Source organism: Pleuronectes platessa, chromosome 14 (assembly GCF_947347685.1).
Source record: "Pleuronectes platessa chromosome 14, fPlePla1.1, whole genome shotgun sequence".
Classification (NCBI taxonomy): domain Eukaryota; kingdom Metazoa; phylum Chordata; class Actinopteri; order Pleuronectiformes; family Pleuronectidae; genus Pleuronectes; species Pleuronectes platessa.
Window position 1 is genome coordinate 14,918,250 of NC_070639.1, and position 72,089 is coordinate 14,990,338.

Below are 72,089 nucleotides of genomic sequence, written 5' to 3' on the forward strand. Positions count from 1 at the left end.
AAGAAGTTGTAGCCACTTTGCATAAGTTCTGCAAAGCTCAAACAATACAGATAAAAATATCTTAGTTAACCTCCTGAATGACAGCTGTCAGAGTTTTTTTACTTGACCTGTGATCCTTCCTCAGCAGTCTGCTCCATCAGTTGGCCGACATGTGCTTTTCAGGTCTGACTCTTCACCTCCCATCTGATTCATCGATCACGTTTCTCATAGACATCGTGAGACGACAAAATGGACACGTGCAAAAAGTTCACAGCAGGTTATGGTAGGAATTAGAAGTAATTTATTCAACAAGTATGTGGGTGTCCATTGGTGGCACCATCAAACATCAGTTGGATACAAAAGAGCAAATGGAGGGCATTTAAAAAAACTTTATTCAACCAACTTTTTTCATTTTATTGGATTCATTTGCATGAGCATTCTGCAGGGATCTCTCCTGGCTGCAATATCACGAGGGGAGATCTCGGCATTAAAAATATGTTGATGGGAATAAGCTGGAGGCCTCAGTCAACTCATTTTCATCGGCTGAGACAAAGAAGTTATTTTTGGAGTCTAGCACTTCAGTCTGATGAATAGAATGACTGGGGAGGAGGGGTTCATGGGGGTTATTCTTTTGCGGCCTAGTATACTTGGATCTGTCTCTACATCGCCACCTCGCCGGCTTGCTTTGTCCTTGGCATGGGTGTTTGTCTGTGTGTGTGTGTGTGTGTGTGTAGGGGGAGGATTTATTTTATTATTTATTACCTCCAGGTTTGCTTCAGGCCAGGCGCTATAACTGTCTCCTCCCCGGAATGATGGTGTGATCTGAAGCTCTGACGGCCTGCGTGTTGCTTGGCGTCTCTCAGGTTTGCCGTCTGCTCCTCTGTACTTTCCATCTAACTATCCCGACGTGACCCCCGGAGGAGAGATGTCAGCCTTGTTTCCAGGAGGCCCGGGACCAGACCATAGACCCCCCTTGAAACTGTGAGCCGTGTAATTAAGATTCTGTGAAGGAGAAGGTGACAGTGGCTTGATTAATGAAATGTGAGGAACCTGAGCTGTTGGGAGGGGGTGGGGGGTGGTGGGGGTAGTCAAATACAAAATCATGTGATGGGTACAGTGTGGTGTAAGGTTCCAAAAGACAGTCGCTGGTATTCTGCCTCAGTGGAAGTTGGAGCGTCGCGAGGGGACACGCCGCAGTGAAGGAACTTCCTTTGCTGCGGAACACGCAGCAGCAGAGGTCACCCAGTCGGCCATCTGCAATGACAGGAGAGTAGACTTTGGACTTTGGCTCCCCGCGAAACCAACCGCCTCCCTTTTTGTTCAAACCCGGAGAGCTTCCTTCCCCGGCCCTCCGACCATGCCAAAAGGCATGAGGCTGTAACTGAGCCTGGGGGGACAGATGGGGCCTATTTTTAGTCCCCACAGAGAGGTGTGAAGTTTCTTGGGATTTCTAAGAGCAGGGGCCATGGCTCCTTAAGGGGGCTGATGCAGCCTCTATGGCCTGTGTGCCATAGAGCCCCCCCCCATCCCCCCTAGCTCTTCCTCTGAAGCCCTTCTCTGGCCACACAGGGATTAGAAGGGGGCAGGCTAAACAAAGACACTCGCTGCCCCCCTTTTCTATTTTGTTTTACTGGAGACACTAACATCACTGGAGAGGAAGGGAATCGGATAGGGACGGGCTCTGTCTGTTTTTTTTCTCCAGCTGATGACTTGATCTTCCTTTAACGCTGTGGACGTCGTGAACTTGCGGAGGCAGTCACGGACAATCACACTGTCATCGCCTCAAAACAGAAATGGTGACGCCGGGCGAGGGCGTTCTTCGCTGTTGACAGCACGCACCGTGACATGGGGGCAAAGTATGGTTCTGAAGATGGTGATAACAGAAGCTCCACATTTACTGAACCACCTGAGTGAACCACTGTGACGACTACATATACTCTTGACAAATTCAATAATGCAAAGGTCGACTGAATGGAAGGACAATAAATTACATTTGAAATCATTTGAAACATTTTAACTTAGAGTCTGTTTAATAACATGGAGGTTGTTTATTATTTAGAAGCGAATGTTCCCCTGCTGAAGCTCGACAAGACAATAACAATAAGTCACGCTAACCTACACTGTCACTTCTGCTGCAAGTGCAAAATAAATAGAATAGGAAAGAATAGAATAGAAAGCGTTTACTGTCATTGTGCAAGGGGTATTAGCAGTACAACCAAATGAAAGCTGCTATTTCTGAAAAACAGTGCAAATTTATAAAAAAAAAGTCTAAAATCGAACAAAGGACACAGACCAATAGAAGAGGGCCTTTTCGTTGTGGCTCAAAATGGATATTGCACTTACATTTGAATATGCATGTCAACACATCCTAGTTAGGAGTTGGTAGAGTTTACGGTTCAATCCGGCCAAAGTGTGTTATAACAGAATAGAAAAAGTTAGGATAAGCAGCAACAAAACAGTTTTATTATAAAATATGACTGTTGGACATGAACTGCATCACATGGATCATTTCCCCCGCCCAAGCCTCTAAAATCCTCAGTCCTCAGAGTCAAACCTTCATGGTCGTGCAAAGTGCAGGTTCTCCCCCAGAAAACACAAGATCTGCTCCAACTCTCAGTTATTTCAAATTAAGGCTTCAAATGCATTTGTTTCCATCTTTTCAATCTAATAACCTGCACTTTTCACTCATGTCTTACTTTGGATTGTAACTGCTCTGTAATTCTTCTTTTCTGGTCTGTTTATGTCTCATGTAAAGTGTGAACTACTCAGCTGCTGAAAGCTGCCGTACAAATAAACCTGCCTCGCCTTTGAATAATATATTTTAACGTCAATATCCTGTTTAATTTCAATATCCTCCAACTATCAGACCAGTATGAGCCACCACTGTGGATCCTTGAATCTATTATTTCTGTCGTCTTGGGTCCAGGGCTTTGCTCGGAAACCTGGCAAAGAGGGCGGCGAGGGAGAGCTGCCCCCCCACCCCACCCCCCCGCCTATTTACGTCCTCCCTTAAGCTTGGTCACCATCTGAAATATACACTTGAAACTGCAGACAATGTGGGGTCCCTCCGCCGAGGACAGATACTGGAGCTCATTAGGCCGCAGGCTGAGCCAATCAGTGGAGGAATTTGGAAGGCAGCTCACCGCGGCCGTCCCAGTAATAAAGGGCCACGCTGTGCATTGCACAGTCGTCTCGTGTTCTCCCAGTTCATCGCCCAGCAATGTTCCACCATGGGCGATTCTGTTATTGATGTCATCAAAGAGCCGGGGCTGCGTTTTGAGGCCATATTTTTATTTAAGTCAATAGAGTACAGGAGAACATTATTATTGTTATCTAGATGCTTTTTTAACAAATCAAGTTTAATTGACTACTAAAATATGCTTTATTTTAATATAGGTAGATTGTGTGAAATATTTATATAGGTTAATTTGCTTTACATGCATCCAAGAGAAAAAAGTGTGAGTATGTGCAATTAATTTCCCCATAAATCTGCTCTACTTGTACATATTATAGAAAAACACTTCAGGTATTTGATTTGGGGTTTTTGAGACGAAAATATTGCCTTTATCGATTCTGCATTATTTTATCAAAGGACATTTTCCCAGTAAAGGCTTTTATGGCTTTCACTTTTCACTCTCTTTAAATATTAACATTCTGTGTGATATTTCACATTGAACAGGATTATAAATCCTCTGTGTGATGGCTGTTCTCACAGACATCTTCAGCGGGAATGATTGATGAGTGCACATGGAGTGGAGACATCAGGTAGAGGCATCGGCCTGGGCTGAGTTTCAACAGTTTCCAAAGGCCAAATTAAGAAGTGGTGATGGACAGATATTTAATCAATCCTAAGTTACCTAAGTTAAACCTAAATAAGTTGTATCAAGCAGAACAATGAGAGGCTAAGCATGGCAGCTTAATGATGATTATTACATATTCACTGTCACTTGGGATGCGTTCATGGCCTGTTTGTCATTTTAACCTCCAGAGTGACTGCATCCTCTCTCTGCTAGGCTCTGCTCTGGTGCAAATCTCTAGTCACTTGTATATACTGTGATTAATTTTGAGGGCCATAGGCTAACTAAGGTATCAGTGTGAGTACTTTCACTTGCAAAGAATCAATCAATCATATTTTATTCATAGAGCCCAATTTAAAAAATAACAATTTTCAAAATTGGGCCGATCATCCTCCGTCCTTAACCCCTCAGCAAGAGGGCAAACTCCAAAAACATTTAGCAACCATGGAGAAGCAAGTGAAGGATCCCTCTGTTAGAACGGACAGAAGTGCAAATTATGCCGTGTGTAACAAAGCATGTCAACAACATTTACAACATTCATGAGAAAAGACATAATGGAGTGGTGGATCCATGTTTAAAGAATTGATCCAAAATAAAATGTCTGACTGAGATAAAGGAGCAGTGATGACAGTTGTAATAATAGACGTATAATCAATATGTGAGATTTAATGTATATCTTAGGAATCTAGCTGTAATCGTGGTCCATCAGCTGCCACCACGATCTATAATAATGATCCATGATTGAAGATACACCATCATGATCAGAATCCAAGCAGGGAACTAATTATAATGAGACCCACCCTGCACTTGAATGCATCACCTCCCACATGACATAAATACACATTTGCATCCCTGAAGACTTGTGGTTGTCACGGCGCCTGTAAAGCTGTGACAGCCTCTACTTCACGCTGACAGCTAAATGATACCAGGCTTCTCACTTTTAAATAAATCTCATATACTGTACTGTACATATATATATATGTATATATATATATTTATAAAGAGTGAGAGCTGCAGTATCTCCTCCACATCACATGTGCCACTACAACACTGTTAATAACTGGAATACCTCTGAGTCTTTAGAGCAGGAAGTCACCACTGGATGTCAGCACAGCTCCACACGTCAAGAGAGGGAGCCGCTGTTAAATTTGGACATGAGGAACATGGGCTGTGGCTGCATGGGGCTGTAGTTCAGTTTAATAAATAGATAAAGATTTTAGTCAATGACAATTAGGACACAGGACACAGATTGGTCGGGCTATAACATATTTATTTTTTCCCTTAACATACACGTTATGTGCATGAGCATGAATGGGTTTAGATGGACCTACTTCAGGGACCCCTCCTCACATTTTTTATTGTGAAGATCTGCACGTAACATCATAGCTTTTTTTTTTTTTTTTTACAGTTACACAGTCGATTGTTCCAGGTTGTGACTTCTAGAGAGTGGAGGCATTTCCAGATCTGCACAGGTCCCATTACTCACACCCACTTTGTCCAGACTGCTGAACCCAGCAGAGTGGCAGTCAGGCAGCCTTCTCAACACAGCGCCGGTCTTGCAGTGATCAGCAAATACACGGACCGCCCTAATCCCCTCCACCATGGAGCCTGCCCATGGTCAGTTTGACGAAAAGAGAAAAGCCTGTAGAAGAGTTTGCTGCACAGAAAGTAAAGCAGGTTTCTGTTAGCAGGTGCAAGTCACAGTACAGTTTATTGTCAATGCTCTACAATGAAGACTTTGCACTTATTGTAAGTCGCTTTGGATAAAAGCGCCGGCTAAATGAAATGTAATGTAATGAATCAATAGTTCCTCTATCCCAGCATCAAGTAGAAGAAAATGAAAAAAAAAGAAAAGAAAAGTTGTTTAAAATAAAGACAAATATGGTATTTTTCTTCATAAAGAGGCTGTACGGTATTTGAAGTCTATATAATGATGCTTGTTCGTCATCTGATGGCCAGCAGCTTCAAACTGTTCCTCACAAAGATAGCTGTATAAGAGCATACACACACACACACACACACACACACACACACACACACACACACAAACACACAAACACACACGCATGCGACGGCTCCTGACCAAAACCGTATCCCTCTAACCATGACCTTGACCAATTCATGCCTAGCCTTAACCTTAACCTAAACCTAATCACATCTTTCCCCTTACCTTAAACAGCACCTAAGAAATGACGCTGACACAAAACCCTGTGTGAGGACAACACAAGCAAAGATATGACCCTGGGTGACAGAGAATCTCAGATACCTTTACCCTGATCTTACCCACCACAACTAAACCAAAACAATGGTAACGTCAACCAAACTAACCATAACTAACCCACAATTAGCCCATTGAAAGAGGTTCAGCACTCTCCCTCTCTCTCTCTCTCTTGCTCTCTCTCTCTCAAACACACATGTCTCTCTATAGTTCTGAGGACACTAATTGACACCTCCAAAGGACACCTCCTACTATCCTTAACTATCACTACCTAAACTTAATTCTAACCCTCACCCAAAAATCAGATCAACCCTCTGTATTTGTGAGGACCAGCCAAGATGTCCTCAAATTGAGGACATCTCAGGTATAAGTTGACAGCTTCAGCACAAAATGTTTCAAGCAGTAAAATATTCCAACGTCGTCCTCTGCGATCTCTTCCGGATTTCAACAGACGTGAATTAATCCCAGTTGCATCATTTCTCATGTGTCGGAAAAGAAACAAAAGGGCGTGTTCCAAGGGACCAATCCGAACGCTGTGCGCGTGGTGCGATGAGAAAAGCAACGAGCGGGCAGCCAATCAGAAGTCACTAGTTAAAGCGCTGAGTGTGTCTGTGTCTGAGGACACGAGGGGAGAGGGGAGCCCCAGCTACTCATCCATTCATGAGTTTCAGACCCAAGTTCCCCCGCGGTCCTCCTCTCAGCACCTTGCTCCCCCAGCCGCCACTCGGACCAGCAGCACTGTTAATATGACCAGGATTCTTCGGGCCTTCAGCGCAGTTAAACCCCTCAGACATGTGTGTGTGTTCGGCAGAAAACTGGGGAGCGCGTCGCCCTGCCTGAGGCTCCAAGCCGCTAAACTTTACAGTGTCAAGGTAAGAACAAGTGCGTGTGAGCGGAGATGGGTCGTCGGTGGTAAAATGGCTGAATTTGAAGTTTTCCCAAACTTTCTGCAAGCTCAGCGCTAACGCCGCAGTTTGACTCTTAACTCTGCACCGAACTCCGTAGAGAAATGAGTAAAGTCTTAGATATCTTGCTTATATACAAAAGTGCAAACACACAAAACCGTGTTACCGCCATGTGAATACTCAGCAAAGGTTGTTTATTGATTCGGCTCACACCCAATAGAATAAGACGTTCTTGTTTTAGCGTATTTTGAACTTTAGCTATAGTTGACCATTTACGGATAAAGCGCTCTTGCATCAGAAACAGCATCGTGGCAGGGCAGCATGAGCCAGTAGAAAAAGATGGTACTGTGCTGAGACATGGTCACTCTGGTGGATTGATACAAAGCCGAATTAAAACAAGACTATATTCAAGTAAAATACAATAAACACAGGAAGCCATCTGCATTTGGCTAATGTGTAATTTAGTTAAACCGCAGTAAATCAGCAGTTTTTGTAATGCAGTTTGGAAAGTTTGAAGTCAGGTCTGCGCAAATGATGATAAGCACACAGATGCAGAACCTGTGTGCATCATGTGTGGAAATGCACCCTGATTGCAATATGCCTTTACAGCACACCTTACCAAAAACTTTATAAGTTTAACATTTATAAAGTAAGTTTAAATCAGTGTCATGGTTGAAGTGTTGGTTATAATTTGACATGAATGTAAAAAAGTAAAATATGTTCAAATCTGCTCCAAAATTTGACCAGTATCACATCTTTCCACCAAGTTTTGTATTATTCCGTCCAGTAGCTTTTGTGTTACCCTGCTAACAGACAGACACATTAGTTTTAATTGATCATATACACATACACCAACAGCACATCTTGTGTTACTAAGTGAACATTTTATTTTCCTGTGATTTAAGACACTAATTCTGGTTTGACTATTGGTCCCTGGCAATGTGATGTTCAGCAGCTGGAGGTCATCTCGGGTCACCGCAACCTTTATATCCACATATTGCACGCACACACATACACACACACACAAACACACACACTGAACAGAAGAACAGAAGAACAGATTTGTGTGTCTCAGCATTCACAGCACAATCCACAGTGACCTGCAGCTTCAGCATGAAGTCCCAGAGGCTCAGTGCTCTCGCTGCTCACCATTTTAAGTGTTGCCTCTGCTCTCTCCAGTGCATCACTCCTGGGGGAGATTTTTGCTCTAACATCTGCCTGCACTCTTTCTGTTTGACTCCCGTTCAGGCCCAGACAGCCCACCTGGTCTTGGAGGATGGAACCCGGATGAAAGGGTTCTCCTTTGGGCACCATGTGTCAGCCCCTGGGGAACTCGTCTTCAATACGGGCCTGGTGGGGTAAGGAGGAGACGTGCTGACATGAATCAAAATACAAAAGTGCATTTGAACAAGTGTGTGTCAGAAGCTATGAAAACAGAAAATAAAATGTAAATATAAACACCCCTTGTACATTTCTTTAGTTAAGTTTTTCACAAGGCCATATTTTTATATAAAATCTTTAGGTATCCAGAGGCCCTGACTGACCCCAGCTACAGAGGTCAGATCCTGACCCTGACGTACCCAATAGTCGGGAACTATGGCGTGCCCAACACCCATGAGCTGGACGAGTTGGGCCTGAGGAAGAATGCGGAGTCAGAACGCATCCAGGTTAGAAACACTGCTGTGGTCCCAAGGTTTCAGGGCCTGCATTTCATTTCATCTATATGTATATAGATGATGCTTTGATTTAGTTTTGTCCTTGTCACTTCCCCGACTCGAGTTATTGACAAAGAATGTTTGTCTTGATTGTTTGAGTCGATCAACAGAAAGTTGGACGTAGATTTCATCAAGTCATTTACAACACCACTTTTATAATAGCAAAAAAAATTGAGGAATTGGGTTTTTGGGATTGTTGATTGGGCAAAACATCCTACAAAAATCAGCTATTTTCCATTTTTAAAGACAACAAATTGACCTGTTAAAGTTAAAATCTTCACAATATTCATGAAATTAAACTCCATTTTGATATTATTTTGTCAAAGTATTTTCATTCAGTAGTTAGAACGGTATAAAGTAGTTTTCATTGGTAGTGCCAGGGTCCTGAGTTGGATTCAGATTGCCTGCCCATGCATAATGAGGGATTTACAGGAACAATTTCTGCATGTGATTTCAGTGCAGTTTTGTCATCCTCACTGTTCACTCTCTTTTCACTGTGTCAGAGCTGCTCGTGAAACCGAACACTGCACTTCTAATTGAAAGCTTTCCACAGTTAAAACACGTGGCTTCTTTTATTTTGGAGTAGCCACAGGAAGTGCGGGGTGATGCATTCAGCTCATTCTTGTTTTTTCTTCAGAGGATAATTTTTGTATTGGAGATGGGCTTTGGTGATGCCATATGGAATTCTTCAGAGCTTACCCTATACTGTACAGGGCCGGCTGAGAACACCCCTCCAACAAAATAAATAATATAAATTTCGAATTGAAAAGAGAGACGATTTGGCATTATTTTTGTTACTTATTTGTGTGAGTGCCTCTGTGCAGTGTGTTTGGTTAAACTTAGACGGATACGCCAACTGATTGTTAAAAATCTGAATTTTATGTTAAAATATTTGGTCTTAAATAAATTTCGGTAGGTCTTAATAATGTTGACATTCTTTGAATCCTACGTAGTTAACCGAGTTTATAATGAGTGTTTTACCTTTTTTAAGAGACATTTATGGCGACACGCATAGCTTGTAATGTCTCAACGTGTTTCACAAACTGATAAAAACTACAGAAAAGACCAACATGGAACTGAGAATTAATGAGTCCACAAACACATCAGTCAGAATTCATCTCTGTACACACAAAAAGTATGGAAACTAACTGTCTCTGTCGGTAGTTTGTGCGATAACGTGGCGTTTCGAGGATTCTTCTCCACTCGGTAACCTCAACTTATCCTCCATTACAGGAATGATGATGTTCCTTCACATCTGTCATACCCGACATCGGTTTAAAATCTCATTAATCATGGTCTTAAATGTACTTTTTGAAACCCTGATAAAGTCGTCTGCTCTAGAATTATTTTTGAATTGCTACTACGTTGTTGTTGCTGCCACCACAATTGTCATGGGTTTCACTAAATCAATCAGGCCTGAACTAATAAATATTGCTACATTAATTGATGCACACAATTGGCAGATTAGCTGATGATTTATTGTTTGTCTTTTACATCTAAAGATACAAATAAACACAAGTGACAGAGTGTACTCTCTGTGTGTACTTCCTCATGCTCAGGATGTGCTGGCACATTTTAGTATTTTATGGCAGCTCTTGACACCAGCACACATAATCGGAGCAGGTGCAGTTTAGTTGCAAGAGTTTTAGTTTTGACCTTTCATTTATTTCCCGGGCTAATATTTGTGCGTCTGTGCCTCCAGGTATCCGGTCTCCTGGTTCAAGACTACAGCCACGAGTACAGCCACTGGAACTCTGTCAAGTCCCTGGGTCAGTGGCTCCAAGATGAAAAGGTTAGGATTCATATTACCTCCTCCTCAGGGGCCATGTTGGAGCAGTGAATAAGACTTCGCTTTTTGACAAGCTAACAATCCCTTACTTTCCCCCCCTGCAGGTTCCTGCACTGTTTGGGATCGACACCCGAATGTTGACCAAAGTTATCAGAGACAAGGTGCAGTAAATGCACAGTTCTGATCTGCTGCATCATTTAGTAAATGGACAGCCTTGATCGCTCACTGATGTTGATGTGCTCGTGGTTTCAGGGCACGGTTCTGGGGAAGATTGAATTTGACGGACAGCCCGTTGAGATATCGGACCCCAACCTGAAGAACTTGGTGGCAGAGGTCTCCACCAAGGTAACAGCTGCTACCATTTATTTTTGGTTATTTATGGACACATGACATATTTTAATGTCATATTTTAATGTCATGTGTCAGTTCAATGTTCATACCAGGTCTGACCAGGGCCACAATTACATCAGTTCAAACTGGACTCAAAACACATTTTCCTCTTTTCACAAATGACGTTGCTGATCACTAACCTTCTGTTGTGTTTGCCCGCCCCCTCGCCTGACAGGAAATCAAAGTTTTTGGAAAAGGGAACCCAATCAAAGTAGTGGCCGTTGATTGTGGCATCAAACACAACATCATCCGCCTGCTGGTTAAGGTGAGAAAGTAAAACCCTCTTGTTCATTGGGCGTCCTCGTTTAATTCCACACTCAGGAATGATGTGTCTGTGGCTCAGCCCCTAATGAACCTTCTCCGCACAAATACAGGAAAAGAAAATTGACACTTTGTTTTCTGCAACATGACCTAGAAAATTTCAGATAGTAACATTAGGTCTAAATGAATCATTCTGTAGAAGTTATTTGTGTCACGCAGCTGCAACTGAAACTGGGTTTCTTGTTTCTTTCTTTGTGCTCCACTTAACGGTTAGATGTTATTTATGATTTTGTATAATTGGTTGTAATAGTAGTGGAGGAAAAACAGCCAGCACACTTATTCCAATAGTCTGTTTATTGTCTGTTTATCATATAATTTATCTTCCTTTATTTGTTGTTGATTGGTCATTGTGTGGCAGTATGAAGATTCTCATTTGTCAAAGAATTGGTCAAATTAATAGTAATTATCATTAGGGAGGATTTTTGACTTCCTGGTTGATAAAATGGAAATGATGACGCTTTTGCTTGTTTATTGTGTTTGAGGAGAGTGAGGAAATGTGACATTTATTGTGTCATAAATCTAAATATGAATATTGTCATTGTCTGAGGACCTTGGAGTCTATTAACCCTGACTTGACTATAAGTACTGAATCTTTGTTAAACTAGAGGGGCAAATGTTGATTTAAAACTATTACATAATATTGAGGGACTCTGCCATGACCATCGTTAAGTGGCATCCTAAGACTACAGAGTGGGTCAGTGTTTCAGTATTTGTGTGCAGAGGGGGGCAGAGGTCCATCTTGTACCGTGGGACCAAGACTTGATGAGTCTAGACTACGACGGTCTGTTCATCTCCAACGGACCAGGGGACCCGTCTCTGGCCAAGACGCTCATCCAGAATGTCAGCAAGGTACAACATGGAGATTTTTTAGATCTGTAGGGCATCAGCAGAACTAAAACTGAAGTCCATAGTTCTGCAACTTGTGAAATTGGAACATAAAGAGTGGAAGTTCATGTTGAGATATTTATTTTTCTTTGAAGACTGCATCATAAGCCAAAATAAGTATCTGTATTCTCACTTGAGGGCACATCAGGTTATTTTAATTATCATTTACAGCGAGTAAAAATTAAAATGTATTTATGAATGTTATTTCCTGTAGTTACATCACGCTAAAAGTACTACAGAGTATTAGGACCATATGAAAAATGCCGTAATATTACAAGAATCAAGTAATAATTTATCGAGAAAAAAGTGAGAATATGGATATAAAGTCAGAATGTAATGAGGTTAAAAAGTTAAATTATGTGACTAAAGTCGTAATTTAACGAGAAAGAAAGTCATCATATTCCAAAAGTAGAGCAGAGTTCCACTCCTGGATCCAAAACCTTGATTTGGGTGATAATATATTCTTTTCTCTTTAAGTGGCCGTAATATTACATCGTATGATAACTTTTCTATCATGATCTAAACTAACATGAATAATAACTGTTTACATTTTGTCCTGAAGGTGCTGGAAAGTGATCGTCCCCAGCCGGTGTTTGGTATCTGCATGGGAAACCAAATCACTGCTCTGGCTGCAGGAGCTGTATCGTATAAACTGCCTATGGGCAACAGGTGAATTTGTAAATAACATAATTAAGAATATATATCAACTGTATGTAAACTCTTTAAGGAGCCTCGTAAACATTCTAGTGTCTGTGGACTTAAAGACTGTTGTAGTTAATTGTGATGCTCTAATTTTCAGCTATTTGGTATCATGTGGCCCATAAACAAATAATAAACAGTGTGGTTATTGTTCTCCAGAGGCCAGAACCAGCCAGTGCTGAATGTGATGACGGGCCAGGCCTTCATCACGGCGCAGAACCACGGCTACGGCATAGACAGCGAGTCCCTGCCCCCGGGCTGGAGCCCGCTGTTCGTTAACGCCAATGATGGCACCAATGAGGTTCATTTCTCCCACAACACTGACAAAATCGCATTTTAATATTTCTGTTGTATATGTCGACGAGTTCAGTCGAGCAAAAAATATGATTACAAATGATATTTCAGTAAGATTCACCTGTTTTTGAGATGTTTCTCAAAGAAATGCAGAACTGTGATAAACGGCAGGTTTTCTTTTGACTGTTAAACGCGCTTCTTTTCCAGGGCATCATGCACAACACTAAGCCTGTTTTCACGGCTCAGTTCCACCCGGAGGCTAAAGGGGGTCCCACAGACACAGAGGTAATTAAAAACTCTGATAGTGATGCATTAGGTACTTGAATACTACACTGAAGGTAAGTAAAGGCATATACTCGCAGGGCGCTGCAAGGGAGAAGTCAGAAAAGTCTGAGTCTGTCTGTCTCTCTGTCTTTACCTCCATCTCTCTATACCTAGATCTCATTAATCTCTATCTACATCTGTCCGTATCTCTTTATATGAATTTATACATGTTTTATTTAAATTTACAAAATGGACCCAGACTCAACAAAAGCAACATAACAGACAATATGCCAGTCCTGTAGCCTTCATCCAGCTGCTGAGTAATACTAAGCCTGCTGCAAAAATGTAGCCTCATCGTGTCCAAGCGACTGTGGCAACGTTCATGGCGTTTGCATTTTTCAGAGAGATGTTTGAGGTCCCCCCCCCCCCCCCCGTCGTTGGCCACAGTACCTCGCTGCTGACACTCTGAAACAGGAAACAGGGGAGGCAACCAAAGCCGCTACTGCCTGTATTTATATCTCTGTATATCACTTTTTATTCTAAATTTGTATCACTATATATCTTTATCTCTTTGTATCTAAACAATACATGCAGCTTTATCTCTTGACCTATATCTATAATGTTATATCTATATTGATATAATCATGGCTGCGTCAGGGCTCAGGTGGAGGAGCGCTCACTAACAGTGTCTCTCCGTGTCCTTGCACAAACCCGTTGATTGTTCTGTGCTCCGGTTCCTGTCACACGTGGCAGACGAGGACTGCAGTTCAAGTTCTGGTCAAAGTATGTTGTAACCTCTGTCATGTGGAGGCAGAATAATAAGACCTGTCCTCCACACCACAACATAGACCTGACAGCTCAGTGGGAGATATCTTTGCTTCCACCTGGGCTGGACTGCGGGAGACATCACCAGCAATTTGCATGGGGGGGGGCGCATGACAAATGTCTTACCGGCAGGGAGGTGCAATGTTTTTTTAATGTATCTGTCTCAGACATGGAGAATACTATTGATTTTTTTTCTGCGAATTTTTTGAATAACATGACAAGAGGATACGTTTACTTGTCTGTCAGTAAACAGTCAGTTACAGTTTATTATCGAAACTTCAGACACAGTTACCACAGCTGACATTTTTCACTGCAGCCGAACTACTTACCCTTTTGTAACTGAAGCCCCAAATACGTTTCCCTGGATTGTAGATCCAGCTCCTGTTCAACCCCAGATACATGGACTAATACAGTATTTACTCTATAAACTTTGAGTGGCTGAGGAAACACCAGCATGCACTCTGCCGGATTACATCATGTGCTTCTCTAAAAAGTTGCTTTGCCAATAAATCTGCTTAATTGTACCATGCAGCCAGTCCCAATATATTTCAACACGGAAATATATATAAATTGCAAATCTGCTTCATACAGACATTACATTTTTGGTATCACTTTATCCCTTTGATGCAAAAGCTTTGTGACAACTTTTCAGAAGCAAGAAAAGTGACCGTAGGAATCTGTAAATGTACTTTTCAAATCCTTGTTGTATTGGCATTTCTCTCTCTGTCCACAGTTCCTCTTTGATACCTTCATATCGTTGATCAAGAAAGGAAAGGGCGCCAACCTGGTGTCAGTCATGCCCAAGAGACCCCACATACCCCCGAGAGCTAAGGTAAAGCACGATGCTCGGGTTCAGCATGTTCACCTCAAGCCTCTGAACTGTGATTTGTTTAAACATTGGCTTAAAAGAGAATATACCAAATGGATCACTTTACAGGAAACTACCAGGATTGAGTCGACAAGGAACCAAGTTTTAAGTATGAAAAATGCTGCTTGTAACTAGCTTTTTTTTAAATCAGGGTCACGATATGAGCACTGAGAAAGAGGATGAATGGAGGTTAATGCTGTGCAGTATCAGTTGGTGTAACCTGCAGTTAATCACTGTGGTCATAGTCTGTTTGTGTTCATGCAGGTGTCGAAGGTGCTGGTGCTGGGCTCTGGAGGCCTATCCATCGGTCAGGCTGGAGAGTTTGACTACTCTGGATCTCAGGCCATTAAAGCCTTGAAGGTGAGAGGTAGTAACACAACGTCCTGATGCAGTTTGAATGGGATCTGCACCAAAAAAACATCAACATCATTCTCAAGTATGGTTGAAGAGGATATCAACCTGCATCAATATAATGTGCAGTGTGATATGAGAAGAGAACTAATGTCACATATCATGTCAAATAATTGACGCTTCAAATTCATAACTTATCCTGTTTTTAGTAATTCATGTCATTTTCATGCTGTGACATTTAAAATGTCTGTGTTGTAAAACTCAGAAAAACCAATGCCAGTTAATAAAAAACATGGGATCACATGTGAAATACAGAACAGGAATGTTGTCAAAGTAACACTGACAACTAATCATCACACTCACACTTTTTTAAATTGTAACATTTGACTGTGTGTGCATGTTGTAGGAGGAGAATCTGAAGACGGTGCTCATGAACCCAAACATAGCCTCGGTTCAGACCAACGAGGTGGGATCCAAACAGGCCGACTCGGTCTACTTCCTGCCCGTCACGCCACAATTTGTAACTGAGGTGATCAAGACCGAGCGTCCGGACGGCATCCTGCTCTCTATGGGCGGACAGACTGCGCTCAACTGTGGTAAGACGAGCACTTGTTTGGTTGCATAAGTGGAATCAGTGTTTTACATATTTTTTTCCTGGCTTGGGTTTTAACCATATATCTCTATTTGTGTTTGTGTGGCGTTCAGGAGTAGAGTTGTTCCAGCGTGGCGTCCTGGAGAAGTACGGGGTGAAGGTGCTGGGAACCCCGGTGGAGTCCATCATGGCCACAGAGGACAGACAGCTTTTTGCTGACAAACTGAATGAAATCAATGAGAAGATCGCGCCCAGTTTCGCTGTGGAGTCGGTGAGGACCCCAACACACAAATACACTTCCTGTCCAGTCACCTCCCAAGTCTGTGTAGCATCGAATAGAGAGATCTTTATTCTCCATGTCCTGTAATTGGTTATTAAAGCTTTATTTAATTTTTTTGGGGAGTAATATTTGTGTTCATCTTCCAGGTGACTGATGCGTTGAAAGCAGCAGAGCGGATTGGATACCCAGTGATGTTACGATCGGCCTATGCCCTGGGAGGTCTGGGCTCTGGTCTCTGTGCCAACAAAGAGATCCTCGAGGAAACCGCCAACAAGGTCAGAATAAATCCTGCTCAGCCGGCTGGTTGACATTTGGCTACAATTTTATAATAGTTTTTCTCTGTATTTAATTGTCAAAACCAGCAAATGAAGCATTTTCCCTCAGAATTTTACTGACAAACTTTTAGCTTTGTACCTTCACCTGTTTGCAGCACAAACCTGCACAAAGATAAAAGCTTTGAAATTGTTCAGATATGTGTCTTTGGTCCTCTTCCACGAAAGGAACAGTTCTCTGTTGCTAAGCAACATTCCTTTGTGCTCGTCCAGTATCCAGCTTCATGTCTGGCAGCTCAGTGGTTTCTAATGTGTGATCCCATAACTGCAAAATGAACTGTCTCTGCTAGACTGTATTAGATGGACACACATTGCTTTTATGCAATGCACTGTCTTCTGCAGGTTTTGGTATTTAAATAAAAAATACATCATCATTTAATATTTTATTATCATTTTGAGGTATCAGTTGAAAATCTTTGTTGACCAGATATTGTTGGTGGCGTTTAGGCTGGTTTGTATCAAATTACAGGGCAGAGAACTAGTTCTTAAAGTCTGTGTTTAAAAAACCTGAGGCAAACACTTTTCTTCACCCCCATATCCTTGTTATAAAAAATATCTTTATGTTAATAACTATCATAGCATGCACCAGTAGAAAGTTGCATGGGGGACTGCAGGTTCTCAGAATTTAAGACCTTAAAGTGTTGATATGTTCCATCATGCTTTAAATTTAATATATGTAAATATATAAAGAAGTCATATTTTGGCAGCATGTATAGCTTCTAATGTCTCCAGGTGTTGTAGTTATTTCTCAGTGACTCAGATATAAGCATGTTGTAATCAAACTACAAACAACACCTTAACAACCACAGTTAATGTCATTTTACTTCTATAAATCAAATTTCAAATCCGTCATAGTTGACATATAGTGGGTCTTAATTTAACTCATTATATTCTTAAAACCTGCTGACAAAGCATCTACATTGATGATGTTCTGTGCGTATCCATCCTAGGCCCTGGTCATGAGCAGTCAGATCCTGGTGGAGAAGTCTCTGATGGGCTGGAAGGAGGTGGAGTATGAGGTGGTGCGAGACGTGGCTGATAACTGCGTCACCGTGTGCAACATGGAGAACTTCGACCCACTGGGCATTCACACAGGTACCAAACAGAAAGATTCCATACACACTGAATAATAACTTCCTCTTCTGACAGTCTCTGTTTTGTCCGTCATTCCCTATGTACCTATCCGTCTGTTCCAGTCTTTTGAAAACAATATTTCAAAAGCCCCGAGGGAATCTCTTAAAATGTGGTGCAAATGTTCCCGTTGACTCACGGATTAGCTGATTAGATTTGGGTTGTCAAATGTCAAATTGGCCTCATGTGAGTCTGGAAAAAATTATTATGTAGACTGAATCTGTAGAAGTGTGTGGAGGCCACAGTGCAGTAATTCCACTATGATCTGGTGTGTTTGATTTACCTCTGTTTGCTGCTTGTATTCTTGTTGTTCTCAGCTGAGCGAGTTACTCATGTTGACCGAGCTCGCTGCCTCACCTGGTGACAGGATGTAGGACAGCGGTCGGCATTATTTTTGTTGTTGTTGTTGTTGTTTCTACAGATCAAGAAAAGCACGGAAAATCAATAGTTGAATGGCAAAGTTAAGCCTTTGGGTTTAGCTCAGTTCTCATAGCCAACATCCAGCCCTCGTACTGACTGAGACACTTAAAGTGTACATAAGATGAAAGGTGGTTTGTGTTCTTCTTGTGTACTTTACAAAGTCCAGAGGATAAACCGAAAAGTATTGTTTTATCTAAAATGCAATATGTTTCTGGGCCCAGAGTTCCCTTCACCTTATAAATATTTACCTCTGCCAAGGATGTTATATTTTCATCTGCGTTTTTTGTAGTATGATACAAAACTACTCATCCGATTTCCATGAAATTTTGTGGAGGGAAGGGGATGACCCGAAGAAGAACACATTACATTTAGGGACAGATAGAGGAATTCGGCTTTCTTTAACATTGCGAGAGAGGGCTTATTTCCACCTTCTCCTTGATTTCTCAAAGAATAATATTTGATATTCATGAATGTTTGTGATTTGGTGCAGATCCAAATATAAATCTGGATCTAGTGAATCTAAATTATTCGTATATTATTCAACCAAAGGAAGGAAAGGAAATAGACATTTTAGATAAGAGTTGCATGGTGATATTCTTTAAATGGGATTTTGGTACCTCTCAGTTTAAAATCCAAATGAGAAGCACACTTTTGTTGCACTTTCTCATCCACCAAAAAACTGTTAATATATAATAAGTCGCTCTAACCCCTCAACTTCTTCTTCTTCAGGTGACTCTATAGTAGTGGCACCGAGCCAGACGCTGTCGAACGAGGAGTACCACATGCTCCGTGAGACGGCCATCAAGGTGGTCCGTCACCTTGGCATTGTAGGTGAATGCAACATCCAGTATGCTCTCCACCCTTTGTCCCTGGAGTACTGCATTATTGAGGTGAACGCCCGGCTCTCCAGAAGCTCGGCTCTGGCATCCAAAGCCACTGGGTGAGATGATTAGTCCACGTGAACACAACACACATACTACGGTTTCAAATCCAATCTAAAAGGCCTATTGAGGAGAAGGTAATATGCAGTATATAGAATTATGTGTCTCATGGGATTTTCCCTTGAAGCTCAGTGATTATGTCTAATCATTTGCCAAAAGGTTTATGATCTCTAAAAAAAATTGAAAGATGAGTTCCTCTGCACCTTCAGAACACACACACACACACACACACTGAAAGGTAATTATAAATGTATATAATATGTCAAATGTTTGACAAAAAGAAGGTCTGGGATATTTTTCTAGTTTTATTCAGATTATTCTGTGACTGTTGTCCATCATCAGTTTATTTTCTTCTTCTTTGCTCTGTCCTTGTCTCACAGGTACCCGTTAGCATTTGTAGCTGCTAAGCTGGCACTGGGAATCCCCCTACCAGAGATCAAGAATGCCGTATCGGAGAAGACCACGGCCTGCTTTGAACCCAGTCTGGACTACATTGTCACCAAGATCCCCCGCTGGGACCTGGACCGCTTCCAGGGCATGTCCAGTGAAATAGGCAGTTCCATGAAGAGTGTCGGAGAGGTGGGGGAGGACCCACGGATAAACACTCACATCCTCACCAGCTTATTTACTGTGCTCACAGCGATATTTTATCTTCTTGTAATCTCCTCTTCTGGATTCAGGTGATGGCAGTGGGCCGGACCTTTGAGGAGAGTGTGCAGAAGGCCCTGCGGATGTGTCATCCATCAGTGGACGGCTTCGTGCCCCACCTGCCACTCAAGAAACCCTGGTCTGACACCCAGGACTTGCAGCAGGAGCTGGCCGTGCCCTCCAGCACCCGCATCTTCTCCATCGCCAAGGTACACTAATCTTTCACCGCGTTAATAATGAATGACACCAACTACAGTTTTCTCATTAAAATCACATTTTGAAGTGTCAAATAAGAATTATCATGAAAAAATCATGAAACGCGGGGAAGAAAAATGTGTCCCTGGCCTTCCTGCATGCCGAGCCGTGAATGCTTAATTGTGTGGAAATGCTTGTCTTTGAAATTGAGATTGACTTAAATAGATGCAGAGGTGTTATAGGTTGTTATACTTCCTGGGAAACACCCGTAAACAGTGATTATCTAACTGACAGCAGGGTCTTCTCAGATATCTACTAATGTGGTTAATCATCAATACGTTTTATTTATTTTTTCTTGCCTGGTACTTTGCTGTTAGACTGTTTTTCTCATATAAAGAGGTTTGGGTGAAACAACACTTTTAAAAGCGCAGAGTCAAGCTCTGTCATTCTGACACAGAGAAGCCGCATGGACACATACAAGGTTAAAACCACTACAGGTCCGGCTCTTGTGGCAGAGAAGCACCAGAGGTTGTGTCAGTGTCGAAACCTCCAGCTATGTGAGCTCCGTGTCGTGACAGCGCAGACGGATATGTTCCCTTAAGTGTGGAGTGAGATCATCGGCGATGGGACATCATTAGGGATTAATGAGCCATATCTCATCTGCAGGCAATCAAACGCCAGATACAGACGTAGTCAAAAGTGTTGGTGCCCTCGCAAATCATTAAAAGATGTCTCCGTTCCAGAAGGGTGTAGAAATTAAAAGCTCCATTACGATGCGTACCTACCTGCCTTTTGTCTGCAGTGGAATCAAACAAAGAAAATAGCTGAATTATTGCTTCTTCTTCAAAGTCTCTATTATTGGCGCCCGTTAGAAGTGGTAATAAATAAATGGATTATAGTGACATTTCAAGCAGGCTCTTTTTTAATTATTGTCAACAATTTTTTGGAAGTCATTCAGTGTATTAAAATGAAGGAAAGTTCTCATCGTGCTGTTTTGGTAATATCATTATTTTAGTATAAGCAGCTTTTCTTCCGTTCCTGTGACCACTTGCTTACATTTTGTAAGTTTAAGGTTCCGAATAATCAGGTCAGCTCGGGCGTCACTTTTATTACAGCTCACAGTTTTGTCTTTTGGTTTATTGGGGGGTGGTAACCAACTTCAAGGTGCATTACCGCCATACACTCATAGCTTCAATATCCTAATTCTTCTTCTCCTTCTTCCCCATTCGGTTCTGTATCTCTTATCAACCTTCATATTTGATAGCTTCTCCTTTTTCTTCGTTTGTTCGTTCAATTGTACTTGTTATAAGGCAGTTGAATGGTCCAGAGATGACAAACAGCCTCACCTTTGATCGTTAATGAGCCGCAGTGCCTCTGCGAGACTGTGCTGTGGACAGACGAAACACAATCAGAGCTTTCCGAAGTCACATTAGATCCATGTTTACACATGAGGTTAATAAATAAAGCATTCAAAGAACGGAACCCCCCCCCCCCCCAGGGAGGCTCGGGTTATGTTATTTTGGTGCATCTGGCACGGGGTGATTCAGCAGGTTATCAAATATTTATTGGATGTAAACCTTCAGTATGTTGCTGCTACTTTAGCAACTCAGGCAGTTATCAATTCTCAAAAGCACCAAAACACGGCAGGATTCTCTGACAATGGTTACATAGTCTAATATAGATCATAGAATGTGATTACGTTTGAAAAGATAGGTACTGAAATATGCTAGATCTATGGGATTTGAAATATTCCACTGAAAGTTATAATAATCACTGGCAGCTTCATCTGCAGCTCCTGATGTCATAGGTTCAACTGACTTTACAGACCGCTCACTAAAATCCATTTGATGCCAAAAGTGGCAAAGTAATATTATATATCGTTCACTCTTTGGACTTGAAGGAATGACCATCAAATTGTAACAGGCTTTTAATTAAAAGCAACTGATTATTAGAATTTGTTTAAACTTTGTGAAACCTACTGGATGTCTACAACAAAGCACCCGTACGATGAACCTGTCAAAGGTAACACTGCGTCTGTTTGGTGCCCGGTGTGTTTTAGGCTCTCCACGGTGGCATGAGTGTGGATCAGATCCACCAGCTGACGTTCATCGACAAGTGGTTCCTCCACAAGCTCCGCAGGATAACACAGATGGATCAGCACCTGGCAAACTACAAGAGGTAAAGTTCAATGTGACGTCCCTAGCGTGCCTGTCAGTTCCTCTGCTGCTGAATTGTGGATTAAAGGGATATGATTCATTTTAGCATTTAAAGTTGTTTAATGCTTCTGATTTACTTTTACGTTTGTACAGTGCTGATGTGCCTGTTTGTGACTCTGCAGTGTGTTTTCTGATTATCCTTTAGACCTAGACTAACAGTTACTCTTTATTATAATAATAATAATAATATACGCCTCCTGCAACTCCCCAAGAAGCTAGTTTTACACCACTGACAAGAAGCCAACTTCTTAACTGTAAAAGTCACAAAGTAGTTAACAACGTGTGCGTCAGCCGGGTTCATAAGTTTCCTTTGTGTCCCGTGGAAACACATCTGTTGTCTGCTGTGCTGCTTGCACTATGCTCTTGTGTTTGTCAGTGTTGTGTTTATTTGTAGCATATTTAATAGTGTTGCATGTATTTGCAACACTACCGCTGTTTTCTTGAATTTGCTTTTGTTTTGTCTATTTAAGGCTGCTGCACATTTAGAGGATAATGGGGCTGATTTAGGACCCATAAGCCCCTCCAGTCTGTACATCCGCCTGTGGAGTTGACCCTGGAATCATTTTAACCACATTTGCCCTATATCAATTTTTATCTCCCTATTTCTGCAGTATAGATTTAGTTGGTTTGCAGATTAACTTTGGCCCTTTGCTTCAGGTGGTTCACATTGACTTAAATAGATCAAAAGTTTCAGCTAAATTCTTTTCTTTGTTTTAAACTTTTGAATTAAGTCTCATTCTTATTTTATTGGCATTTCATTACAATGCAAAAAAATTCAGAAACACAAACACTGTGATGGCTCGCGGCGTCTACAATATACATACAGTCGGTACGTAGGCTGCTGTGTATGAATCAAAGTTATGTGCCTCAGGAAACCACCCAAGATTTGATTTAAAACATGCATGAATGGATGTGGAGGCTTTGTTTTCGTACCATCTCTTTAAGTAAAATTTTCTTCCATGCAGGTTTGCTTAGACAGCCTCTAATCCCTGCTTCCTTCTTTGCATGCTTCCACAAGAGAGAGTTGAGAGTTAGAAATTGACAAATTATATAAAAAGGACACCATTTTTGGGACTTATTTTTTTCTAAATTACTGAGCATTCTTCAGTTCGAAAATGTCGGTCCTCATAAATGAGATGAGCCCCAGTCTCTTCACGTCCGTGTCTCTTTCCCTGCCGCGGTTCACCTCCTCTCAGCCGCTGCCCTCGCTGTCTATCTGCCCTCTGGCTCTTACCTGGACAGCTCAAATCAAAGCCGCTGTGAATTTTCATGGCTCAGCCACAGGTAACCCGCTGCTTTCCTCTGACTGAGCTGTTTAATAATTAATGCCTGGCTGTCTGGTGGGCTGCCACCGCTACACGCTGACACACAGAAGTGCTGTTGTAGTCTCCACTGCCTCTGGAGCAGGGGACATTGGGATGGAGACACAACAATAGGCTGCTGGGGGCTGACTGATGGAGCGTAGCGCTGAGTACAGCTGGACTTCGGGCTCTGCTGACTTGATGTTGGTGTGCATTGGAGCGTTGGTTCTTTTATTGCTGCAGCTTGGACTAGTGGATATTTAATATATTTAATGATCTGTATTTGTACAAGAGTCACTAAGAAGAATTTAAGTACATGTGTGTTTGCATTTAAAGTGGGAAGGAGATATCTGAACAGACGAGGTCAGTTGAGACACATTCTAATGCCAGATGTGAACTGACCAACTTAGAGCTGTTCACTTGTGATGAGATCACCTGAGGAAGAGGAAGATGCCAATACCTGATTTAAACACGGCCTGTAAACCCAGTTATTGGGTTTGTATGCTGCATCAACATATTATCATCCACACTCCATATCCTTTACGAAGGTTTAAAAGACTATGATGAGACACAGTCACAGTTTCTGTATCTTTGCCTCCAGAACCAGTGGAGTACTTGATAATGACTGCAGTGTTCCTAATGGAGACCTGGCAAACACTTCATATGTTAAAGCCTGATTACACAAAGCAGAACACCAGTACACCTGCGTGTGAGGACATAGATCATTAGGTATATATAAGCTCCCGGGCATGACATGAATTACAATTAAGAGTACAGCAATTACGCAACACACAACAGCATCATTCTAATACGGTTCAGACTTAATTAACTGAGAAATTAACAAACTGAAAAGTGTGAAATCACAGAAATTGCTTCTCGTCACCGTCAAGTTCAGTTGGATTGTGAGCGGCTGCATGTTTTTATAATCATGTGCGAGTCTGTGACAGTTCTGATCCCTCTCTCACTGTACACACACTGTGTTGATGCGTTTCAAGGTTTATTTATGTGTGAAGTTCAGATTGTGAAGGATTTACCTCTGACTCCAGCTGGTTTTCAGGTGGGATAAGACCAGAAATTCCCCCCCAAGAAGCTCTGAGTGAATGTCTCGACTTGATTTCTTGATTCTGACTCTCTCCTCGCGTTGTTCCTGGGGTTTGTTATTCCTGGGCCCAGCTGTGTGCAGTGGGAGTTAAAATACATTCGAAAATGTTCAATACTGTTAAGCTACAAGGTCATGAATAATTCATTTGGCTTCGCCAGATATGAGAATTCCTCTGTGTCGTCTCTAACTGCAACATTATGGGAAGTATTAGTTTTCTTAGGGGGAGCGAGATGAGATGATCAATACGACTGTCATCCCAGTGCATCCATGTGTTTAGTTTAACTTGGCACAAAAGCAGAAATCGAAGGGAGACAATTGGCCGAACTCTGTCAGAGGAGCATTCCAGTTACTCTATAGCTGCCATTTTTACACAGTGTATAGATCTTTCACACTGAAAACATCTATCAGGTACTGTCCTAACTGGATACCCAGCTGACTTCTAATGTATTGCTGCATAGCTTTCTGGGAAATATCGCTCGACATGCTATTAAAAAAAAGTTTAAAAGGAATATTTTGTATAGATCTTAATAATATAACTTCCCCTTGGGTTAGGGTTAGGCATTTTGCGACGTCGACATATAACAAATAGCAGCTGCTTGACAACACATCCCCTGGGTTTCAAGTAGTAGGACCTTACATTGACATGAGTCATAGTCAGACACTCTGTGTAACATGCAAACAGGAATATGAAGGAAATATTCTATTAGGAACTCATGTAAACATTGTAATTGGTGTGATGTCTTATTCACAATCGTGGAAATGTAGTGAGCGACGCATTGTGATGCAGAAACCATGTTTTCCTGCCACAGCAAAGCGTCTTTCACTTCTTGAAGCTCCTGCAGATCTGACACATAGGCCGACATGTTGATCAACAAGAGAAATGTAACTAACAGTCACAACAGAACTAAAAGATATTTTGTTCCACGTTTAAGAGCAAATATACTTTGATAATTGTGAACACCTCTGTACCTATAACAACATAATTGCTTTCTTTTTTATTATAATTCATGATAGATGGGTTTAAATGTACAGTTATTTCACACATCTGTAAATGAGGATGCAAGGAGAGATATTCAAGATATTTTGAGGTTTGTTTTTAGTCTTGACTGGTTGAGCACTTTTATTCTGAAGGAGCCCCATTGTCCGATTATGATTTCTCGCTCAGTTCTTACTCTGTCTGGTTTCACTGTTTCTCTTTGATATGCTCCAGGGCTTGTGTTTACTTTAAATTCACTCCAGTAACTTTATTTACATCCATTGATTCAGACTTGATCCTTTCACTAATCCCGAGGTAGTTAAACCTCTTTAAAAACCTCTCCTCTTTTCTCCTCTTCCTCTTCCATTATGTGCAGGCAGCCCCATTTGGCAATGCAGTAAAAGACTAACCAACAATCATTATAGACAGCTAACTGCACTGTTCAGTCAAGTGCCTGAAAGCACTGGTCAAAATGTATTAAAAGGTGTGAAAGAAACATGTCTTTTTATAGATGTTATTTCCTGTTGTTCCAGTTCAAAAATGCCTTTTGACACAACATTTTATTTCTGCTACAATATTTCTGTTAAAGCTCACAGTTTGAATTAAAGTTCCATCGATTAAAATGGATTTTAAATGGTGCACTTCCCCAGCTGGTGGTCTGGCAGCTCCTCGCCTTATTTGTCGATGTGTTATTGATCGCTGTGAGCCGGGCCGCTCCCTGCAGTCCACCGTGCTGGGGAGGCAAGCCAATCATGACCCGCCTGCTCGATTGACCCTCTTAGTGCAGTGGATTTGAAAAGTGGGAAAAATATACTCACTTCAGTACCTCAGTGCGTAACTGTTTCCTCTCACAACACGTCAGGTATTTTGTGTTTTAAACCTTTAAGCTGGAGACAGACTGACATGTGTCAGAAGGAATTTAGCAGTGAATCATGCGCTTCTTTGGTATAAATGGGGATTCAAACTGTGCAGGAAGTAAGTGGTTTCTAATTTGAACGAAACCACTGTATCATTACAATTTGCTTTTTGTTGTCTCCCACAGCAGCACAGTAACCAAAGACCTGCTGCTGCAGGCCAAGCAGGACGGCTTCTCAGACCGGCAGGTTGGTCAGCTTCTGGGCTCCAGTGAGGGCGCCTGCAGAGAGCTGAGGCTCACTCACGGGATCAAACCGTGGGTCAAACAGGTGAGTTTCACTGGGCTCTGACCAGAAGCACCCAGCACAGGTCAGATAGACTGAAATTCAGTGCACTCAATAAGTGACCTCGCCTAAACAATAAACACATTCTCACACACACACTGTTGTTTCATGTTACCACAAAAGTAAATGGAGTAAGAAAATTCACATTATTTTGAGGAAGAGTGTAACAGTATACATGACTAGTGGCTAGATGGGTGTCCTCACTGTGCTACTTCACAAATGTAACTGTAATATTAAAATATTTGTCATTACTTACTTACTTCTGTTACACGTTAAAGAACAAATGACCCATTTGAACCTTTTTGTTTTCTCAGATCGACACCTTGGCAGCAGAGTATCCAACTATGACCAACTACTTGTATTGTACATATCATGGTCAGGTATGTGGTCCCTGCTAATAGAGGAAAATATACACATTATAGAGATATGTGACTTGATGCATGTGCACAGTATGTAATCCATTCAATCACTGAATAACTATTAGTAGAGCATTTTATTTAGCTGATTGCTAATACTGATTCATTGTAAGTAGTAGTAGTTTCTTTCTGTGTTAAAAAGTAAACACTCACAAGAGTGCATTATTAACAATAATGTTTTTAATTGATTTATTTCTACAGGAGCATGATCTTGAATTTAAAGATCAGGGAATCATGGTACTTGGTTGTGGGCCCTACCACATCGGTGAGCCCAACAATAATATTTTATATCATGTAAACCTGCCTGGAATATTTGTTTAAACTGACTTTGAAATAACTTGACCTTTAAAACATGTGTTTTATACAGTATGAATTTTTACAAAATAGATTATTAATTTAAAGTATCAAACAAATTGTTAAAAGAAATTGTTTCCTCAATGAAAAGACAGAAATTTCCCCTCTTATGTTTTTTCATGACACTAATAAGCAAGAGTTTGTACAACTTTGCCATTCCAACTGTAGAGCTTGAGTTGCACTTACTATGTAGATTGGCTATAATAGTTTGGCAAAACTTAGTGGAAAGTTTATCAGCTCTAATCTAATTGTCCGAAATAGATGAGGGGTTCATTGCAATCAGAAATACAGGAAAATATGTTGAGAAACTCTTCATCTTCAGTAGTGTAACATGTATCACCAAATGTGGTTAAAACACAACACTTCTTATGTTGAATTTTGTAAATTCAGAAGTGCTGAAATGAATCAGTGTTTTGATCCACCAGGGAGCAGTGTTGAGTTCGACTGGTGTGCCGTGTCCAGCATCAGGGCCCTGAGAGAGATGGGTAAGAAGACGGTGGTGGTGAACCACAACCCGGAGACCGTCAGCACCGACTTCGATGAATGTGACCGACTCTATTTCGAAGAGCTGACGCTGGAACGCGTCCTGGATATCAACGACCAAGAGGTGAGAACACACGCGTGAAAAGATTCTTCTTTTGAGCGAATTCAAACAAAATACACAGGATTAGAATTTCCTCATCCTTTAATCATTGCAATGAGCATGTATTGGTCGATGGTGGAATTCTTCAATCTGCCAATGAAACTAAAGCAACTACAACTTCTATCGAAACCCTTTCGGAAACTCCTGGTCTAAATCACTGGGCTTAGCCCAACATGCATTGGGAGTGAGTCAGGACATTTTGGTGTGGTCACCCATCTATCACAGCGTTATATCAATATTAATAAATACTTGTATATTCATGTGTATTGATTAGAATGCGATTGAAATATTGCCTCGCAATCAATTTCAGGGTTCCCCTAGGCAGAGTACTATTGATCATTTTCACAATTGATATATATAATAAAAGAAATGCATCATGTCATCCAGGTCGCAGGTGGGAAATGTCAGCGCAATATAAATAAAAAGTGATATTAACTCAATATTAGTGGCAGATGGATGTATTGCTCTGACACTTGTGCACATACACGTTATGGCCTGATCATTTCTCTAACTTAAGCACTCAAGTTTTTGGGGATTAAATCTTTATTTACAAACTGTGGTCCACTTGTTTTACTGGAGTTTCACAGAGCAGCAGAAGTTACCTGCTAATTCGTTTCCATAAATAAACTCAAACCTAAACTAAAGCATTTTCTGCTTTATCCTGCAGAATGGTGTCGGCCATTAAACACAGTGGAACGAAACCTCTTTCTCTCTCTCTGTCAAATAGAAACCAGGAAAACTCTGAATTGGTCCTAATGGGGGCATGTATTATGCAGCACTATAGGCTCATCTAAGATTTAGGATCTTAGCTTTCTGTAATTACAGGTGAGAGGATTTTTTTTCTGGGTTTTTAGTCTTTAATGAGCTTTCGGATACATTCATAGTTCATTGGGTTGAGCTTGTTAAATTGTTTTTTTATGGTTTAATTTATTCTTAGGTGGTCATTTTACATCGCTGTGAAGCTTTTGGGTCATTTCATGGAGCAGTTCTATAAAAGTTTTACTTTATTTTTGTTTACGGAAACTGTACATTTCTTCTGTTCACTTTTTTATGAACAGCTGTTTCCCAATTAGTTCCCATAGTATTGATGTATAATATCTTTTAGTCTTCTAGTGTCATTGATCAATATAATACACTATCACAATTTGTCACGATCAGTTTGCTGTCGTAGTCATAGACTGTGAAGCCAAAGTGTTTTGATCGCACCCTCGGGATGGCTGCAGTACGATTTGGAAAAGCCAGCCGCCTCCATGTTAGTGGATTGGACATGGACCAAATTAAAAAGTCAAAGTCACCTCAAATACATTTTTCTCAACAACATATTAGTTAAAGTTCTCCCTTGCAGAGGAATTGGAATTGGAGTTGTAATCCAGTTAAAGTACCGATGTCTGATGAAGTGTTTCTTTGCTCTGGAACTTAACTTTACCATCCATCCCTCTGTCAGAGCTACAGTCCCCTCTTTCTTTTAATGTGGGTCTGTGTGATAAGTACGGCATTAGATCATGGAGATAAAGCCTGGACAGGAACAGGAGAGCAGCTCCATGAATAATGAAGAGATACAACCCTGCATTGCCATGGAAACAGCATCCCCCTGGATCAGCTCGACCCCTTTGCTATGACACTTGTAATTAAACTCCGGTTTCTCTCCATCATCTGTGAGACGTCTCCTTGAATAGAGTCCATCTGTGGCAAACTCAAATGATTGGACATAATTTGAAAAGACGCACAACTGTCAATATTAATTCCGCTACTAACCCTGTGAATGTCCTGGGGTGACGCGGCCCAGAGCTCTGACTTGAACCCAATCAAACATCTCTGAAGACAAAGGCTGTTCTCTTCATCCAGCCTGACAGAGCTGGAGAGGATCTGCAGGACAGGAAATCCCCAAATCCTGGTGCAGAGCTTAACTGAGAAGACTCGAAGATGTCATCCCTGTCAGGGGTGCTCTTACAAAGTGCTGAATAAAGAGGCTGAATACACACAATTTAAAATTGTGGTCAATCTGCAAAAAAAAAAAAATGGACAACGCTTTATTTTAGCAATCAATGGCATTAATGATTTTGGTATTAGTAACTCTGCATTGGCTTTATGATCTTCATTTTGGATTTCCACCACAGAGACAACATAATGTGTAACGGCTTTCTGAATGCACCGTATACACCATCTGTCATAACTAAACCTTTTATACGGTAAAGCCAACATCAAGTGTTTTTGTCCCATATCTTCACTCTGTCATTAGTCTCTGGAATAATTTGACGTGGCATCAGGTTTCAGACTTTAAAGCCTGGCTGAAAGGCCTGAAGCAGGAGGACCAAGACGTGACCTGACATATTTTATTCTTAATGTTATTCAATCCTTTATCTCCTCTCCTCTCTTCTTCTCCAGGGTTGCTCAGGCAGCATCGTGTCAGTGGGAGGCCAGATCCCCAACAATCTTGCCGTGCCGTTGCACCTGAACGGGGTGAAGATTCTCGGGACGAGCCCCCTGCAGATTGACCGGGCTGAGGAGCGCTCCATCTTCTCCAGGGTCCTCGATGACCTCGGGGTGGCCCAGGCCCCATGGAGGGCTCTCATTTCTCTGGTGAGAGGAAAGATTTAAATAATGGAGAGTAGCGGCATGGATGGAAAATTATTATTATCATATTTTGTGATGTGCAGGTTAGCTAAGAACTTCTATTAAATCCCTCCCAAAACAAGGTAGGCATTATTACCTTTTCAATTTATAATGCAGAACATAATTAGGATCCTGAATATGAGCACACCAGGTCGCCTTTTAAGAGTCATTACTTCTGTTTTTACACGGAAGTTCATAGGAAATCTTACTGAATCGTTAAAAGAATTTCCCCCTTATCATCTCCTCCACTAACCAGTGTGGATTATCAAAAACAACTTTTGCTTTCACAACATAATTTCCCAATATACGATGCTTCTTTCATTTTAATCAATCTTTACTCTTTTGCTAGCTAAATATTAACCAAATACTTTACAATCATTCCATCATTCCCTACAATCGAACTCTACTCATCATGTTGAGAAGTTTCTTCCTCGCTGAAGCTCAGAACCCCAACTACTCGCAGTTTTGTGTTTGGCCTTTTCAACTCGCTCACGGCTAAGGCAGAACAAAGCACCGGCAAACCCCTCTGTGGAACACGAGGATTTGTGAGATGTGTCTGCAGTCAGCCCTGGAATATTCCTCGTCCATATAACTGTTGCACATGAGCTCAGTTACCGCGAGGAGCGATTAGCCGGGACGCGCACAGATAAAGTCCTGCGCCTCTCCAGAGTCCACCTACAGCCCTCATGTCCCTGCCGATCCTGATGAAACTGTTTGTTTTTATCGGGCCGGAATAACTCAGACGAGCCGTGGGGAGATGCGTCTTGCGTTTGTTTGTTTGTAATTGGTACTCCACCCCTGGCGAGTGAACAGTGGGTAATGGAGAGGAAAAGGCGAGTCCTGCAGAGAGTCGGAGAGAAAAAGCGATGATGATGATAATGATGATGAGGAAAAGGACATACCACATTTCTCTCACTGTTAGACTCCCACCGCAACTCCCACTCGTGCTCGCGGAAGAAAACCGAATCAAAAGGGAGATGAACTGAGGCGCCACTTACTGACTGTTGAAGCACTTATATTCTCCCTCCTGCTCTTTTCATTAGTTTTGTTTTGGCAGACACGGCAGCGTTCTCTCTTGAAACCTTCTAAATTGTGTATGGTTGAATTGAGAACAGGTAAAATAGGAGCTTATTTCATGAGAAGGGTTCTTGCAGCAAGGATGAGCACAGCTTTATAATCATTTTCTCTCTTTATTCATACTACTCTAAAACATGAAATAACTTATTTAAAAGTTGCATAAATATTCAAGTACACAACAAATATCCAGTGTCCTCATTTGAAAACTTGCTTTAAACTCCTGCTTTCTGAATCACTCCTTTTATTTTTGAAAGAATGGCTCTTTGGTTGGTTATAGATTGTGTCTGTTGTAACTGTGTTTGTTAGAATACTTCTTGGTGTGCGCTAAGAAAATGGTCTATACCTTAGAGACAATGTTTGAGCCGTCAGATGTGTTAATAAACATTTACATCTCTACTCCCTGCAGCTATAAAAAGTGAATTGAGTAACAGTAGTTAAACAAATTGGCTAAATGTTGTTTTTTAAAGGATTATTTACTGTTTACTTAATTGAAGCTATAGATATTACATTTTCAATATGTATTAGTGCTGAGTTGTGTCACTGTTATTACCTGACATTCTTTGTCTGTTTAATATTTAATGAGAGTTCTTCGCCTTTCACAGGAAGATGCCTTTTCATTCGCCAACCAGGTGGGCTACCCCTGTCTGCTCCGCCCCTCCTACGTCCTCAGGTGAGTTTTACCAAAGGCCAGTCAACCATGAAGACAGTTCTTACTGTGACTGTACAAACAGTAAGACTGAAGTGAAGTCAGTCGTCTCATGACAGCAGTCTCTAATGCCGGTGTTAGGATTGACAGATGAGGTCAGGATGGGCACTGGATCATCTTTTATTGAAGTATTTTTTTATTTGCATATATTGTGATTTAGCTGCGTTAAGAACCTTGCGCATATTTATTAGCATATATGTATATATCTCCATTAAAATTTATTTTTATGGCTGCAGCAAGGGTGAAGAGCCCAAGACAAATTTCTGTAAAAATGAAAAATACATTTTGAATGTTAATCATGGAGTTAGTGGCTGACCTGTCTTAACCTCCTTCCATTTGCTTATTTATTTTGTCGACAGCAGTATTATTAAATTACAGCACAATAATCTAAACAGGATTTGTGTCAAATATTCAGCCATTAAATTATGTTAATAAACACAGGCAGGAAAACCGTTCAGTTGTGTTGGGTGAGGCATGAGCTATTGGTTTATTCACTGTTTTATTAATAATTTAGTGAAATACAGTTTTAGTTATAATGATTAATGAACTTGACTCGCCTTAGTGCTTATTCAGTCCTGCAGTGTCACTTGTGTCCAGCAGGTGTCATGATGGGTCCCTGTGTGTAGCCTCAGTGGGAACAAACTTATGTGTAATACAGTTTTAGACTTTTTATTATTTTCCATGCAAACTTGGAATATAAAATGGAATCTCTCTTTACCTGTTGAGGATTATAGGAAACCCTCATTGTCCGGCAAAAGGTCACATTTAAATCTACGTAATATCAAATGCCTTAATTCATCAGTTTAAAAAATCACAGCTGAATGGTGAAGTAGCCCAAATCAAATGATTATTAATATGGAGTTTATTATTATTGACAATTCCGGATTCTTCTGTTTCTGCAGCCTTCAAATGAATAGAGTTACATCCTCTTCTCTCCTCTGTCTAATCTCTCCAGTCCCCAAAGTATTTTCACTTTCCCCCCTGACACACTTGGTAATGGTTTTTGAATGTTTCTCTCAGCCTAGGCACATTTGCACAAACTCACACATGTACACACATGCACCAAAGCAAAATTTTATGTATTTATCAATAAATATATTCATATAATAACTTAAAGACTTATTTATGACTTATCTCATATTGGCATACAAAAGTCCTGTATTTCTTTTGGTTCAAAAAAGTGTAGTGCAGCAGCTGGTGCCACATGTAAACGCTGCTAAACACTGCTGCACAATACACGCGTTTCAACCTTTTCACTAGTGAAGAATAACTCTCAAAAAGTGATCGCGAGACAGTGAAATTCAAATGCATGGTAATTCTGTCTGTGAGAAAGCATCTGTGTGGCTGAGCAGTGTCTCCAATTAGACACAAGTAATAACAACTAATAACTAAAAATAACCTCACTGCCCTTTATATTTAAATCCCATTAGTTTATAATTGCCTGAAAAATTTAAAGCAGATTTTTTTTTAAGTAACTCAGGATGTGGTTGTGAGCAAGTGTGTTGGATCATCAGTTCTTTGAATAATGGTCGTTCAGACAGAAAACAATTATTTGCCATGTCTACTCCAACAGCTGTTTCCTTTGAAAATGCTTTCGACCACAGACTAAGTTAGGGCAGAAGGCATTTTCTGTAACAGCAAAACAATACTAATGTGAACATCAAGGCCAACATAATAATACCATTTCAACTTCTAATACAGCAGCAGCAACCCAAGCTGGACTGAAGGAGAGAAAAACATAGATTTATGTGCTCATTAAACCAATTTTGGGTCAAAATATAACGTTTTCACAATCATAATACTGCATCTGAATTATTGGTCTTGATGTGAATGATTCATCTCAATATTCATCGTAGCAGGGACTAGATGGCATCCGAGTCAAAGATGTGCCTAGATGGTTGGTACTTAAATGAAGGGTCAGTGTTCAGTCTGGGATTTGGACATATGTCTGCCTCTGAGCTACACACAGCTGAGGAATAAAGCTCTGACCCGAGCCTGTGGCCTTCCTGTCCCGTTCCTCTGAACCTCTTCTTCTCAAACAGGAGATAAAAACAACCAAAACAAAAAAACCTCCTGCCTAAATCTGTTGTTTTTTAATGACAAAGTTCTGAACTTGTTTTCAAGAGCCTGGAGTGCTTTTCGACCTAAATAACTGTTCTCCTCCCTCGCTCTCCTTCTTTCTCTCCCGCGCCTTATTTTGACTGTTTCCAGACCTTGTTCCCGATGGTAATAGTGATGCAACGCAGAGATAATGAGTGTTTTGAACAATCATTAGAAGCCTGCATGTTCTCCTGTTTGCTCGCTTCTCTTCCTCTCCTGTGGCCCTTTTTTCTTCGGTTTTCTCTCCCCCTCTCTCACACACACACACACACACACACACACACACACACACACACATTCACACTCTCTCACTGTCTCTCTCCCTCTCTCTCTGCATCTCACCAGCGGCTCAGCCATGAATGTTGTGTACGGGGAACAGGAGATGAAACGTTTCTTGGAGGAGGCCACTCAGGTGTCCCAGGTGAGATCAGTGTACACACGCCTGCACCTGTGAGACACACATTGCCAGAGTTTCACCTTGGACCTTCATTTTTTTGTTCTTCTGGCTTGAATTATATTGAATAAGCATGTTAGGACAAAGAATTCTTATTCTCGAAATCACACACACACCCACACACACACACACTCTCGCTCTGATTTTCTGTTCTCCCTCTGCTTTCAATTAACTACTGCTACCAGCTGGCATGTCTGTTGGCTAGTATTGTGTGCCCAGCTCTACCTCACTGAACATGCAGGTGGCTCGGGGGCATCTGGCCCCTCCAAGGGCCTCTACCTGGAGCTAAAAGCATGTGCACACACTCATGCATACACCCCCCCACACACACACACACACACACGCACACACTATCTCACCATATCACCTTCACAGCACCAAATCAAGTCTGTTAATGGTAGTATGACATTTAATTAAATAAAAAGTGCATACAGTGACAGATGTAGGCTTTATGAAAAGAGAGAAAACAGGTCCTGGATCTGCCTCTTTGTCCAGATCCCTGCTGTGATTCAATGGTGTCTGTCTTGGTCCATGCATCTGTCCACCAAGTTTCGTAGAAATATGTGTAGTAGTTTTAGCTGCTGATGACAAACAAACCAACAGACATGGGCCAAACAGAACTGCCTGCTAAAGATAATAATCAATGTAATTACGAAAACATCAACAGTTTAGGACTTAAAATCAAGCAAGGAGCAAACCATAGACTATTAATCTCTGAGTTTCCCCTAATCAAATAGAAAATAAAGTACCTGATTTTATTTATTCTATTTTGCACCTGTGAGTGTGACACTGAGCCAAATTTGGAAATCATTGCACCTCATGGATTTATCTCTCCAGTGATCGTCCACGTCCTGCAGTTTACAGGGAGACTTGCAGATTTGTGGAGCGGAGTCCTCATTAGAAATGAGCTCAGGTCAAGATGGAGGTAAGGTGATGTGCAGGATGAGCTCCGATCACTTCACAACAGCAGCATTTGCTCGTTTCGGAGCAGAAATCTTTTTCGGCTGACTTTGAAACGATGATGTGAAAGGAGTTGCTTGTAGTAATGAAGCCACAGAGAGAACAAACACCTGAATCCGCAGCCATCCTCGGCTAGACAGAGTTTTTCAGTGAGCCAGGGCTCGTTGTTTATCTGCCTTGCCAACAACTTCACTGTTCTTTTTCACTCTCACTGCTTTCATCATGCCGCTTTCAGCTGACTCTGTTAGTTGTTTTCAGAGAAAAAGCTTTTACAAACCCAGAGTAAAGTTTCTGCTCAACACCAAATGACGGACAGATGCAGCCGGTGGACGTAGAGGCACATTTAGCACATACAAAGCCCGATTCTTCTTTCAGGAGTTTGTCGAGAGGGGTAATTTCTGACTTCTCTCTGCCGGTCGGCCAGAAACGTGACTACAAATGAATAATGAAGTTGCTCTGTAGCTGCTGGATGTGGAAAAAAGCAACTGTTTATGTGGAGAAGAGAGCCACACTACCCAGAGACTTACAGACTGCACTGAAACACCAAAAGACCTTGTTCAGACTGGGTTATTTCACCTTCTTTTTTTTTACGAGTCAACAGAATAACCGCCCTGCTGTCTTTTCTCCAGGAGCATCCAGTGGTCATTACCAAGTTCATCCGCGGTGCCAGGGAGGTAGAGGTGGATGCTGTGGCCAAGGCTGGCAGGGTGAGACTCTACTGACTTGAGGTTCTGTCCAGTTATACGGGTTTGTGTCTGTAATGCCTTTGAGCTGTCATTATGTGTATGTGGAGACATCCTGGCAGAGTAGAATCTCTGCTCTGGCAATGGAGGACAACAACACTGCATGCACCAGATGTATTATTATGTTCTGCCTGACATAATTAGTGCTTGAGCATAAGTTGCATACACACATAATGTACCATGTTTTGCAGCAGCCTGCAAAAACGTTTTGTCCCTTTTTTATTTATGATCATTAATTCCTTTTAGTAATTTGGCTTGCAGTAGTCCAGAGCGCAGCTTTTTTTGAGGGGGTCTTCAGACATTTTTAAATAAAAAAAAAAAAAAAGGATAAAAAGTTTAAGGTGAATAAAGACACAGACCAATCACACACACACATTATACAAAACAGGATAAAGAGTCTGATCTTCTAAGGGAGATCGTTCTGAGCATCAGGTAACGGACCTTAAAAGTCAACAATAAAGTCTTCAAATCCATTCAAGCCGATGAAAAGAAGCTAAAATCAGAGTAAGTTGCTCTTTTAGTGGATAGGGTGAGAAATCCGGCTCCTGCATTTCGGACGAGCTGTAATTTAAATTAATTCTGCTTTATCAAAGTAACATTTTTTAATTATTTGACCCCTGTGGAGCTGCAACTTCTGTAACTTGACGGACTAAAACATTTGGTTTGTCATTACTGCGCGAGTGTGCAGCTCCTTGTCCTGAGCGCCCTCTCTGTTGTTCCATTGTTTAGACTGCAGAGTCATTTCAAGGGTGTCAGTTTAAACATGGCCAATCCAGTCGTACGGTAGATTTTCTCCCTCTCCTTTCCCTGAATACAGCCCCTCCTTTATCTTCAGTATCACATTAACAAGCTGTCCATTCATTGAATACCAAACAGGCTTCATGATTCCTGGCCAGGCAGAGTGTGTGTGAGACACAGAGAGAGAGAGAGTGGAGAAGTCAGAGATAATGCGTATTAATTACAGGCTCTATCTGAAGAGTGCTAATGAATGCTGTGGTTAGCAGCAGTTTAAATGAACTAATGACACTGCAGCTCATTTGCGCACACACACACACACACTCTTGCACAGAGTTGCTTGGTGATAAAAATCTCCTTTCCTGCGGGTGAAATGTTGGAAGTTATTCTTTTGACTCTGCATATCCACCGACACTGTCACTTAGCGACTGTCCACAAACACGGGCCCTTTGTCCAGAGCCGGTTTTCGATGAGTGTTGAGCTGACTTGATTTATTTATGTATTTCAAAAGCAAAATGTATCACTCACAACTTTATGTACCATCATACACACACTGCCTTTGTATATCCTATTTCAGACAGTGACGCACTCTAGGTATAAACACATCCAGTCTGGAGATCTGGAAAAAATTCATTATTCATTATAAATTTGTTATAATCTGCAATTACTCTCTGTCCAGGTTGTGGCCCATGCCATCACAGAGCATGTGGAGGATGCTGGGGTTCACTCGGGAGATGCCACTCTAATGCTGCCAGCCCAGAGCATTAGCCAGGGGGCGCTAGAAAAGGTCAGTCAAGTCGAGACATAGTGACTCGAATCCTATCAATTGTATTGTATATCTGAGAACAAATGTCAAAGTGGCGTCCTGCATATTCTAATTTGTTCTGCCACAGTTTCACAATGAACTGAAAAAACGTTCACACTTCTCATAATAACATAAGAGATGTCTAACTTGGTGTTTTGCTCTATTGATGCATTGTATAGCGGTGTGTTGCGCTATTAGCAAGTGCTATATGCCGCATGCTCAATCAGATCCTTATGCTATCGTCCGTAAAGTTTTTACCATCCACAACAACTGTCAGACCTCATAGTTTCGGCTGCTGTAGTGCATGTACCTGCAAGTGAAACAAAATTCCTTGATCCTGCCCATAATTGAATTATTCTCTAAGCCGTACCGCATCCTTCCACCAAGTTGCGTGTTAATCTGTCCGGTAGGTGTGTAATCCTGCTAACAGACAAACAAAACAATATAAACACCTTGGTGGAGGTAACAAGTTCTTTAAATCATAATTTCTCCGTCATAAACGGGTATACTGGATATTAAACGGTTACAGACAGCCTCATTTGTTTATATTTTAAATGTGTCTGTGATTCCTTTTTCCTTTTGCTCTCAGGTGAAATCTGCCACCCGCAAAATCGCGCAGGCATTTGAAATTTCCGGACCCTTTAACACTCAATTTCTGGTTAAAGGGAATGATGTCATGGTGAGTAATAATTCTCAGGGTGACTAAATGATAGATCGGCATTTTAGCACCGTGTTACAGCAAATGCACTTTACTCACAACTTGAGATCGGCTTGTGGTTGGATTTTAGGATCGATGTTGCCTTCAGTTTTGATGTTCATGTTGTGTATATATTGTACATATTTGTTTAGTTAAATGGAATGTAAATGTCTCTATGGGCTGTGGGAGTCTTTTGAGTAATTGTGTTGTACTTCCTTTAAGGTGATAGAGTGTAATCTGCGGGCGTCACGCTCCTTCCCTTTTGTATCAAAAACAATCGGCGTGGACTTTATCAACGTGGCAACCAAAGTGATGGTGGGGGAGCCTCTGGATGAGGCCAGCCTGCCCTCGCTGGAGAACCCCATCATTCCCGTAGACTACGTGGGCATCAAGGTGAGAAGAGAGACTGAAATTACTGTTCACAGCCACATGAAGTGAATAAGAAGTGTGTGGTGTAAGTTAGTGAGGACGTTTCCAACTTGGGGCTCACACACTTTTATAAGAGCCAGCCATAATCATCCTGATAGGCCTTTTCAACAGAAGACAATTTGACACGTTACAGGAGAAAAATAACAAGTGAGTTTAAATATTACATGGCTGGTTTTATGATGGCTGATATTATACCCACAGTATATTCAAAGCTGTTGTTTTGCTATACTCTGCCCTCTGTTTAACAGCCTAATGGAATTGATCCAGAGGTGAATCAACTCAGGGTCAAGAAAGAACTGTGTCGACCTGATTGAATCATATAAATGTTTAATGCTCGGATGGCTGCCAACAAACCGTCACAGTAAAACAAGCAGGTAGCCAGAGTAGCCTCATGAGGTGGACAACTGTGAACTGACAATAAAGACACAATCCTTGTTGCCATATCGTCACACCAGACAACACAGTTGCGAACAAAGTTTCCTCTTCTTCATTTACAAAAATAAAAAAATCAGTCCATCAACCTTTATGGTTAAACATACATTTTTATACATACTTTTTTTTTTTTACAAGAATCCTGGTCATAAAGCTGTGACGTCATTGTTTCCCAAACACTAAATCTTACATGCAGACACTGATACACAGACACCAGAGTTTTGGAAAATCAAAACTTTGGAAGGCTGTTTATGACGAGAGGCCCAAATGCAGAGGAAAAAGTTAAATTCGCAAAGTATTCACACTCTTGTGGACTGGGTGACTATGGGCTGGATTTATGTCGTCAGGCGGCGCTCTTAATAATAGACACTGTGTTTTTAAAGGCTTATAAAGTTATGAATTGTTCTCGGCTCATACAGAAGTATGTAATTCTTAAACTGAAGTTCAAACTTTCATAATTAAGAGAATTCCATGAGGAGTTCAGGGTTAATAGCTACCTGTTGTATAAAAGCGACTTGTTACGTGGTCCCTAATAATCACGTCTATGAACTTCCCACGGCCGGATGTATCATCTGGGGTTAGGAAATTGGCTCCTATGTAAAGGGCCCTACATGTATGACTTCTTAATAGGTGGTGCAGGATCCGCTCCTGCAGTTTCCATCGGATGCCCTTACAAAGGCGACAATTACTGCTCCATCCCTCCACCTAGGCGTGTGCTGGGGAGTAATGGGTGACTTCTCATACCGGCTGGGAGGCTTACTTCTCCTCAGATTGGGTATGAGAGAGTTTACGTGACGCCAGATGTTCCAAAGCTATTTTTTTTTCCAAAGTAATTTCTCCCTCTAATTACAACAGAGCTGCTGTAACAATGGCTGTAGTTCAGAGCCAATCAGGCAGGTATAATCCCCCCACTCTTCCCTGCCACCTAAAGTTTTCAATTTCTAGGCTGCACAGTGGTGAAGAATATTAATCAGAGCTCTGAATACTCCCGGCGGCGGGCTTAAAAGACTTCCAGAGTTTACTTGGAGTCAATGATACAGACTTCATATACCCCAGCTAGAGGTGGGGATATTCCTCGATCCTTGGATGCATCACGATGAAGACCTGGACGACTCTGCATCGATGCAGAGACGGAACATTATCGATTCACGCTACGATCATTGTTTTAACGATTTTACAGCTTCATAATTCTAAAAACTGCTGCTTCACACACACACTCACACACAGCTTGCAGACAGGAGAGAAGTTCTTCCCACAGATTATCCCACAACGCATAATATTTTGTTTACTTCATTGTTGCACAAGAAGCGACGCCCCATTCATCCACGAACATAAATATTCAGTCAGCAGGTTTTTATAAAGCTCAGCTGTAAGTGTAGGTGATCATAAGGAGCAGAAGAGCAGAATCTCTTGTTGACCAGCGCAGTAATGTGCCGCTCCATATACTAGAACACTTACTTCACATCATATGTGATATGTGTTAATATAAACCATATTGATATTATATATCATTTTATACAATAATATTGTCTTTTGCACACTCTGTCTACATATTCTCACACTCATAGTATATTATTTTAATATTTACTATTATTATTATATATACTGTTGCTGCCATTATTATTATGACTATATACTGCTATTATATTGGTATATTTACATATATAAATATATATTATGTTATATTTATATACTGTACTATTTTTATATACTGTCTAACAATAACATTACCAGCATATCATCAGTACTTTTATTACCATCATCTTGCCACTGCACCTTATCTACCTATTTATCTTGTTTCTGTTTTTATTCTTTCTACCTCAATATTTTTATTTTTATTCCATTGTATTGTATTTTATTCAAATGTACCGGCTGCTATGACGACTTAATTTCCCTTCGGGGATGAATAAAGTAATCTATCTATCTATCTATCAGAGGGGGGCCAGGCGGGGCCACCCTGCTAAAGTAAAGGCTAAAGATGCAGCACACAAGTCTTAACCGAATGAATGTCAAATCAATGTGAAGATCATCGACCACTGTCTGATATTTTTTTTATTGAAAACCTTATGTTGAAAATTACATCACACTTGTAATAATAGTAATGGTCCAAAACACTTCTTGAGTCTAGTGACCGAATCACAGCCCTCTGAATGGGAATCAAATCATGAATTGCCTAAAGGTTCCCACTCCTAAGCCCGGTCCTGATATGTGCTGGAAAACCTTGCCCCAATACAACTGTTGAGGGAAGTCGTGCTAATCTCATTTTCTTTTTGTTGAACACAACCCAGCCACATTCACATAAAGCCCACCACTGTAAACACAGTTGTGATGTTTAAAACCATTATCCAGCCTCTGTAGCCTCAAATGTGTGTCATCAATATGTACCCTCTCAGCCTTTATCCTCGCTGTATCATCACAAGGCTCAATTCATTGCCATCCAGAGAGACCATCTTCATTTATCTGTCTCGTTCCCTCGCAGCCGCTCTCCGTCGCTCTCACTGTCTCCTCTGCCTGACAGTCCCTTGTTTGAGGCCATGTTGTTTTCTCCTCGCTAACAAGTCCCCATTGTGCGATTTCTGTCTCGACGTCCAAACTCGTGGGGAACAATAACACAGTTGTATTTATGACATTGAGAGGAAGAAGGGCATGAAAACAACTTTTGAGGAGGAGGAAGCTGATTTGCCGCATGTCCCCGGTGCACACTTAATGGCGGGAGGAAAATAACTGTGTTGGATGTTTCGGCCCTTTGACCGTGGCATGCGAGGCATTACGGCGACTTCTGAAATAGACACATTCTTCTGAGCCTAACAACCCCAGGAAAAATACAAGCTCCGAACATCACAGACATCAAACCTTTTCCAGGCAGGTGTTTAACCAACGAGGGCATGTTGGCATAAACATATCTGCTTGTTAATGTGTTGATCAACTTTATACAAAGGTTACTTTACCACTGAGACAGTAACTTGTGACTCACCATATGTACAAGTTTGGGCTTAAAATTATCTTTCAGTATTAGTTTGTAAAGTTTTATCATTTAAAGTTTTCCAGACCTTCACTTTACAACATAATGAAGCCAGCCACCCTAGCTAATCATGTGGTTTCCACAGTTTTCTTTTGATTCCCAAGTGCTGCTGCTACTGAAAGGACTCTTGTTTTCATAACTACTGTTTCTGTAAATGTATGTTTGTATAATGATTTTCTATTTTTATTGACCAGCTTTATACAATATAACTTTATTAATCCTGACTGTAATTAGGTTTAGTGCAATTTAAAGAAGACTAAAATACAAGGTAAAAACATGCACTCACAAACATCCATCCATTGAAACTATTGTTCAGCTGAAAGTGTAACGTCTTCAGCGATAACAAAAGACAGTCGTTGAACTGGAGAAGCCGGGGATCGAACTACTAACCTTTCACTCTACTAGTTGAACTATTCAGATAGTTAAGCAACTATTTCTAAACTTGAAAAATACTCCACTACAAGTAAAAGTCCTGCATTCAAAAATGATCATTCAAAAAGGCTTTTTGAAGGGTTCAATTGGAACACTTGAAGGGACCAGTTCATCCTTCAGTTCATCATAAACATTTAACGTTAAAACATCTTGAGATAAATTTTTTACACTGAAAGAAAGTATAATATTACCTTCTGAGTTGGAGTAGAGCAGAAGTAGAAAGTTATATAAATGCAAAGTAAAAGTACCTCAAATGTGTACTTGTAAAGCACTGAAGTAAATGTACTTATTTGTTGTCCAACACTGCCTTTAGCAGTTTCTACACCTTGCATTGCCTTTCTAGAAATCTGAAAGCAGTCACCTTGTAGTGTTTTAGAAAAGACCCATGGAATCACTTTGTTCTGTCCTATAACAACCATTTGGCTGGGTTCAGAATCTGGGGCCTTTCATAGAACTTTTGTGAGAATATCTAAATCAATAACAACATCAGTACAAAATCTGTAAATTGTCGTTCAGAAATCTGTTGCTACGACTGCAGCTGCTAATTCCCATTCAGCTGCACATATGAAGACCTGTACACTGGTGCCTGCACTTCCACCTCCAGTGAGGCTCGCTGTGAGACAAAATGTTATGTAGACACGTCTGACTTTATTCTCTCTCTCCACTGGAGCTCAGCTGGTGCCCCAAGATAACATTGTTCATGTCGTGGAGCCTCGCTGTGCTCCTGTCTGGGAGGAGTGGGCGTTGGGTGTCGGATAGGGAGATGGGGATGTAATGTGTGTGTGTGTGTGTGTGTGTGTGTGTGCATGTAGGATGTTGTGGTTGGAGAGGCTCGGCTATTGTGGCAATCACATACATTCTGTTCCGCAGACATACCAATTTCATTTGGAGGACACCGCATTACAAATGAAACCACTGAGTTATATATATAATTTTTTTCAGAATCCTTCTCATGAAGGCTCCTGAGTAGTTTCTCATTTTCAGAGCATTTAAATCTCCCCAGGTGATGGTGCTGCCAGTTCTTTTCCCCCCGCCCTCCCCTCACTTCCCTTTTCCGACTTGTTTTTGGTTAAATTACATTTCCACTTTAAGTTTGGCTCCACAGTTGTGACCATTGCGACGAGGCGGCTGCAGATTTGGTTCTGCAGTCGGCGCGGTGGCGGAGGAGCCTTTCTCATTAGGATGATTAAATTGACTGTTGTGGATTTACATTGATCGCAGAGACCCGCGAGCATACGTCTTTGTGCCGTCCTCGCTTTGTTTCGCAAATTGTCTTCAGTGTGACTAATTCTATTGTCGACTCTTGTCTCCCATTGCACATCAATAGGTCCCTGTCACTGTCGCTTCCCTCTCTGTGCGTGTCCCTCTCCCTCCGTCTCATCTCCTTTCTTAGTTACATTCCTCCATTTTATCCTGGCGCACTTCCCCGTTTTCCTCCAACTCTTTGAACAAAGCCGTGATAAGCGACGCCACCTCCCCGTCTGCATTCCCTTCTCCTGGTCCCTACTTGCATTAGTATGCTAACATTACGTTCAGCTGATTAGATAACCCGCTTCAAGGATGAATCCCCCCCTTGTGGTCCTTGCCTCTACGTGTGTGTGTTTCGATGTGCGAACACATGAGCACATCCACACCACCACACCTCTCTCTCTCTCTCTCTCTCTCTCTCTCTCTGTCTCTCTCTCTCTCGGTAAAGGGGGGAGTTGTCTGCTTCTAAATTGAAAAATAAGAATGACATTCGAAATTACGCCCCTACTAAATATTTTTTCTGCTATACAATAAGAAATACTGATCGCATACTTTTTTTTCAGTCATGTTCTCCCTGTCTTCCACTTTTCACCTTTTGTTTCATCCTCTTTCCCCCTTATTTCATTTCCCTCAAACTTTGTATCTCTGCTTTCGTTACATTTTGAACTGTCATTCATTCCCTCTTTTCTTGTCTTTACCTCCTTCACTCCCTCACTTGCTCCCTCCATGATCTTTCATTTCACATTTTCTCCTCTCCTCCGCTTCCCCTCCTCTCTTCCTCTGCCTCACCCTGGTATTCCTTCATTACGCCACCTACCTGCTTTCCCCCTTTATCTCAGCGTGGAGGCCGCATGTTAAACAGGCTGTTAAAGCGACTGGTGTCCTGCTGTTCAAGAAGCCTCCTTTCTTTTAAAATGTCCTCTTTCAGTCTGTCTGCGTCTGTCTGCATCTGTCTGTGCCAATATCGTGTTTCACCTCTCTCCTTATTTTCTGATTTTCCCTTAAAGTTTAAGAGCTGAAGCATAAATTGCGGTTTGCATGAGACAAAGTGAAATAATGATTTGTAATTAGAAAACAAAAACCCTCATTTTTTGTCAACATGGGCTTTTATTTATCATTATTTGCCATTTAGTCTTCATAATGCATATACAGCTGACAGAGCCTTAGTTTACCTGTTACCGTGAAAATCGTTTATAAGCAGATTACTAGAAAAAAATTGCGTAGCATCTGCATGGTAGTCTTGGAACTTGAGGAAAAGGTAAAGGTATTTTTTTTAAGATAAGCACGATATGACACTGCACACTTGCATATACGTGCGCACACACACACACACACATACACATACACACACACCCCTGCCGTTTAAAGCGTTGATTTGTCAGAAATTACGCCACATTATCATCACAAGCTGAATGATAGAGACAAAGAGACCAGCGTAAAGTAACTGAAGGAGGACTTAAAAAATCACTTTTTTTATGGTCCAAACCTTTATGAAATGACCCAAAATGAACATTGTAAGAGGATAACTTGATCACTATAACCAAATTCTTTAAACAGCATTTGTATAGGAACGTATCTTTCCCACGCTTTTTGATCCATATTAACGTTGTGCACAAACAATCTAAACAGCACAACAATAGGCAATGAGTAAAACAAATAGGAGACCACATTTTATGGCTTTTTAACAAGGAGATTATTCCCAGGAAGTAATGTGGTTTGAATAGCAGCTTATTGACCTCACATGTGGGCATCAAAACCAAATCCGTCCCTCTTCTGTTCTTTGACAGGCGCCCATGTTCTCCTGGCCGCGGCTGAGGGATGCAGACCCTGTGCTTCGCTGTGAGATGGCCTCCACTGGAGAAGTAAGCACACTGTTAATACTTGTGTGTGTGTGTGTTTTTCCTCCATAATTTGGAGAGTCGTGTCCACAGTTACTCACGCAGGGTCTGTTCCTGTTGTTTTCTTGCAGGTAGCTTGTTTTGGACCAAACATTTATTCAGCCTTCCTGAAAGCTATGCTCTCCACAGGCTTCAAGCTGCCACAGAAGGGCATCCTGATTGGAATTCAGGTAAGTCCACAGCCATCTGGAGGTCCACTCGCCTCCTGCTCTGTGCTTCCTTTTGGCGCCTCCTGCTCATAAGACCCCAAATGAGAGGAGCAGCTCAACAAATATTTTTGGCCATCGGCTTCTTACAGTTCCCGCCTCTGTTTGATTTACACCACATCCGACCTTGATTCTCGTGACTGACAACTCTCATGAGACTTAAAACTATGATGAGCTCTCAAGTGATGATGTGCGAATAGGCTCAAATACAGTAATAGATGCATGTTACAGCTGAATGAATAAGAGGAAATACAGTAACCATCAAAACCAACATGATTCTAATTATAAAAAATCTCCCAGGGCGAAAATAAACTATTTACACAACATGACAAAACTGCGGTATAAGGTATTTGAAGAATTAAAAAAATTACCTCAAAAGAGCTATTGAATCATGGTTCCTGTATAATTGTGCCGTAAAATCATCTCCATCCCGATCCACAGCCACAGAGATGAACTGTGAGCCTGGACAGTGTATTTAGATTTTAATGACACCACGTCACATGAGTTCTAGTAATTAAGCCACCATGCGTTATCAAACTGTGAGTTTGACTAATGCAGGCTGTGTAATAGGTGCTCTATGGGAAAAGGTCCACTTAAAGGCAAGTGCCCAGGGTCAAATGCGCACCATCACATGGCTGACAAGTAGCAACCTATAATGTTGTCATATCCAGAACGCACAGAGACCCAGTTTTGAATGTGAAACGGCTTCATTAGATGTTTCTGCTGGATTTAATCTCTGTGTTAGTTCAGTTTGGAGAGGAGGAGACTTCTGGGGATAATCTGATTTCTGGTAAAAAACTCCTGAATCAAACCCTGACGTCCCCAAACTCCACCTTTTCTTATTGCTTCGTTTGAGAAACCGCTTGCAGAAAAGAATTACAAATTGTTCACCGTGAATAAGATCGACACAGTTATGTGAAAAGTTAACTGTGGGATCAGTCATCCTTTATTATCTTTTAACAATTTTTATTTTTAAATATTAGTTTCAAAGATGTAGCTTCATTTATATCTACTGGCTCCAGCCTTTTTACAGTAACATTTTTATACTTCTAACCATTGTTCTTGCTTCTGTTTATATCTTTTTTCTGTTCTTTTTTGGAAAAGCAATAAGATCATTGAATCACAGTGGTTTTTTAAAAACACAATTGAAAATGGCTCCAAATCTACAGTTCTAATTAAATCAGTCAACTACCTGAATGCACAGAACAATTTAGAAGCAGGACCAGGACATTACGACAGATTCAGAACAGCCCTTCAGTGATGAACAGAACATGATGGACTCTTCATATTTGAACAGAACCTCATATCAGAAAACTCCCTCTGCTGGTATTCCTACGTGTTAGCATTTTGTTTTTCATCAATCTGTTGTCTTCCCTTCCAGCATTCGTTCCGACCCAATTTCCTGGCAACAGCGCACCAACTGAAAGAGGAAGGCTTCAAAGTGAGTACTGAAACTCCACAGCGCTAACAAACAAATTTTCCTTCATAAGTATCAACAATGGTGCATAGAGAGCCTCCTGGTTCTTGGATTTCTACCCTTATATTTGAAATAAAGACGTACCCTCACTATCATTCATGCATGTCTGTATATGTGGTACCGTTGCCTTGTTTCTGTCTTCTAGCTCTTTGCTACTGAAGCTACCTCTGCATGGCTGTGTGCCAACGACGTGCCTGCCACTCCAGTAGCCTGGCCCTCGGAGAAGGGAGAAAACACCAGTTTGCCTGGTATTAAGAGGTTGGGACATGTTTGTTTTAAAATAATGTTTTATTAAGTATGACACATTCATTTAAACATGGGGGAAACAAGCCAGCAAGTGTGAGACTCTGAGTCAAATCTGTTTTTCAGGGTGAGACTAGGTTTTCCTGAGGCAGTGCTTAAGTAATATGTAAACTATGATTCATTAGATCCAAAAGTAGAATATGTAATCAGCATAAGATACTGCCTTAAGATCTGAGGGCATAGCCCCTTCATTATCACCCTAATATGCTTACAAGATCAAAGCCCATTCTGAAGTCCACAGTTGTAGGAACCAGACTGGGGCTGGAACAGGGAGGATGAGGAAAGTCTTATGTCAGAGCAATGCCAAGACAAATTTGGGGAAATTCAGAAACAGGAGCAGCTCAAGTGTCTCGGTCTTTTCATTTAGCCATGGCTAACTCTGGAGGAAAAAGTCACTAATACTTTACTGAACTAGGATGTCACTCAGTAGAGCGCATTCGTCCGCCAAGATCCAACAGTCCTCCCTCATGAAACCACATTAAATTCACCAGAGCTGGATTTTGATCTGGATCTGCACCAAATTGCAAACACTCATAAATATAAACACGCCTGTTTTTTCTTCATCAAGATCAATCAATTATTAACCTCTGCCGAGAAGGGTATAGTTTTGTTTGTTTGTTTATTTGTCAGTCAGTTAGCAGGATTATGCAAAAATTACCTAATAGATTACTAGTAACACATAGTAATTGTAGCCGGCTGACGGTGACTGAAATATTCAGGTAACGATTCCACCAAAAAGTCATGATCCTGCGGTAAAGCCATCTGGACCATATGTTTGGAAATGAGCGAGTGCAGACGAGGACCTAGAGGGAATTTAATGGGCCTGGATGGCATCAGCTGTGCAAAGTGGCATGGAGGCCAACCCTTTATAAAGCAGAGCATGACCTTTGTTCTCACTGTCCTCCACATTTTCTATTAGAATCTACCACTAATTCAATGCTGTCTGTCAAGGCCTTCAAATGAAAACGGCTACACAGAAGTCAGGACCTCAGTGTGTGTGTTTGTGAGGCTATAAGTATTATATAAAAGAGGCCCACAAAATGACTCGTAAACACAGCTACAACACAATATTACGTTGATAGTTCATTTTTGTAGGTATTTTATTATGTCAGCTTTCTTTAATAAATAAACTTAACTAAAATAATTTTTTTAACAGCAATTTTGTATTAAATACAAGAGCAGGCATGTTTAGATTTGATTACTTGGAGGCAGAAAAACACCAAAACAAACTCACAGCAGTGGAGCTGAACAAGTTCATACAGCAACCATGTTAGCAAAGGTCTGGATACTCAGCAGAACAGTATTAGTCATGTTTCTGGGCCAGTAATATCATTAAGATTGACAAATTCTGATTATTTTCTTCCTTATTCAGTCGTTGACTCGATGGTCTGTTGATAATATTACACCTGACGCTTTACTTTTTTGTTGCTGTTTCTACAGACTGATAAGCGAAGGTCTCATTGACCTGGTGGTCAACTTGCCCAATAACAACTCTCGTCAACTGAAGGATAACTTCGTCATCCGCAGAATGGCCATCGACCACGGTGTTCCCCTCATCACCAATTACCAGGTCTGTAAAGGTCACGCCGATAGTGACTGGCTGTCATGCTCAGTTTACACTTACAAAATCCATTTTCAGGCATGACCTCTTCCTTTCACACATGCACAACGCAGCAGGAGATTCCCCCCTCACAACAACACAGAAATCTCCTGAGTGTTCAGTTAAGGGCTGGTGCAGGCGATCACGTGTTTTTACTTCTCGGCTCTTATCACTCAAACCCTGAGATATTCGTCTTCTTTTTTTTGTTGCATTTTTGCGTCTGTCATCAATCCCCCACCACGATAGATCCTGCGGGGGATCTCCTGCTTTGTTCTCACATCAGCTCCTGCAGACTTTCTGCAGACTTAATACGAGGAGGCTGGACAAAGTCTGCAGGAAGTCCAGAGGCTTTCTCTCGGACATTTGTGTTTACATATACGTCCCCTCTGGAGAATGTCTGGAGGATCTCTGGAGTTCAGAGCATGTCTGAAAGCAGCTATACAGTCTCTCTTGCCTGATGAACTTTAGCCTAATGTGATTCTTTTTGTGTTTTTAGGTGGTGAAGCTGTTTGCAGAAGCGATTCACTACGCAGGTGAGCTCGACTCCACCAGCCTCTTCCACTACCGGCAGAAAGAAGGCAAAGACAGAGGAGTGAGACAGCAGATCTAGAGCTTCCTCCCTGGACCTTCACACACCTTTGGGGGACTTGGTAAAACAACGGTGTTAAGTGGGAGCAAAATGTTGTAATATAATTTCTTGTATCTGTTTTCCCACTCCACTTAATGTGGCAGGACTTGCAGTCTAATGGAACTTATTAGACCAAAACTTTATAATTAGCTATAATGGTGAAGCCAACTGCTGGGTACATTTCTGTTTCTACTGTGATAAGGTTTCTTTTAAAAGGGTTTGTGATCTATCATCTGGGATTTTAGTTTACAATTTTTTATAGAATTGTTGTTAAACATAAAAAACTTTGTTTCTACCAGATTCTGAAAAATCTCTTCTCCTGCGTTTGTCCTCCTTCAGCCAGACTTGCTTATAACTGTAAAAATTCAAGAAGGGTCCTATCTGTGATTTAAGTTTGCATCTGTAAATGTAAATCCATTGTTAAGAATTGATTATTGACCAGATGCTCTGCAGATCTTTCCTTCAACAGGTGTCCTCTCATGTTGCAGGAGGACAAACACAGTTAAAGAGATTTTTATACTCGGCACTCCAAACATTCTTCCTATTTAAGGCTTATGAGATTATAGAGCATTGCATTAATGATTTAAATTGTTAACATTACTGTATAAAACCCCCCATAAAAGGTCAGTTATTATAATGTGATAACATGAGGCTAATGGCACTGCCTTTATTTCACAGTGGTTGCTGGTGTGTAACAGTTGTGGCATTGCTTGTTTGCATTTTGTAATTTGAAATGACAGTTTTCAACTTCTCAGCTCCCCCTTTGTTCAATTTCATACCGATTGTATTCAAATTATTCAGCTTATTCAATGGTGTGGAAAATCTACTATATGTTAAACATCTACTATAAGAATGACCTTTAAAGATGTAGATAAGTTGCAATTAGGGTCATAAGAATAAACAAAAAAATGTCAAGAGCTCGACCCTCAGATCCTATCTTAAAAAGTTGATGACAACTGATGTGTGTCTATTTAATGTAGTGAGCGCTTCTTCATTTTATCTTGCTCTGCATTTTTTAAACTGGCACCAGTCTTTCACATTTATTAGCTCATTTCCATTAATTGGTGACCCACTACATTTTTTACTCACTTAAAATCTTTGTGCAGGAAATTGATTCAGTTACTTACTCTCTCCCTCTCTTCCCCCAAACACGTTGACAACATACCCATCGGCATTATTTGGCAGTACCAGGAAAAATCCTGCCAACTCCAGTCCAAAGTTTTTACCATCCTTGAAAGGCAGGCAGAATTTAGTAACACCGATATAATCCAGCTACTGCCGCATATTCAATTGTCATTTTGTAACAAACATTGCACTCTAAAAGTACATTTAACTATGTAAAGAAATACTTCCCCTCCCTGTCTACATTCTGTGTTTGTCTTGTTCATGTTTGTGTTATGTACAAATCCAGTGAATTACAATGAAGTATTCTCTCACATGATGTCTCCTCTGTTCTTTGTTGTTTGCACAGGACATACAATAATGCCCTAGAGACTGCGCCACTTATTCCTATTGAACACTGAACTTAACCTTAAAAAAACTTGTCAAATGGTTTTTACAAGTCAATTCGAATAATGCCAACAGTATGGATATACAATTACAAACAAAAGTCTAACCTGAATCTGACAGAAATATGGAGCTAGTAGAAACTTGTTCTATTCTTCGAGTTTAACTATTGTTTTGGCAACTTTATGTGCAGATGAACAAAAATGCAAACAGGAGGACTTCAAGAGGGTAGGTACATGCAGCCTGTTGTACTTTTCTCCGTGGGATGTAATCGTTGAGCATATGTCATATCCAATTAAATAAGTGGAGCCTGAAGCAGTGCTGGGGCAGTTCACCAGATGCACACTTGCCTTACCACCAATTTAATCTATATCCTTTCTATTTGTTTTCCTGTAAAACGTTGTAACTTGTCCAACTAAGTTTTCCTCGACACATTGTGCTATGTCAAAGAGAGATGTGCTCATTACTTCCCCCTGAGGTCCAAGGGGAGTATGCACCCATTTGTAGCTTACGGTTGGAGAGAACCACGGTTGAATGGGAGGCCTGTTCTCCTGACAATCACAGGGGCCTTTCCTAAAGACATGCCCTCACATACAGTGGAAACTGCTTATAGTGATCACCCGTTAACATGGATTGAAATGCTTGGGAAAGAATAATTTGATTATAGTGATCAGGAATTAATTTTGGGTCTTTTCAAGCATGTTTGAACCATTGAAAGTAGAATACAGCAGCTTCCCTGGTTTTTCCTTGGTGACCCTTTGGTTTCTCACACGGTGGATCAGACTGACCTGAACAGGCTTGTAGCACAAGGCTTAACATGGGGAAAGATTACCAACTGTTTCAAATACACTCATTAGCAACCACCAAGCTAATGCTGTTATGAGGCTTTACAGCATACTGCTAGCATAACAGCTTCAGGTTCCATTCGCAGGCACAGCTCTCCAAAGAGTGCCCGTATTGATTTGCCTGCAAGTCCTTCTCAACCATCCTCCAGCAGTGTTACCTTGGCTCAACAGCTCCAACTCCTCTGCCTCTGCTTCTGGAGCAGAGGTATTCAATTAAAGGTCAAAGAGGTCCAGTTGGAGAAAATTTCCTCAAGCAATGGAGAAAATGTTGCTGCCCTCTGGCTCCTCAGCTGAGCCAAAAAAGCTGTGATTTCCCTCCGGACGGACCAGAGGTGCTCCAGCACCCTGCCTTTGATGAGCCGTCTCATAAAGTTGTACAGCTGATGGGAAGAAGATGCTCCGAGCCCTATCATTCTCATCATGGTGTTCTTCACCTCAGCGTGGTGTCATGGTGGAGCATGAATTACACCATGGTAAGAGATACGCTCAGGATTGTCTTTATTCCTTTCCACAGCTTTGTTCTCTTCGTATCATGGCAGCTCCGCCAACAGTGATTATTGAGACCACCTCCTCTATAACATGGGTACATGTCCTCTCTGAAGGGTTGTGACCTCTACAGGTCTTCACAGAACTCGCTCGTTGTTAAAGAACCCATACTAAGCTAGGTCTAAGCCTGATGGTTTATGAATGGCCACATCCAGCTGTGCTAGCTCGTTCTGGGTTAACATTTACTTTTTATTTAATGGCTGACAATGCTGCCATAGCTGATTTTCTTTTTGTTTTCCACAAGTATATTTTTTTTCACTGCACTCTTTGACAACCTTTATCGATTAATTTTTTGTATTTTTTAAAAATGTTGACCTAAAATCCAAGCAGCAACGATTCACAACAAATCTTTTTATTTTCAATGTTTCCTTCAGTTGGGGTTTGAGCTGGTAAGTTTGCTCTAAAGCTTTGTGGCCGTTCTCGTTGCTACTTTTAATAACGATTATAGTCTCAGAACATAAATCTACTGCTATATCAAACTTCAAGTCCCCTTAATTCTTTATAGCGTGCGTCATTGGACATCACTCGTATCTGACTCGTGTTACTTCCCTTAGCTCTTCAAATATTGTTTCTCCCCCATGCCTCACTCACTGAGTACAGTCGAAGTTGATTGGCTTAGTTGCTTCAAGTAACACAAAATTAGTCTGAGAGTTTTCTGGGCCGCTAAATCAGTTCCGTAATGGCTTCCAAAGCTCAGTCTTTTAGAACAGAAACTTCCTGTCAGATTTAAATTATTCTCAATGATTGAGTGATGTTAACCGCGGGATTCATCGATAGAAGTTGTAGAGAGTCTCTTAGGGAAGTTAGTTTCTCTCTATAGTGAGAATTTAGGGTATTTTCTGTGAGATTTTTACTCTATAACTTTTTATAGAGATATGCTTGGCTTTGATACTGGCCAAGGATGTGACAGAGGAACAAAGAACGCGAGTGAGATATCGAATACTTATAAGAATTCAGGGAAAGGTTCCACGTTTTTGCGTTTCTTCACCTGGCTCTCTCTCACACACAGAGAGAATATCAAATTTTGTATAAGCAAAGTCTCAAATCCTGTTCAGTTGAGCTAATTCTAACTCAGCAGCCCAGGGCCACCAGAGTCACGATTCACTGCAGGAACAGTAACCAAGCAACAGGGCTGCTTGTGAGCTTCTTTGCAGACAATAACTCGAGGGTAGACCCCTACGTCTCGAGCAGCATGTCTGTAAATCCTACTTTGATTAAAGTGTAGTGTTAAATATAAACTCAATCTGTTATTATGAAAAACTGATCTTCTGTTTTAGGTCTGATGGCCTCGAGTCCTCCTGCAGTACGTCGAGCCCTGAGTTTCTTTATCTTGGCGATACTTCTAATGTAAAACTGACAAACATGTCTGCAAACCAACAACACATCTCTGCGTTTGTTAAAGTTACATTTAATTTAACAAATTTTACAGGCAATGCCGTAGCCTGTTCCCAGACTAAATGTCCTTTTGAACCTGCTTAACTCAAAGTGAATTGCACAGACTCATTTTAGTTATATATTTAGCCTCGAACTACAGAGGCCAGACATACGTGTATTTGATGATGGGACTTCTTAAGAGCAAAAAAATGCAGCGGAAATAATAATATCTTTATTTAAACCCAGACTTTTCTCTGTGTCTCACTGAGAACAGTCTTCACCCTCTTCTCTCCATCACTTAAAGGTTTCTCACTGTGACAGTGGGGATTTGTGTGGTGCCGGTGGAGCAGCTGTGTGCGGAGGAGTTCACAAAGACTGCAATGCCATTTGTGAAGTGAGTGTTCTGATGCTGCTGGGCCCAGTTAACTATAACATGCAATTCTTTAAGGGCACTTCCCAGGGGTTATGGATCTATAGATGGATGTCACGTTGCCTTCAAGTGTCCATTAACTCCTGATGCTGAGGAGAACAGGAACAATCTTTAGGGTACATGCACTCCTAATTTAGAGATTTAATACTTTGATTTCCTTGTTTTTTATATTAATACTATTGCACTACTAGCCTATGTTTATACTTGATAAGACTTCACCCAGGATGATCATAGTGATCTTACTCCTGGATTCCAACTGAGCCAAAAAAATAAAAACTCCTGGTGTAATCTAAGCCTCAGTCCGGTAAAAGACTTACACTTGATTAACACTGTATGGGTCCAGACAATAAGAACCAGAAGGAGATCTGGAATGTACATTCTTGTAAGATTTCAATATTACTGTTACAAATCTGTATAACATACATAAAAAAGCTCGCTCCTCAGTTGAATTTCAAATACAAAGTCAAAAGCTCGTCGTCTGATGTCTGTGGACTGCAATGGGGGAGAGGGCAGGGATTTAATCAAAAGCATTCAAATTAGTAATGAACAGTTCTTGTTTCCAATGTAGTCATGAATATGTACAGACAACTATTATTGGGTTATTTTGATAAAGTATAAATCTGACAACTGCAAGCTCTAAAGTGCACAGGAACTCATTTAGCCTTTTCTAATGGTGAGGGAGAGATTCATAGCATTCATGTGTTCTTCTCATTGTTTTGAGGACTCCAGTCCCTTCCTTAAGATGCATCCTTGACTTGAAAAGCATTAAGGGTTTTAGAGTTTGAATGCAGCTAACCTACTGCTGTCTTCAGTGTTGTGCAAGTTCACTACTGTCATTAACAAGTTCAAAGTTCAGTTCATACAAGTAAACATGAATAGTTCACGTTCATAGTTCACCATTTTAATTTTGAACTAGTTCATATTTCAGTTCATTTCATAGTTTTAGGGTGGACAGTGAGAATGAAAGACTTAACTTGTTAAAGAAAACCTTATCCATCACTACCCCTTGCCTTTACTGTCGGAATGTTTATCAGACAGTGTGTAAAAATCCCTCAGATAATAATAAGGTGCATCGGATCTCGGATGTAGTTGCTGAGTCTGCGTCTCTGCTTTCTCTTGCCATCTGTATATGAGACCGAGAGCTGTTGTGTTGCAGGTATGGCCTGCCCCTTTAAGGAAAGTTTGTAGTGTGTGACGTAGTGCACCAGGGTATTGTGGGAAAATACGCTAAAAGTGTGTTTATAAGTAGAAGTGACGGAGCACCTAGAGGTGATGAGAGTGTTGCTCCTGCTGTATATCCGAGAAATAAAGTGGCTGCATTCCAAGTAAAGAAACATCTCCACCTCCTTCTTCACGGAGCGGTCCGGACGGCTGGTTACCGGCCAGACAGCGAGACAAGATAACCAGTGACAGGGGCGGCTCCTGGTACAGGCGACATAGGAGACTGATTTATCATGACGTGACACATGCAATGTAAAACAATACATTAACGTCACACCATCATCATCTAACCCCGGGGACGCACCGGAGGTAGAAGCGCTGTGAAAAAGGCTCCGCCTCCTTTCCTCGGCCATGGTAAATACTTTGGCTGTTCGCACCGGCAGCGTAGTGCCGGGAAGAACCAGGAAGCGCCGCAGCCACACACACACACACATATCTCCTGTGGGGGGGTGGCGGCTACAGGCTTGCGTAGGTCAGTCACCTGTGAAGACCAGCATCATTTACCCCTGAACCAGAACGGAGAAATGATGATGAAATGTAATATAACAATTTTAAATATCAAATTAAATATTTAAAAAAAATTAATGATATTAAATATATATTTTTTAAATTAAATTAAATATATTTTTAAAAATAAAAATTAAATATATATTTTTTAATTAAAATAAAAAAAATTTTAAAACTGCGAGCGCACATCCTGCGCAGAAGGCCACTGCGCACATTCTGCGCAGAAGCCCAATGCGCAGCAGCTTTTTTTTTTTTTTTTTAAATCAAATGTTTTCCTGTTTTTATATTTAATTAATTTAAATTAACATAGTGTGAGATATTTAGCAATTAATAGAAGAAGTCCTGCCAATTTTAAGTTTAACATATTGCCAGCTTGAAAATGGGAATGAGTGGGATTCGAACCTAGGTCGCTTTTGTTAGAGACCGAATGCTTTGCCGTCTAGGCCACTTCAGCTGATAGTTTTTGCACGGAACTAAGCACATTAAGACGATGGACAAATTATCGTGTGTGTGTCGGTTTCTACTTTACTAAATATATCTGACAGCCTTACTTAAAAGTTACTTTTATATTTTGGGCTTTTAGATACTGGATGAAACCTATTGTTAGAGAATAACCCAGTGGGGGGGGGGGATATTTTTTGAGAGAAGATTACAGATTCATTCACTATACCGTATAGTGAATGAATCTGTAATCTTCCATGAAGCTTCCTTCTACCAAGTTGTGTGGTACGGAGCCGAGACCCTGGCCAGAGAAGAAAACACTTGGAATACGTTGCTTGTTTGGTCTGCATATGTGTGCCATGAGTGATGGGTAACGTAGTGCGAAGTCTAGTTAGTTGGTTTCGGTTAGGCTAAATCGCGGACATTTTACGGGCACTGAGCAACGACATGGTGAAAGCATTCGATTTAGACAGCGTCTCTCCTGAGGAGAAAGTATTGAAATGTCCCAAGGGTCAGTGAACAGGTAGGGGTGGGGCACGTGACAGGTCTAGGCCAATGGCTGTAGGGTTTTGTGGGATGCCAGGCTCTCATTGGCTGATGAGTTGGCGTATCAAGGGTGAATGAGGAAGGGGAGTGAAGAATACAGTGGTGGATGAGAGGAGTGTCAGAGTTACGAACAAGAAGCGTGTCGTGTTCGCTGGAATTTAATAAAGTTACACATAAAGAGAGAAGTTTCCTGTCGTCTATACGCGAGGACGCTACAATATGAACGTGTTCACCGTTCAAATTCATTATTTGTCATTGAGTTGCGTTCAGTTCATCGTTCTCATAAAAGTGAACGTGTTCAATGAGCACGTTCTTTTGCGTTCTTTCATGCACAACACTGGCTGTCTTTGGATGTTCCCAGAGGATACGTGCTATGGAAATGGAACAAGCAGTAGTGGGACTTTTCCCCCTATAATCCACTGTGGCGGATATTAATCACTGATTTAATTACAGATTAGATTGGACCAATTTAACCTATTCTTAAAAAAAGAATTACCAAAAGTATATCGGGTCCACATCTATAGCTGTATCTACACTCCTATCAGGTGTGTGCTTGGCAGTGCCAGTGACCACTTACACATTCAGAATCATATTAGAGCTTTTTACATCAAGTTTGATCTCCAATTTAACATATAGATACTTTTTTTAATCCCTGTGTTGATTGAAATGAATCTGTAGCCTAACAGACAGGAAAAAGAGCCAGTTACTTGAAGGGCTTCTGTAATTAAACTGCATTCAGCAGCCAATGTTGATACATAGAACATGAGGGTTATTAAAGGAGAAAGAGAACCTCAGGCCAATCACAGCAGAACACGGTGGCCTAACTTCAAACCTGTGCCCACAAAAAGATATGCCTGCTTAAATCAAACAGAATAACTGGCTCTGTCAGACTTTGTTCCTGCTTTTTTTCAGACAGATGAATGACGCATCCAGAAATTGTAAATAATGCCCTGTTTCTCTACATTTCTCTTGCTGGCATGAAAAGAAAGACTTTCTGTTTTTCATTGGAGGAAACAAATAAACCTGGCTTATTGATATGCGTTTTTCACACTATGCTAAATGAATAATTTATGGTGGAGAGGACCAGACTGAGCATCCCGGTGGGATGAGTCACGCACTGAGCAAGTCGGAGACCAATCACTATGTGTGCAAGTGTGTTCAAGTGTGGCAGCGCACCATGACGTCACCCACTGCTTTGTGAGCTGATGTTTTAAGCCTCAGGTTTATAATTTGGCTGCCACCATCTTGGTTTTTTTTAAACCCAAAGTAACCATCCAGAGGAGTTTAGGAGCGATGGGGGGGGGGGGGGGGGGGGGTCTGACAGAGAACCAGAGGACACTATGCACTGCCACCTATACCTACTACCATGTGAAGCTGCTGCTAACAAAGTTAGCTTCCGTACTTTGTGTTAAAGTCATGTTAATTACAAACTTAACTATAAACAATGATAAGCGGCTTGTTAGTGTGGCTAGGTAACATTAAGCAGCTATTATTTGTAACCTTAAGGCTCATTTATGATGCCTTTACGTACAATATACACGTTAAAAATATTTAAACGTCTGCGCCCACACTTTGCTTCCATGACCCTGTCAAGAACAACAAACATAGCGACAGTGGAAGGAGGTTGTGATAATGAACCTCTTAAGAGAGTCCCTGTCCTTGTGCCCAAGCGAAGTAACATCATACAGTTCAGTTTCCTGTACTAATTTAACAACAACCATTATTTCCCCTTCGTTTTTTCTCACGGTCATGTCAGAATCTGCTGTTATTGCCAAGAAGGTTGAATGTGCTGTGTGGACGATGTGCACAACTATGGACGTAACAAGTGAAGAGCACCAGCTGAACGCTCCAATACTTTCCATATACGGATCTGGCCTTGAGAAAAATGAGCCTCACTGTTACAATTCAGTCACAACAGAACAATAACATAAACCCAGTAAACTTTGGCATCTCAATGTTCGTTCACAATAGTTTAGCAGATGGAAATGAACTAATTAAAGGTCACGATAAACCCCAGAACATTTTCACCCAGTTAATGAATGAAGGTTAGTTCAGCATTAGTTGGCACGTGTTAATATTAAGTAATAAGAAATTAATTAATATTTTTGATGACAGGCTTTAAAACATTTGACTCTTTCTCTCTGTTTCAGTATAACATTAGAGAGCAGAGGGACCCACCTTGGCATGTTCATCCACAAAAAGCCAACACAGTTTCTTTTCAATTATCCCCCTCACATAAGACTGGTCTATTTCGGCATGATTATCTTTCTTTTGAGCACAAGGGGGAATTTTGAGTTTTGAGTTCTGAGCCCATTACAACCCAACTTCAGCAACATGTCCTTGTGTGACAGTTTGTTTGCTGTTTGTTGTCTTTTTGAATCCCTAAACACAAAACCATCACAACATGAAGAGTGTTATAGACAGTCCATAAAACATTTCCCCATTATTGCTCCAGAGTGTCCATGTGCTCTGTAGCAGACTCCAGATGCATGTCTTTCTGGACAGCAGTGAATTGCTCTGTGTCCAGACGAAGACACAAAGCATCATGATTTACATATAGACTCTTGAACTGTAACTGTAACCCGACTCTTCAGAAGAATTTCTTTGCCCCACTGATCGTTCTGCTGGGCACTGACGTTTACGGGTATGTGAGCACAGAACTCAACTGTTTCGATTGATACAGTCTACACTTTGTGGAGCTGATGGAACTTTTGCATTGTTTTTGAAAGCCTTTGCAGCTTTATTCAAATCGTTTCTCGATGATGAGTCTTCTGAGTCAATATACAACTCGTTATATTGAAGTGTTCATTATAAGTGGAAGTAGCTCTAACCCACACATATTTCCAGCTTACATTGTGAATGTTTGAAAGTCATATTACAGATTTAAACTTGCTAAATAATTTACTTTCATGATAGTATTAAAAAAATATATTGAGAAGAAATACATTAAGTTCCACTTACAGAGCAATAAAGATCTCTATAGGGATATAATGCAGATGTTTATAGCGATGTGTGTCACTCGGCAATAAGTAATAATACAATAAGTGCCTCACAAAGACACACTGAAGCTTATCTCCCTCACTCTACACACACACAAATTAACACTTGCTCATAATTTTATAGAGTTGCATCAGCTCAAGTGTTTTACGAAGCCTCAGCTCTCCGCCTGCCCTGTTTTGGTGTTAAATACCATTCTGACAGCAAGACACTACCCATTAGCTGTAATGGCGCCTCCTTCTCCAGAAGTGATTGTGCAGCTTAATTGTTTCCGAGCCCATCGAACGGTTTGAGTTGCCATCTGTACAGAAATGATTGCCGTAATGTGTTTCCATCTTGCTACGACACAATCACCTATTGTTTGATGGCCTCAATCCACCTCATGAGGTTTAGCATCATTTACAGTGAGTTATCCTGTAGCCAATAGCTGCCAGGCTCCGATCATAAATGTGCACCTGCTGATAGAGCTATGGGGAAACCAAGCTAAGAGTGTCATGTGGGGTTTGGTGTTACAAGGGCCCAGGTCCAGAGTTTTCCAGATAAGCACCGTCTGTCGCCAACATGAAAATACAAGCACAAAAATATTGTGATTATTGACGACTTTAGCTGATGTTATTAGCATGAGCAGCAGAACACTGATTAAACGGAAAAAAAATCCCCCACTCAGATTTGATTTTCACATGGCTAGACATTTATGCACTAGTCGAAACCCCTAGGTGCTATTACAATGATTTGATTATTGTAATAATAATATTTAAAACATTTTTAGATAATTCCCCTGTGCCTGCATAGACCCACAACTTAATTGTATGGAACAAAGAACATGTAGATAATAAACAAGTATTGATTGTATGCTATTAAGCCACTGATTTACTTTTATTAGAAACAATTAATCAAGTTTATACATAAGACTCAATATTTTCTTGTGCTGGAAAGTTTGCACATCTACTCAAATATGATATATGTACAGTTGTGAGGAACTTCATTTTATGCTTTGTGACTTACTGCTTCCTTACTTTACCACATTTCATAAAATTCATAAAAACATAAAATAATTTATCGTATTATCTGCTGTGCAGTGTCCTCTTCAGTTATTCAGAAACACCTGCTTGTTGGTTTTTTAGTTTCTTATTTGCTTTTTTAGCTTTTCCACCAAAGTCTATAAATACGATCAAATGAAAAAAACCTAAAGTGTATTTTTTCTAAAAGCTAGTCACTGACTGACAGAAAAGTAAAAGATTTTTTTTTCTTTTCTAAATTTGACTTAGTGCTCTGACTTGAGTGCTTGAACAAGAAACACAGTATATTCAAGGATGTGTGACTTGGCTCAAAGCTCCGGAGCTCACAGGGAACAAGGACTGTTTAAAAGTCAACCTTACTAAATCATGAATTGTGCACGTTGGACATGTAATTGGTCCCCTCTTTTCAAATTGGGGAAAAGGGAAAAAATCCTAGATCCGCCACTGTGCTATAGTTTTATGTTTACGAGCCACTAAACATTCTGCAGTATAATACGGCCTGACTCGTACATTCAACAGTTGGAGCTGATCAGGAGCAGTCCATTGGGAAGAGAGGGGTTGGCACTGAAAGCAAATGGGCTTTGAATGTGAATGGGATCCTATAATGAATAGCGGTTTTGTTATCACTTTACCCTTGTGGCAGCCATATTTGACGAGGGGGTTAAGACATGCCAATGTGCCTGGATAGGAAGAAATCATAGGAATCCTCAAAGTCAAAAAGTTGATACATTTCCACTAAGTCCACTGTCATTTAAATCTGTTATAACATCAAAACTACAGACATATTATTTGCATGAAGACTTATCTAAATTACATGGGGAGCAATGGGTACTTTAACTGGAGGAGGAGCAGGATTAGTCAATTAGTCGGACATTAAAAGTCATAAAATATTCATTAGGTTAGATATCCAGATCAGTGTTAAAAGTCTTTTACAGTATCAAACTGAAACAATGTCTTTAATGCTGCTTTCTATTTAACTCTGCACCTGCGGCGACTGTATCATCTTCCTCTTTGACCGGTGCAGGGTTAGTGGTGGATTGTTGATGAAAGTGAGCAAAGGCAAGCCCCCCCGATCAGAGACCGGGAAAAAAAGAAACAAAGCACATTTCACAATGCAGAGCCACTTCAGTCAAATTTCCTGAGGAGCCACAGAGCTTTATTAGTCTCAAAGCATCTCATCTTCTGCCAGTTCACCCTCCGTGACACAGACACACGGCCCGAGCAAAAAAAGGGCCTCAAAAAGAGAATCAAAAGGCCTTTCATGAAAATGACAGATTTTGTCGGATTATTAGGATCACGAAAAGCTCCCACCAAGTTGGGTCTCAGCTTTTTATCCCTGCTTTCCTTCCCTGGCCCGGGGGTTCAGATCGGCACAGATGAGTGCTGAGTGGGTTCCTTAAAATATGGGCTTTTAAGACGAGCTACGTGAATAGAGCTGGCATACTTGCAGCTAATTAGAGACGTGTACAATGACTCAGTGCTGCTCATATCACCAAACAGCTCCCACTCAGACAGGCTTTCGTCAACATATGGAGGGAAAACTTCTAACTTATCAGGCAGCCATGCGAGTCCTCCTCACACTGCATAATTAATAACAGCAACAACAGTGTACATCTGAAGCCATTCAGCAGATGGCATATTGGAGGAAAGACCAGAGTCTTTCAACATGACAGAATTGATTGATTCTGTCAGTCAGTTCATATCCGGATAAGAAATATTATATTAATAAGACGAAAGCTGGTGGAGCTCATTTTAAACTCTCCAGATGCTTTGTACGAGAGCAGCTACACAAACTCATTTAAAGACATGTGTAGGTCTCTACAGTGTGTTCGCAACAACACAACATTAAACATTAAACACGGCCTCTGTTGCATAACTGGGTTTCTTTAAGCTCATTATGTATGAATCTAGGCCAAGTAAATATGTCAATATAGGCCACTGTTTAGTCGGATCATTATAGCCTCTCCTCTGTATTTGAACCACACTGAAGCTGTAACCTCCACCTAAAAAGAGAAGCCTTTTTCTATTTAAACCAGACCGTGTTTTACATCCGGACAGATTATTATAGTTGATTTACGACATTACCTTTTATTACCGTTTAATTAGCTTCTCTCTTAGCAAGAAAATGTCAATTCCATCTTCTCTTTTCTGTCCAATGTCTGCCGCTTGATTAAAAAAGCTTAAGGGCTCGACAGTGAGAGACTTAGTCTGTTCTGTGATGCAATGCCAGGCACCTTGTGTCAGCCACTTTCAATTGAACACTCTGGCAAAGGGAAACTATAACATTTATTATGTCTAGTAAAGTGGGGGGAGTGGAAGAGCACATCGGGTATGACAGTTTAGTAGTACAGTGGCAGATGTGCCCACCAGATAATGGCTGCTTGGGTAGAGGAATACAAATAATGACAAAACATTGCTCATTGATCCCCCCCTCGTTACAATACATGATGTCCGTGTGTAGGTGACAACCCTCTCTTTATCTCTTTCTCTCTCCAAACTACCTCTGTGCTATGTGATGCCCTCATCTTTCCATGGGGGTTGAACAAATTCTGGGTCTGATTTTGACAAAAGTACAAAATGACTGAACTGAAAATACCTTTTTTTGTCACTGCGCAAGTAAAACAGGGTAAAAGCTTTTTCATTGTTTTCAAAGTGTTAAAGGCTTGAACCAGCACTGCAGCGCCCCCTCTCTATGATGATTTGTGCACAAGCATAATGTTCATCAAAATGGTATTACATAAGATAACAAGGATCTGTAATTCTGATTGCGTATTTATATTCACTCATTTATTCAATATGTCCTTGTGTCAACATTGACAGAAACATTAACAAGGGCAACAGTACACCACATATGTAGTATTTGAAGTGGGACTCATATAAAATTACCTCTAGTGAAAATATCTAGATTGTGTTAAACGTTCTGTGCTACTCACATTTCTGATGGGATTCTTCAACAGCTACAAGACGAAGGGTCAATGAAAGAATTGATGACCTTATGTAAATTTGATCTGATTTTTTTTCTATGTTCGTACTGCAAGGCTGGTTAGTGCTCATCTTGCCTGCCTTGTTTCTTCAAAGCGGTTTTATCTCAATAGTTCTTTCAAAGAGCAACTTGCTCTGACTAACCTGAACCATGTTGCGGCCTTCAGCACATCAGAAAAACACAAGAATGTTCTTTCGTTTGAAGCTGTTCCTTTTGCAGTTTCATGCAATAAACGTTCATAGAACAGAAAATAGAGGAATACTCTGTGTTACTCCAGGTCATTCTAATTATGTAGAAGTACATGTATGTGCAGGTATTATGCACCAAGGCTTATCCATAACTATTAAGGTTCCTGATGGTGAAAAGAAAGATCCTGATCCTCATGGTCACCTGATTACCTATTATTACTTCGAAAATGAACTTAAATACTACGATGAGCTGTTAGAAAGGTAGAGTTGAAACCAGAATAGCTGCTTCGCGATTTTTGTTTACCCCCTTTTCCTCATAGAGAGAGACTGAGGGGGGTGATTACAGAGAAAGAGAGAGAAGTGTGATAAAATACTAGTTGACAGGTTTTTCTCTCAGAAGAAAACCGACTTACTGACTAGTTTTTTCCGCCCCTGTAGATTTGACATGAAAGAATAAATGAGTGCTCCTAATTAATGTGAGCCAGTAGAAATGGTAAAAGGGGAAATAACTTGACTAACCTTTGGGAAAGCAACAACAAAAGAAATAGTTTTTTTCCAGATTTTAGTCCCTCTATTATCTTACAGCACCATTTATTCAAAATATTTTAAAGCCTTTGGATTCTTATCAGATTTCTTTCCTTTTTCTAAATGGAATCACATGCTGTTCAAACCAACATGCAAGAATCCAGGACACATGTTACAGTCTTAATTTAATAACTTTATTTAAAACAAGATGGATTCTCATATAGTTATAATAGTAGTTGTAACTATGCACAGTTACCATTGTCTTAACTCAACACAAATGTATATATATAATATTTACATATACATGTAGGCTTCTGTATTTTCAGTAATGTCAGACATTGTGCTGATTACATTAATTTAAAGCCAATGAGATGCTACTGTCATAGCTACAATAACAAAATAGTCTACTATTCATAAGACCCCTTGTCACATTCCGGTCCCCTGCTGTTCCCCCTTGCTGAGACCCTCTGCTTGCTGTTAATGAGAGTGGACATCTCTTAAGAGCAGACATGTGCAGAGCCTTGTTGCTTCCATTGCTGGTGATTTAATATGAAGAGGCTGTGTATTGACACTCAGGTGCAGTGACTGCCACCATTGTAAAGGTCAAGTCGAGTCAATCGCACACAACAATGAGAATAAACACCAATTAGCCACAACGTTAAAGCCTCCTACCTGTTTCGGCTGTTTGGTGTCACAGACCGGGAACGTGACAAGGAGTCAAGGTTGAAGATGAGACTCAAAAACTATTTTATACAACAAATGGTAAGATTAACAAACAACTGGATCCGGACATCAGCAAATTTCGCTATGAAAGCAATGCTTGCAGTAGTAGTATGTGTAGAGTCGCTGTGTGTTTGTGCAGAGGCAGAACATGATGATAAAAAATAGATGTCAGCAGACGGGCCAGCCATAGTCTGGGAGACCCAGGTGAATTGCATGAGCTGATGACCACATGTGAACCCGCCCGGCTGACCATAAGAAGACAGACACTCCCAGACAGTGGTTTGTCTCATCAGTGAAAACATTTATCAATGTCACATTCACATGAGGGGGCCACTTCCCGAGTCGGAAAGGTTGTTCTCTGGTGCATTCATGTGTTGTGAATCACAACGTGGAAACAGCATGGACACTGAAAAATGGGACGTGTTTTCTGTTTTGTTTATTTTATTTCTTATATATATATATATATATATATATATTTTTTTTTTTTTAGAAAGACACTGAGATTCAAGAGCTTTTTGTGATGATGGCTGACGCCGGTGTTGATGTTCTATAAATAAAAACACGAAATCTCAACAGTGAATTTTTGTGTTGCCAATGCATCTGACCAGACGATCTCATGCTGTTCATATGTGAAAGGTAAACTCCAGAGAAAGTTCAGACAAAATTGTGAAGACATTCTCTGGAGCCTTCGACCCTTCTCAGAGGATTCAGAGGTCAGGGTCAGCAACAGGATGTACAATCTTTGCTGATTCCAGTACAAAGCTTATACCTGGTCAGTTTGGACCCCTCTGAACTGAAAGTCCTCACTTCAAGAGACGAGTGTACATTTTCCAATGAACACTCTCCTCTGTTGACCTCAACAACCCAACTCAGCTGTCTTTGAGAATCACATCCGTATTCAGTGAGCCACAATCTTAGAATGAGTCATTCCCTCATGGAGCGAACGTAGACAAGTGAGACCCATAGACAATATCACATTAGTTCCAGGTAGATGTGGTTAATTGCATAAAAAGCAACACGAAAATAAAAGCACATTTTACACCCAGCATACTGGTGAACAGTTTTATTAGGCTGCTCTAACAAATGACAATATCCTCCATTGTGGTTATTTGGATTCTCAATGAAAGTTATTCCTTGTGTCCACCGTTAAACTGTTGAGATTACAGTTCAATGTGTGTAGGTCCAGGCGACACTCTCCAGCTATCATTTGAACGGAGTGCTGAGGCACAGGCTCGTTGTTTATGGATTTGTATATCCCTCTTAAAGCTAGTCAAGCACAGCTAAAGGTGGGCACATACTCCATATTTATGAAATTGGCTCTGTGTGAAATTGGTTTTTGCCTAATGGATCCCTGCATGGGTGCTCTGCCTGATACCTCTGCCTTAGCTTATCGCCCCGGAGTCACACTGAGGACAGAGACAGGGAACAGGAAGAGGGACAAATAAAAGGGAACAAAATTTAAAAAAGAAAACATTTTAAAAAAAAGCATATAAGTGAGGAATTCGTAAGGGAAAAACAAATCAGAAAATTCTGAAATGACCTTTTTCGATACCTCAAGATTCATAACTACTTTTTAAAGCTCGTAAAATGCATCACACGCTGTTACACAACATTAAATGATTCAATGCTGTGCACAACTGTGTCTTTGTTTCAGATGCGTCAGGTACATAATATTAAATGACTGAGAACTAATGTGCAGTGAAGCACACATCCCTCAACTTACAACCAATGCAGTACATTAATTATCTATAATTAAAGCTTAAAGATATGCGCGGACATTTTCCCGAAATAATATATAGGGGCAGAAAACAAGATTCTCAAGGAAAGGACCAATGCTTTTGATTTGCTCTAAACACAAAAACACTATTTCCAATTGTGGAATTTATACGTCATGTCCTGCCTCCACCGTGCTCTACCACGGTACAACTCCTCACCTGAGGTTCCGGATATGTTCCTGTTGTAGTGAACACATCTGACCCAGACGACCTCCTCCTGCGTTCTTCTTGTGTAAAACACTTGAAAATTTGTTCTGAAAATTGACTTTAATTTCTGGAAAAGGCTTTAGTCTCTTCTTGAGTGAAAGTTTGTCCTGCTCCAACTTCCTGACACACGGTCCAGCTACAGTAGAGAGGCTCAGCAGAATCCCGATCATGTAGAGCATACTAGAGGAAGGGGTAAAACGCTCAGTTTGCACTTGAAGAACCTCCACAGACACCTGTCAGATGGCTTACGATGCTGAGGTCACTCCACGCTGTGTGACACTGAAAACCATCTCAGATAGCAGAGAAAGAAGGAGCAGTGAACCCCCACTCCTACAAAGCATCAACAAGAAATGTGTAGTCTGCATCGTAAAGTCAACAATCACCTTAGACAGGACAAATCTTGTATTGTGAACCAGCATCTGAGCTGTCTGCTTTGATATCTGGATACTGGCCCCTTGTTCGTTTCATTCTTTGAGTGCTGCCCGACCCATTTACCCACAACTCAGATAGCTGGATTGGTGGTAAAAACACTTCACAGTCTGATTTGGGCTGTAGAAGGTGTTGAAGCCTAACGAGAGCAGCGACAAGGTGAGCGCCATAGAATCTTTTTTAAAATGTGCAGTGATTACAAAGTGATACTATGGTGCATCAACAGCTAATAATGGCAGATATGTGAGGAGTTCGCTGACACACGAGAGATGCAAAAAAAACTATAAGAACACAAACCTCTCCGACAAAGACGTGAGGGAGATGTTGGTGATAAAATCCAGCGCCGGGTAACGATGTGCTCTAAACGAAAACACGTGACCTCCCGAACACAGATTTCTTTGTTGTTGTGAACGCCTCTGAGCGCAGTCTCTCCTGCTGTGTTGTTCATTAGTGAAAGGCAACCCCAGAAATGATTGTCCCTAATCTCCGGACATCCTGCCAAGGTCATGTCTGAAAACTGCGATTCAAGCTGATTTGTAGTAAGCAGCAAAGTCAGCCCCTGTTAATAGCAGGTATAAGGTATAACATTTTTAAGTTTCCTTTGAGATGACATGAGCTGATTTAGTGAAGGCAGCAGTATCTTACAGAGACACCATAAACCTAAATCCCCCTTTTAGTCAGAGAAGTGGTGGCAAATATCTCCCTGTCCCTGCTCTCAGCAAAAAAAAAGAGGCAAAAAATACCAAGGATTTTAGGGGAGACACAGACGGAGCGTAAAAGAGGGGGAGGGAGGGAGGGAGGGAGGGAAGGGGAGAGGGAGGGGTGGATGGATGAATGGATGGATGAAGGTTGGCTGGAGCTGTCAGTCTCATCTCTCTCCTGTCTCCCCTCATCCATCCTGGCCGTGCTGACAGCAGCCTTCCAAGCAGAACACTTCATGCCTGCCGGGTGATTCATATTCCCTACCTGCACGGCCGCCAACACCTCCGCCACCACCACCACTGACACAAGGAGACAGACCTGCAGGGGAGGGAGTGGCGGGAGAAGCGAAAGGGGGGGATTTAGAAGTCCAACACAAAAGGAGGGAGTGAGATGTGAGAAAGGGATCCATTTGGATGGCCGCATGCAATAATGAAGATGTTGGATAATTGATGTGGTGAGAGAAGTTCAAATCATTTTCTGATGTGAATACAGAAGAGGCTGCACAGGATCTTTGGTTTCAGAGATAAATTCCGTTCATGTTGAGGCACAATTCGTTGCTATGAGTTAAAGAGATTGATAGATTTGTGTGATTAGAAGATAGCAGTGAGTGGAAGATAGCAGAGGGCTGGCAAATCAAATCTGACCCATCTGATCTCGCTAACTACCTTTTCCATGTTTCGCCCCCTGGGAGGCGCTACCGGCCTCTGCATAATACATATAGATCCTATCCTCTCTTCTGCCACTTAACTACAGAATATATCCCTGAATTTATGACACATGATCTAAATACACGTATGTAGGATTATTATTTATGAACTATTATTAGTGGTGCAATGTGTTTGTCTAAGTGTGATGTTGTTGTGAAATGAGTCTTGTTAGAATACAGTATGGAAAATAACCTCCACCATCTGTGCCTGTGTGGTCATTCAAGTCTAGTAAGCACTCTTGTGCTGCAGAATTCGGCAACACAGTCTCAACCAGCCATTTCCTGTAACTTACTTGTAATTTGAAAAGTGAAGTATTTTCCTCTCAGCAGTTGAAAAAGTTAAAAATTAACACGGCAAATGAATAATCATGATCGTTTTATTTCCCCCTCTGACTTCCTGAATTCTAATAAGTCATTGAGGGAACTGTTCATCCAATCTTTTCATCCAAGACCAAATTTATATTGTACAATAGAATTATACATCAAATATTATTCTGTCCCTTGACTTTTGTAATATTATGACTTTCTACTCGTTGTACTATGACTTTGTAATATAATTTCTCATTAAATTACAACTTTATTCTCAAATTATTCTTTTCTCGTTAAATTGCAACATTATTCTATTAATATTATAACTTTTTTTCTAGTTTAACTAAGACTTCTGTTCTCGTAAAATTATGACTTTTTCATGTGAAATTTAAACCTTTATTTATTTCAACATTATTCATGAAATCTCAGATCTCAGAATTTGTCATTCTCTACTCAGTCCAAATACTGAGTCATGCAATTTTACTTTTTGTAAAATAAAATACTGACAATATATTTTGAGATACTTTAGCATCCGTTAAGTTAAATCTTTAAAGATTTACTGAAGCCACCTTGTAGCAGCCGATAACGTTTGTTCTTCATCAGGCAAATCATCATTGAATCCAAAGAGCTCCACACACTTCTCATCAAAAATAGATCTCCGCCTGGACGAGGGTCGACTGTGTGCTTTTGTAGCCTCATGTAACAGAGAGGTGATTGGATTGAGAATAATTCCCTCTAATGACGAGGCCTGCTCAAGGCTGTTAGTGGTAATGAGAACACTGTACGTGCACAGACCCAGAAACTACCTTGCCTCCCAGTGCACCTCACCTGTTGGGACGTGAAAAACCCACACACACGCACACGGACACACACGGACAGAGACATGTACACATCCTTACACAGGGATATAAGCACACACTGGCATGCTGTCTGTAGCTGCTTTATGTTCTTTTCTGGTTTCTTTTGGTCGAGTGCAGTTCACGCAAGATAGTCGGGACTGGTGAAGGACATTCACCGTTACCTTGCAGTGGCTGTTTCTCTGCTCTCACTGAGCCCCGTGGCGTTGGCAGGAGATTGGCATGGCTCCACTCTGGTGCCCGGTGCTGCTAACTGGCACGTATGGTGTGTCGCAAAGCCACCTACCAGGCACACATGTTACGTGTTAGTTGCCAAGAATGGCATTTCCGCACCCCTGCCGGACATGGTGTGAACGCAGCGGAGCGTCCCTCTGTCTACCTGTGTCTCCATCCCCCCGACCCCTCCACTCCCACACGATGCCACACACACACACACACACACCTGCAAACCACAAATGTACATGCATGCTTAGTCGCACGCAAAGAAACCACAGCTCAGACACACAAAGCTATAGCGTGCCCCTTGAAAAGGAACAGATGCCGGTGTTAAGGCCCACACACATAAAGAGGCATGCAAATAAACACCCACTCGCCAACACACACACACACACACACCTTTGTATTCACAATCACACCCAGCCT

The 72,089-nt window shown here is 41.0% G+C and overlaps 1 protein-coding gene across 2 annotated transcripts; it reads left to right on the forward strand.

The window, feature by feature from the left end:
• Positions 1-6,587: 6,587 nt before the first annotated feature.
• cps1 (carbamoyl-phosphate synthase 1, mitochondrial) lies at positions 6,588-52,049 on the forward strand. Of its 2 annotated transcripts, none has more exons than XM_053440429.1 (38): positions 6,588-6,866; positions 8,148-8,257; positions 8,422-8,566; positions 10,317-10,406; positions 10,508-10,564; positions 10,656-10,748; positions 10,969-11,058; positions 11,835-11,963; positions 12,562-12,668; positions 12,858-12,999; positions 13,200-13,277; positions 14,815-14,913; positions 15,214-15,309; positions 15,707-15,896; positions 16,006-16,163; positions 16,319-16,447; positions 17,455-17,599; positions 18,785-18,995; positions 19,377-19,575; positions 19,677-19,853; positions 21,899-22,017; positions 26,477-26,618; positions 26,948-27,013; positions 27,251-27,314; positions 27,829-28,010; positions 30,432-30,626; positions 32,339-32,406; positions 34,888-34,963; positions 36,586-36,663; positions 38,114-38,221; positions 38,829-38,918; positions 39,159-39,329; positions 46,287-46,361; positions 46,469-46,567; positions 47,985-48,044; positions 48,226-48,338; positions 49,824-49,953; positions 50,480-52,049. In XM_053440429.1, exons 1-38 carry the CDS (start codon positions 6,741-6,743, stop codon positions 50,591-50,593), a joined length of 4,521 nt encoding a protein of 1,506 aa, XP_053296404.1. In that variant the 5' UTR covers positions 6,588-6,740; the 3' UTR covers positions 50,594-52,049. The 2 variants fall into 2 exon arrangements, with proteins under 2 accessions (XP_053296404.1, XP_053296405.1); XM_053440430.1 differs by having other exon boundaries at positions 26,480-26,618.
• The last annotated feature ends 20,040 nt before the right edge of the window (positions 52,050-72,089 follow it).

Bases quoted from the DNA above. Each gene is read 5' to 3' on its own strand.
- cps1 (XM_053440429.1), top strand. From the start codon at position 6,741: ATGACCAGGATTCTTCGGGCCTTCAGCGCAGTTAAACCCCTCAGACAT. The intron at 12,669-12,857 runs GTGAATTTGTAA...ATTGTTCTCCAG, and splicing joins AAACTGCCTATGGGCAACAG to AGGCCAGAACCAGCCAGTGC. The intron at 38,919-39,158 runs GTGAGTAATAAT...ACTTCCTTTAAG, and splicing joins TTAAAGGGAATGATGTCATG to GTGATAGAGTGTAATCTGCG.